This window comes from Castor canadensis, chromosome 18 (assembly GCF_047511655.1).
Source record: "Castor canadensis chromosome 18, mCasCan1.hap1v2, whole genome shotgun sequence".
Lineage (NCBI taxonomy): Eukaryota > Metazoa > Chordata > Mammalia > Rodentia > Castoridae > Castor > Castor canadensis.
Window position 1 is genome coordinate 31,112,321 of NC_133403.1, and position 72,089 is coordinate 31,184,409.

Genomic DNA, 72,089 nt, shown 5'->3' on the forward strand with positions numbered 1-72,089 from the left:
ATCACCCTAAATTACAGAATCAGTTTTTTTTACACTATGTGGCCCTTTCCTTTGACTTCTCTGTTATATAGTCTCATAATCATCCATACCTAAATATTCCATTTTATTTTTATGCTAAGAGATTCCTAGCATAAATTTTGTTTTAGATTTTTATAAATGTACACCATTAATTACATTCTTTACTTTGTGTGGCAATGACCATATGCTCCTTTCCAGAAAATCATCCCAAACAAAACTATACACTGAACAACAGTTCTCCACCTCTCCTTTTCCAGTCCCTGATGACATGTTCTAATTTCTGCCTCTGTAATGATCCCTACACCAAGTGAAGTGGTTTGTAAAAAGTTTACCAATTTGTTCTAAACTTCTTTTTTAAAATTATTTCTATTTTTATTTTTTTATTATTCATATGTGCATACAATGCTTGGGTCATTTCTCCCCCCGCCCCAACCCCCTCCCTTACTACCCACTCCACCCTCTTCCCTCCCCACACCCTCAATCCCCCACAGAAACTATTTTGCCCTTATCTCCAATTTTGTTGAAGAGAGAGTATAAGCAATAATAGGAAGGAACAAGGGTTTTTGCTAGTTGAGATAAGGATAGCTATACAGCGAGTTGACTCACATTAATTTCCTGTGCATGTGTGTTACCTTCTAGGTTAATTCTTTTTGATCTAACCTTTCCTCTAGTTCCTGGTCCCCTTCTCCTATTGGCCTCAGTTGCTTTTAAAGTATCTGCTTTAGTTTCTCTGCGTTGAGGGCAACAAATGCTAGCTAATTTTTTAGGTGTCTTACATATCCTCACACCTCCCTGTGTGCTCTCGCTTTTATCACATGATCAAAGTCCAATCCCCCTGTTGTGTTTGCCATTGATCTAATGTCTGCATATGAGGGAGAACATATGATTTTTGGGCTTTTGGGCCAGGCTAACCTCACTCAGAATGATGTTCTCCAATTCCATCCATTTACCAGCGAATGATAACATTTCGTTCTTCTTCATGGCTGCATAAAATCCCATTGTGTATAGATACCACATTTTCTTCATCCATTCGTCAGTAGTGGGACATCTTGGATGTTTCCATAACTTGGCTATTGTGAATTGTGCTGCAATAAACATGGGTGTGCAGCTGACTCTGGAGTAACCTGTGTCACAGTCTTTTGGTTATATCCCCAACAGTGGTATTGCTGGATCAAATGGTAGATCAATGTTTGCTTTTTAAGTAGCCTACAAATTTTTTTCCAGAGTGGTTGTACTAGTTTACATTCCCACCAACAGTGTAAGAGCGTTTCTTTTTCCCCACAACCTCGCCAACACCTGTTGTTAGTGGTGTTGCTGATGATGGCTATTCTAACAGGTGTGAGGTGGAATCTTAGTGTGGTTTTAATTTGCATTTCCTTTATTGCTAGAGATGGTGAGCATTTTTTCATGTTGTTTTTGGCCATTTGAATTTCTTCTTTTGAGAAAGTTCTGTTTAGTTCACTTGTCCATTTCTTTATTGATTCATTAGTTTTCAGAGAATTTAGATTTTTAAGTTCCCTATATATTCTCTGCATTGAGGGCAACAAATGCTATCTACCAATACAGGGTATTTGAGCCCAAGTATTTCTTGGTGGGATGCGCCATCTGGTATAGGTGAGTTCTCTGACGTGGTCCCATGAGGAGCTGGTACATGAGCAGTTGCAAGCCCCTACTGCCTGCAGGGAAGGCCTGGGAGCTAGAGTTGAGATTTTCTGTACACTGCTTTTCTCTCGAAAGTCTGTCAGTTACAGCTCACTACCAGTTTCTACAAGGTGGTGGGATGTTTTGTTTTCACCAGACTGTGGCTGAGCCACCCCACCCCTTCATAGGCTGGATCACCTCAGCATTCCACCTCACCCCCACCAGCTGGAGCCAAAATATTCCCTCAGTTTGTTTTTCCACTAGATTTGTCCAGGGGAAGTGCAGTCTTCCCACCAGCTGCACTGGATTATGTGCTTCCCTCCAGAGGACATGAAGTGTCCCACCCACCTGGCAGGGTTGCAGTTTCACTTAGCTCTGGAACAGACATGGGCAGGCAGCACAGGTTCCATATCCATGAGTTATGGAGGATACAGGACGTCCCATATGCTTGCAGGACACTTTCTGCTGTTCTCTGCATTACACTTCTTTCTTTTCTAGGACCAGATAAAAGAAGCCAAAAAAAGAGAAAAAGTTAGGGGGAAAGTAACAGGCTTTCCAGCAGGCTAGCCATAAGCCACTGCAGGTCCCAGGGCCAGGGCTTCCCTGATTGTTATGGAGTATAAAAAGCTCATTTAGTGGCTGGATGTTAAACATTATGTACACCCAATGTATCGGCCGTGTCTTAGTTGCCAAAAAAGCAGGGTTACCTGATCCTTGCTGCCAGGAATCTGAAGTGTTTTTTTCTGAAATCGTGGAGCTCAGGGTCTCAGGGCCCTTCAGCTATCTGCCATCTTGGTCTCCACAATGAGAAGCATTTTGTCTATGCCAAAAGATATGTATTTGAGAGACCTTGAATAAAGACTCATCCCTTTTCTACAAATGCACGTTATGATGACTCATGAACCACTGCCTAAACCAATCTACCCAATGTACTTCTCTATTTTCTGTTCTATTTTTTATGTTGACTACACTGGTGTTTGAATTTAAGACCTCATTTTTAAGAAAAAATTCTCAACATCTCTGGCCATAAAAGAAATGCAAATCAAAACCACACTAATATTCCACCTCACCCCTGTTAGAGTAGCTGTCATCAAAAACAGCAACAACAGGTGTTAGCGAGGATGTGGGGAAAAAGGAACCCTGGTACACTGCTGGTGGGAATGCAAGCTACTACAACCACTCTGGAAAACAATATGGAGGGTTCTTAAAAAACTAAACACAGATCTGCCATATGATCCAGCAATCCCACTTTTAGGGATATACCCAAAGGAATGTGACTCAAGTTACTCCAGAGGCACCTGCACACCCATGTTTATTGCAGCGCTATTCACAATAACCAAGTTATGGAAACAGCCATGATGCCCCACTATGGACGAATAGATTAAGAAAATGTGGTATTTATACACAATGGAATTTTACTCAGCCCTGAAGAAGAATGAAATTTTATCATTCGCAAGTGAATGGATGGAACTGGAGAGCATCATTCGGAGCAAGGTCAGCCAGGCTCAGAAGACCAAAAATCATATGTTCTCCCTCATATGTGGTCTTTAGATCAAGGGCGAACACAAGACGGGGATTGGACTTTGAGCACATGATAAGGGAATTTGTTATTGCTAAGTTATACTTCCAGATCAGAGAACAGAAACATTACAGCAACCTAGCTAATAATTAAGCAAGTCAGGGCATAGAAATTAAAACAAGGAAAGGTAACAGGTGATTAACCCCTCCTCCAATTACCAACTAAGAATGCATGAACAACGTACAAAAAAGAATCATGTGGAGAAAAAGAAGGCAAGGAGTACACAACTCTTCAATGGACTACCAATAACATAATAGAGGATTTAATGGAAAGTGAAGGGGCTGAATTCCCAGGGGATGGCTTCAAGAATGATAAGGTTGCTCAGCGAGCTTAAAGAGGAACATAAAGAGAAGATGCCAACACTCAACGAATAGGAAGAAAACACAGATAAAAGACTTTGAGAACAAAGAAACAACTAAATGAACTCAGAGAGGATTTCAACAAACTCCAAAATGAAGCTAAGGAGATTATAAAAAAAAGAGATATATGAAATACAGAAGATTGAACAGGATATGAAAGAGGAGTTTAGCAAACATATGAAAAGTCCAGAAAAAAATCAAACAGAATTCCTGGAATTAAAAAATGTCTTAAATCAAATAAAAATATATTTGAAGTCACTCCGGTAGACTGGAACAAGTGGAAGACAGAATTTCAGGGCTCAAAGACAAAGTAGATATTAAAGAAAACAGAAGAATTCTTAGCTAAAAGACTCAAAGGTTGTAAAAGGAATACACAAGAACTCGATCTCCATCAAAAGACCAAACCTGTGAATCATGGGCATCAAAGAGGGAGAAGAGGTACAAGTCAAAATATATGTAATACATTCAGCAAAATAATAGCAGAAATTTTTCCCAAATCTCGAGAAAGGGAAGCCCATTCAGGTACAGGCAGCCTCCAGGACACAAAATGAACATGACTAAAATTGAACCTCTCCACAGCATATTAACAGTAAAACAATTAGCATAGAGTACAAGGAAAGAATATTAAAGGCTGTAAGAGAGAAAAGCCAAATAACATATAAATATAAACCCATCAAAATAATAGCAGAGTTCTGAACAGAAAGCTTCAAAGCAAGAAAGCCATGATGTGAGGTATTTGGAGTGCTGAAATAAAATAATTTCAGTCCTAGAATAATCTACACAGCAAAGCTCTCATTCAAAACCAAAGGAGGAATAAAAATCTTCCATAATAAACAGAAACTAAAATACTACTTGACCACTAAATCACCACGACAGAAGATGCTGAAACCATACTGCAAAAAATAAAAACAAACATAGTTATGAAAGGATGGGAATTATTAAACCTCAAGAGGAGATCAGACAAGTAATCTGTGAGAAGCATAGAATTGGTTGCACACAAATGAACCTTTACATAAAAAATAAATGATAGGAATCACCACATACCTTGCAATATTAACACTGAATGTGAATGGCCTCAACTCCCCCATCAAAAGACACTGATTGGCACACTGGATTAAAAAGGAAGACCGGACAATCTGTTGTTTACAAGGAACCACCTTACAAACAGAAACAAGCATTGATTTAGGGTGAATGGGTGGAAGAAGATTTTATCAAGCTAATGGGACTACATGAAATTAAACAGTTTCTGCACAGAAAAAGAAGTGGTTTCCAAATTGGAGAGGCAGCCCACAGAATGAGAGAAAATATTTGCCAGCTATACATCTGACAAAGGATCAATAACCAGAATACACTGGGAGCCCCAAAAACTGAACTCCCCCAAAAATCAATGACCCAATGAAGAAATGGGCAAAAGAACTGAACAGAGCTCTTTCAAAGAAAGCAGTCCAAATGGCTAAAAACACATGAAGAAATGTACAACATTCCTGACCATAAAGGAAATTAAAATCAAAATCATGTTGAGATTCTACCCCATTCCTGTAAGAATGACTACCATCAAGAGTGGAAAACTCAACAAATGTTGGCGATCCATCATACACTGTTGGTGGGAATCTAAATTAGTTCAACCGTTGTGGAAAACAGTATGGAAGCACTTCCAAAACTATAAATAGAACTTCCATATGATCCACGAAATACCACCCCTGGGTACACATCCAAAGGAATGCAAGTCACGTTACAAGAAAGGCACCTGCATACCCATGTTTATTGCAGCATTGGTCACAATACCTAACCCATGGAAACACCCAAGATGCCCCACTAATGATGAATGGATTAAGAAAATTATTTATACACAATGGAATTTTATTCAGCCACAAAGAAGAATGAAATTTTGTTGTTTGCAGGTAAATGGATGGAACTGGAGAACAGCATCTTAAGTGAACTTATTCAGGTTCAGAAGCCCAGAAGCTTTGTACTTTCACCCATATGTATAATATATACCTAATACAAACTCAGTTATATCATGAAAATCAGGTCACACTAAGGTGAGGTCACATATGTGAGGAGGTAGGTAACAGAAGGAAATTGTGAGGTGAATACAATTGTTGTACTATCTATAAAAAAATGAGTTTTGAAATTTTAAACTGGTTGAAATCACAAGAAATGGACTAAGGTTGAAAGAAAAATAGAGGAGATAAAAAATCGGGCTATAATACATATACACATGGAAGTGTCACAGGGAAACTCCCTCTGTAGCTATCTTAAACAAGCAAACATGTCATTATTTTCTTCTCTTTTTCATTATACAAAATCAGAGAACAAGAGTGAGGAACAGGCACTGCCTGGAGGGTTTGGTACCAGTGGGAGGGGCAGAGGAGATGAGAAAGGGCGTGGGAGGGTGAATATAGTGCAAATACTGTGTGCATATGTATGCAAATTGAAAAATGATATCCGTTGAAACTATTCCAGGAATGGGGTGAGGGGGCGTAAAGGAGAATGTTGGAGGGGGTGAGTTCAAGTATGACATAGTTCATATATTGTAAGAACTTCTGTAATTGCCACAATGTGCCCATTTCCAACACAACAATAAAAAATGCTTTTCATCTAGGAAACAGGACTCTGAGGAATATACAGACAATCCTGTAACTGAAAACCTATAATATCACACGTGAGTGCCATCTTGAAGCAGATATCAGTTGTCATTAATTTGGAGTTGACACTCCTCCAGAAGAGACAATCTATACCTATCTGTAATGTATGCATATTAGGAGTTGAGTGTCTGAAGTTGATTAAAAAAGAAACAAATGAAATAACATCTCTACCTCAGACAAAGATGGACAAACTTACCTTGGCAACACCTTGGTCCTCTTTCACTTCATACACATAGGAAAAACCTCAATCCTGTCCTTAGTGGAAATAGTAAGAAATAGAGTGAGTGTCAGCACATTGGTTCTACTGCAGAAAAATTCAAATCACTTCACTGTGTGAACACAGGACTCAGGTGGAAGGAGATGACAGATTGACACACAGAGACTCAGTTGCTGCTGCAAAACATTCCTCTTGAATGAAGGAAAGGAAATGCATTAGAGTCAGAAAAAAAAAAGAAAACTGGAGAAAAAAATCAATGGCATGGCATTGAGCAGTAGCAAAGTTCACAATTACAGTGCAATTTTGAATAGCACTTAATCATTTCTTGACATATCCATCTGGAAGAAAAGTAGAAAAAAGAGAACTGGATTGTTATGTGATGGGTAAATCCTGAAATTACATTGCAGTGAGGTCTTCACACCAGTACCTCAACAGTTGACCTTATTTGGAAATAGAATCATTGCAAATGCAATCAGGTAAGGTGAGGCCAAACTATTCTAGTTGTACCCCCATCCCAGTATGACTGTTGTCCTTTTTAGAGAATCACAGTGCACCTACACCTTGATTTTGATTGATCTGTCTCCTGAACTTTGAAAAAATATATTTTTCTTTCCTAAAGCCAACAAATGTGGTTGATGGTCATGGGAGTCCTAAAAACTAATGAACTCAGCATGTATCTACTATAATTAATTGTTCTATATATAAGGATTCTTTAAACAATAGGACCTATCTTTTCTTCTAAAGGTCACATGACACATTCTCCAGATAGACCCAACTGTGGTCCATAAAACCCATCTTGGCATATATAAAAGAACATAAATTACCAGGTATCTGTGGCTCGTGCTTGTAATCCTAGCTACTCAGGAGGCTGGGTCAGGAGGATCGCCATTTGAAGGCAGCCCAGGCAAAAAGTTTTCAAGAGGCTATCTCAAAAATACCCAAAACAAAAAAATGGCTGGCAGAGTGGCTCAAGTGGTAGAGTGCCTTCTTAGTAAGCATGAAGACCTGAGTTCAAACCCTTGGTAGACCAATAGAAAAAAATGAAAATATATCATACAAACATGGTCACATAATACTGTGCAATTAAACTAAACTCAGCCAGAGAGGGAGAACTGGAAACTCAGTAATATTTGGAGATTGAACTTCAAGGTGAACGCTGTGTGATGAAAAGGGGGAGAGTAGTAGAAAAAAGTCAACATACACAAGACAGAATTCTCTGAAGTGAAGAAAAAAAATTGACCAGCCTTTAGGCTGGGAACCATAAAGAAAATATAAAAGTCACAATGGACCAATACTATTAGTTAAACAAGAATTTTCATTACTGATTTCATGGACATGAAATGGATGTTAAAGTAATACTTTAAAAATTTTTGGCCACAAAATTGATAGCATAAGACAATTAACTAATTCCTTCAAAGGCTGTTGCTATCCAAACTTACCCAGGTAGAAATATGGTCAAAATAATACTATATGCATGAAAGCTTAAGTCAATAACTATTCACTTCAATGAACAAACTACCAGGGCCAGATATTTTTACTGCTGAATCCTTCAAAATTCTTACAAAGTAATACATAATGCTCCCTACACAAGGTGGTACACACGATCCTAGATGTCTAATCAGTTAAATTAAAAAAAATTAATATAGACAAAATCTGCATAAGAATTTTATGGCAGCTTTATCCATATTTGATCTAATGGGAAGCTGCCAAGGTCTTCATCAACAGGTTAATGGATTGACACAATTCAGCACCTCTATCCTGGGAACTAGTATGCAGTGACAGGAATCACCTAGGTATCAAGCTATGGAAACTAGGAAAGACATCTTAAATGTGTATTTCTAAGTGAAGAAAGTCAAATTGAATAAGCAGTTATGCTGTAATTCTAAATATTGAATTCTGGGATAGAAAAACCTATATAGAGAGTAAAATTTCAGTGGTTGCCCCAGGTTATGGGAATAGTGGAGAGGGATTAGTTGATGAAACAGAGGAAATGTGTATGCATCTTTGCAATGGTGATTAATGATGTTAGGCAAACTCCATAGAACTTCCAGAACAAAGTGAACCTTAATGCAAACTCTCAACTGTAGTTAGGAATAATTCATCAATATTTGTTCAGAATCAATAACTAATGGAAAACTCTAACTTGAGATGTTGTCTTAAAAAGGACTTGAGTAAGACATTAAATTTAGTAACTTTCTATGCTGTTCTTTCAATTTTGATGTTTATCAACAATGTTAAAAATAGTGCCTATATAGCTTATAAATGTTCAGCAATGCCTTAAATGTGTAAACATTTGTTTCAGATATTTACTTTTTAAAGTGCACAAAGATTTTGGCTGAAAATGGATCTTCTCTTAATTAATTGCAGCACTTGCAGTGGACTGAATGATTTTAAATTGGCACACATTGACTATATAAGAGTATGGCTTAGCACCTTATAGTTTTACCTGCAATACAAGATACTGAATAAATGAGTATCATTACTAAAGAATGGACTCAAGATCTACATTTCCACAGTAACTTCATTTGATTCTTCTGCAGCGTTTCCATTTTGGGTGGCCACAGGTAGATTCTTCTGCCACACTGGTGGCCAGGCAGAAGTTGTTCTTGACCTTAGAGGAGGTATTTCTTCTGGGAGGCGACTGCTTGGGAAATGTATTGCGGTAGATAAAGGCATCGACTTCTAGTTTGCAGATATGATAGGCTAACAGGTAATAATTTATTCATAGTTCAAAAACTTTCTATTTACACATAATATTTGTACTTATATGTAGGACAACATGATGCTGTGGTACAGTGTGAATTGTGCAGGATACCATATCCAACAGGGAAGCATATCTTTTTCTTTGTGCAAGAACAATTGTTTCCACTGCAACAACATGGATGAACCTGAGGACATTTTGTTGAGTGAAGTAAGCCAAGGTATAACAAATGCAGCAGGATCTCACTCTTAGGTGAACCTAAATGTGGTTCTTATAGAAGGTGTGAGAAGAGCAGTAGGTACCAGAGGCTTGTGAGAATGTCACAAGAGGATATTAGGAACAAATTCTGGAGTTGTATTGCACAAATGAAACAAAACTGCATGTACATCTCATGACTCTTAAAAGAGATTGCCAAGGTGGTCACAGGTCAAATTTGGATGTGATTTTTCAACATCAGGACAACAACACATCTCAGTCAGAAAATCTTTACAAGAATCTTCCAATGTGACCCACACTGACATCCAACACTGTTGTGGGTTAGCATACATGTTTCTTTGGTTCTTTTTATTCTCTCTCTCTCTCTATTTATATATACATATATATACACACACATACATAGATGTATGTATGTGTGTGTATATATATTTATCATATTATTGTTCTACTGTGGGTACATTGTGACATTTACCAAAGTTTTTATAATATATCATGATCAAATTCTTTTTTTTTTTTGTGGCACTGGGGTTTGAACTCAGGGCCTCATGCTTCCTAGGTAGGCACTCTATCACTTGAGCCACTCTACCAGTCCTCGTAGTTAAATTCAAATGCTCCTTCATTCTCCTTTATCTCTTCCTTCTCCCCATTCCTGGAATAATTTTAGATCTCATTTTTAGACTTTCATACTTTTTTTCAGCTTATGCAAACTCCTTTTTAAAGCATATATATCACTTATCGGTCTATATAGATTTGCTCTCCTATTGCACAAAGCTGGTTTTGTCTTTCTTTATTCTCTCTTCATATACACATGCAATCTATTTCAATATTACTCACTCTCTATCATTCCTTTTCTCTTCTCCCACCTACTCATCCATACTCTCCTTAAGCAGAGTAAGTATTACAATCACATTATGTCTCTTTCCCCCCGTGTTTGTGTGTCAATAAGGTAATATATGTATTTTTCTATACATTTACCTTTTAGGTCTAGCTTCCACATATGAGGGAAAACAGTTAACATTTGTCCTTCTGAGACATTGAAACCATGGACATGAAAACAGCATGATTTTATTCTACTTTATTGCTGAGTGTTATTGCATTGTGTATAAGTACCGCAACCTATTTTCTCATCCATAGTAGGGCATCTGGTCTGTTTCCATAGCTTGGCTATTGTGAATAGTGCTGCAATGAACATTCCTGTACAAGTCACTTTATCTTATCCTGACTTACATTCCTTTGGGTATATGCCCAGAAGTGGTATCAATGTGTTTTATATTTTAATTTTTCGAGGAAATTCCATGCAGATTTCCATAAAGGTTGCACTAATATTCATTCCCACCAATCATGGAAAAGGGTTTCCTTTAACTCACACTCTCACCAGCATTTGTTGTTGTTTGTGTTACTGATATTAGTCATTCGGATTGTGATGTGTTAATATATTTAAAACGTGGTGCAACAGCTCACTTATGTATGAAACCTAAAATAGTCAACCTCAGGAAAATACAATAGAAGGGTAGTCACAAGGGATTAAGGTTGTGATGGGAGGATATAGGGTATTGTTCATAGAATTTTAGGTTTATAAGATGAATACAGCCAGGAGATTTACAGTGCATTATGATCACTGTAGGAACAATGATATATATATGAAATTGGTGAGTGAATAGATGTTATGTTTCTTAAACACACTTGCAGAAGAGAAAAAAAACAGTAATATCTGTAAGGTGATGGGCTTGTTCCCTAGATTGATTGTGATTATTTAAAAATGTATCTATATTCCAAATACTGGAGTTGTACACATTAAATACACACAGGCTTTGTAAGTCAATTATACATAAAAAATTCTGTGTGGGAGGAAGGAGGCACTTTCCAGGAATTGTGTGCAGGATACTGTAGCTATGTGGGAAATGACACGAAAATGGGAATAAGAACCCAAACATCAGAGAAGCAGAGCATAAGAAAATCAGTCAGTAGAACGGGGGTAAGATGATAGTAGTCCACTTTTAGTTTTGTTTTTATCTCTATCACTCCAATCATATCTTAACTCTGATGTCACTTATTTTACATTTATTTATTTATTTATGGTTCTGGGGATTAACCCAAGGGTAGTTCCCTGTTATGAACATATTTACTAATGAGCTACATCCCCTGACCAACATCAATAGTTAATATTTTTATGCTTATTATTACTACTCATCTGCTTGACATATTGGGGCTTTTGTAAGAGCTTAGACCAGAATTGGATAAATCTTCTCCTATTCTTACGAAAGTGGAGATTGGGGTTTTTGGTACTTATAGGAAAGTGTAAACAGGGTATAGAGATAGCCAGGATGTTGATTGAAATTTTGGTTGTGAGAGATGATTGGTGATCAAAGGAGCTGATGTTTGGGTTTTGAGGGTTTCTGGGGTTAACTGTGCAGCATAGGGACCCACCATAGCCTAGAGTTTTATGGCCAGAAGTCTAGAAACACCAGGCTGAGTGAGAGGAGAGGGTGCATGGATACTGTCTGGTTGGGAGGTGGCATTTCCATCACAAGTGGTCCCTGGCATAGGAACCACATACCTTTCTGAACCTGCGTTAGTCATCACAGCGACACTGGAAAGCCATGGGAATAAGCATAAAGTGGGACGCTGGTTCACGGTTCCGGAAGTGGGCTCACTGTGCCAGAAGTGGGCGTGACCTCCACCTACCCTCTGCTCCTGATTGGGTAGAACAAGCCTGAGGGTGGACCTGAGGGCGGGGCAGGAATGACAACTTCCGGTGCTCTTCTCCACAGTGCCTTCCCTTCAGGGTGCCATCAGCTTCTCAACCAGGACTTCTGCGAGGTGGGGTCACATCAGACACCTCAGCCTGGTGAGTGGTGGTCTGGGGACATCTGCAGAGGGGCTGTCCTGTCAGTCGAGGAACTAAAAGACTCTTCCTCAGGATTCTGTCCGTAGATCACTGACTGACTAGATGCAGAGCGTCCCTGCTCAGGTGCTCCCTGAGGAGGAGGCGGCGTTTTTCCGCGGTGGACTCGGGGTCCAGGCCCAGCCTCACAGGAGTCCAGGGCAGGTCTCGGTCACGTGAGTGACTCCTGGAGCCCAGGGGATCCACAGCCTTGTCACCATTTGATTTGAGAAGGTGACAAGAGTGACATCATGTTCACGTCGGGACAAAAATTTCTTGCTTTACTAGAATGTTCAGTTCCCCTTTTAGACAAAAATATTTTGATTTCTTTAAGAGCCACAAGGGTTAAATTCTATGACAGTCTTGAAAGTCCTAATAAGCAACCAATGTAAAAAATACAATGATGTACCCAAAAGACCTTATCTAAGGAATTCTCAGGTTTAAAAACAGAAACACTTAACAGAACATTAAAACTCTGCCTTTTTTCATTCACATAAAAAGGTCCTCCAATTTTGCTCATGAATAAAACTTACAAAGTCCAAATCTCATTCAGAAACCGAACCTTTAAAAGTATATTTATGCATTTGGATTATAGGTCCCTTTCCAGATCACTTATAATTCACCTATTCTCTTTATATTAAAATCAAATAACAAAAAGAACTTATACAAAACATAAAAAAATGCTATGTGTTCTATTTGCATCCTTCCTGAACATTTTTCAAAGGGCCTTCAGTGTCAGAGCACAAGACATTTCTCTCCTAAATTCAAAATAAAAACTGCAAAATAAAATGTAGTAGTCCTTAATCCTGATAATATTTTGGCTCAAGTACCAGCAGACAGTTCTTGCTTTAATATTATGAATTCTTAAAATATATTCTAAATTTCTTTAAATTCAATGTCTCAATTTTTGTTTACTTTTAAATAAACATATCCAGAACTTTGAAAACAACCTGGTACACATAAACTATATTGCCTCAGGCATATGAAAACAGTTCATATCTATTTAAATATACTATGAATAAAACTGACAAACTCTAACTTAGTCACAATCTCCACTACAGTACGTAGATAGTCTATAACCCCATGAAACAAAAATTAAAATAATATGCTAAAAGGCACAACTAATCAATATAACTAAATATAACTTTACAAAAGGGTCTGTTCACAACACCATACACCTCCTTAATATAAAAAAATTCACACAACAAAGGGTAACCAAGGCTCAAAACATATACAATTTGAACTTTAAAAGACCTTAAAATCTCGGTAATGACCTAAGATAAATACTAAATCCATGAGTACTTAAAAACATTATAAACTTTAATAATGTTTTAAAGTTTATAAAAACATTTATAAACTTTAATAATAAATTATTTTTATTAAAATTATTTTTAAGATAAATACTAAATCCATGAGTACTTAAAAACATTATAAACTTTAATAATGTTTTAAAGTTTATAAAAACATTTATAAACTTTAATAATGGACCAACTGAGAGTACCACTTTATGTTGAAAATGACAAAAATCACACCTATAATAAATATGTCACTAAAAGATGGTAACTCTTTTCCCCTAATTATAAAATATATTAATATTCAAAAGTACTAATTTGTACAACTTTAATAAATACAATATATATTTTTTTCATTTAACAGATATTTTCACTTATTTCTTTAATTTTACTGTTATGCTGCCTAGAGGACCACTGTGGCATTTATGGAGGTTCTTAAAATGTATCACATATATCATGCTAAATTTTTATGCCAAAGTCCTCAGGGAAAAGCTCGTAATAAAACTTCATAGCTGTGGAACAACCCATGTCTCTACCTAGTGCTAGGTTGGATAAGGAGATGTACTGTGACACTCTGTTAGATACAAAAACAATAGATAAAAACTTACAGAAACCTACTCAGTTAACAGTATTTTGTCATTAACCACAGCTACGAGTATGATCAATTAACTTACATTTTCATCTCTTAAAACTATAACACATAAAATCCCTCATAAAAATTATTCAAAAGGCATTCACTGTCAAAGCATAAGATATTTCTCACCTACGTTCAAAATAAAAACAGCAAAATCCTCATCCCTTCTTATTGTTACCTAAGGGTACATCCGTGCTTTCATAAAGGATGATGCTGTGCTTATATTCTAAATATTTCAATGTCTGCTCAGTCCTGAAGGGTCTCCACAACCAGATGAATGCTGTGTCTAATTGTATACTCATATTAATGATCTTCTAACCTCATGGTTTTTGGGGACTCATGGTTAAAAATGTACTAATAATTCACCTTCATATATATAGTTAAATATGATGGTTTCTCTAATCCTTCTTGGCCCTAAACTTTGACTACGTGTACTCAGGTAAGATACTTAAGAACCATAAATAATTGTAGTGACCATGATTTTACACTTTGTGTTTGGTAGAGATACTGACATTGATGTTATGTGTGTTGTGTCACTGGCTGTGTCCTGGTTCATTTTCATTATGATTGACCTTGAACCTTCTTGCAAGCATAGGAAAATTTGCACGCATTTACAAGAATGGATGGATCTAAACCTAATTTACTTCAATCTAATCTGTATATTTGGTCCAGGTGAAGGGTAAGTCTAGTAACAATGGTAGTAATCAAGGTAGTACATAGGTGTCCTGGTAGAGCAAATTGTATCCTGAAACACATCTGTGCAAGTTTCTCAAAGGTTTACTGAAACAGAATAGAGTGTTCCCTAAAAGACTGTTGACCAGGTATTGTTAACAACCAGGTAGGCAATAATGTCATGGAGTGTAGTACAAAGCATCTCATAGCCTTATCCACGAGGTTGGTGAGGGTGTGCCAGTATGGGTATTGCCATGTTTCTTTCAAGAGATTCTGTGTAGGTCTTGCCTGATGTACAAGAATCAACAGGTGACATATTGACTCTTGTGAATACATACCTTTCCTAAAGTTCATTTGATGTCTTCATCCTATTTTGCCCTACATCTGGTGAATACATGTATTCATGACTCACATTCCTAAACTAGAGTTAGACTTTATTGCATCTTTCCAGAGAGATACTGCTTATTTATGCCTATTGTGATGGAGAGATAAGCAGAGATCCAGGTAACTTTGATAATGATAATCCCCGTCATCTTGAATGAGGAAAATGTATAAGTACTCTCTCTGGTCTAACAGTATCTTAAAATCCTTTGTTGTGGACATCTGCAATTATTGAGGTGGCATTAATGGATCCTAAAATGATATGAAGACCTTGAATATTACCACAAACACATTTAGCATCAGGTATGTTCCAAATCAGTTTGCAATGATGTCTCCTTCAGAGACAGGCCAAGACTTGACAACAAGCCAAAAAAGATCTTACATGGAAAATGTTTTGTATTCAGGTACCTGTTGATGTGGGCCTAAGTTACAGCATAAAATTTCTGCTCTTCAAAAATACAGGTAAGCAGTGATTGTGGACCTTCTTGTCACTATATTTTGATTGCAGTGGCTGAGGTCAAAACTCATGTTATTGTCCAATAGTTTAAACATTTCATGAGGCTGGAATTTTATCGTTGAACCTGTGAATGTTGAGGAAAGATTATATCATGCTTCCTTATCATTGCTATGGTCCTATCAGCCCAAAAATAAGCACACGGGTTTTTGCAGATGTCCAGACAGGAAGAATAGATGCCCTCTTTTGCTGAATGTATCAATCTCAAATTAATCCCAGTATCCAACTAGAACTCAAGTATCACTTAAAATGGTTTGTGGGATTCAATAAGCAGGTGTATTAGAAGAGAAAGTGAATCCTGACATATGTTTGTGTGTGTGTTTTTTTCTGGTTCCCTACAAGAGAAGTCTAAAACATAGAAAAGATTCTTTATGGAAGCTTGCTAATAACCAGGTATGTGATAAACTTATCATAGTGTAGTGGGCTAAAATAGGTACAGGTTTCATGAGAACCAAAGAAAAACAGATTCTGGAGCTGGGATTTTAAAATTAAACATTGTGAGAAAGAAACATGAACTTACTCAGCACAGCCCTTTCCATTAACTTAAATATATAGTAAAATTCATGTAGTGATTCTGAGACATCCTATATTATTCATGTACCCTTGAAAGTATGAATACCTGGTTACAGCAATTCTTTTGATTTAAACAATGCCCATAATATACAGACACAGAAATTCCAAAGCCCTTTTGTTGATCAGATCAAACAGAACCTGATGTCTCCGTGCTTGAATAATATTGATACAGCATTACAACTTCAACATGACAGAAGTTAGAAGGTGGCTAACACCAATAATTCACTTATGGTTACAGCCAAATTCCCGTAGGTAATTTAGCTAATGAAAAGGATCCTGATGGATAACTGCTCCTTTTGTCTCTAACCCCTTCACTCCAGTTTGTTTGGCATGCCTTAGACTCTTTTCCTACTATTTCCACCTTTGGATTAACCTGCTATAAAATCTTTGCCAATATTTTATCTTACAGATCATATGAAAATTCTTTTCTGTGACACATTCAAGAACCATGAAAACCACGAGTAATGATTTGAAGATTTTTTTCTTTTTTAAAAATTTTCATTTTCTTTATATGTATATACAATGTTTGGGTCATTTCTCCCCCCTTCCCTCACCCTCTCCCTTATCCCCCTCCCCCCTCCCTCACCCCCACCACCTTGATCCCCAGCAGAAACTATTTGCCCTTATCTCTAATTTTGTTGAAGAGAGAGTATTAGCAATAATAGGAAGGAACAAGGGTTTTTACTAGTTGAGATAAGGAGAGCTATACAGGGAGTTGACTCACATTAATTTCCTGTGCTCATGTGTTACCTTCTAGATTAATTCTTTTTTTTTTTTTCATTTTTCTTTTATTATTCATATGTGCATACAAGACTTGGTTCATTTCTCCCCCCTGCCCCCACCCCCTCCCTTACCACCCACTCCTCCCCCTCCCTCTCCCCCCCTCAATACCCAGCAGAAACTATTTTGCCCTTATTTCTAATTTTGTTGTAGAGAGAGTATAAGCAATAATAGAAAGGAACAAGGGTTTTGCTGGTTGAGATAAGGATAGCTATACAGGGCATTGACTCACATTGATTTCCTGTGGGTGGGTGTTACCTTCTAGGTTAATTCTTTTTGATCTAACCTTTTCTCTAGTACCTGTTCCCCTTTTCCTATTGGCCTCAGTTGCTTTAAGGTATCTGCTTTAGTTTCTCTGCGTTAAGGGCAACAAATGCTAGCTAGTTTTTTAGGTGTCTTACCTATCCTCACCCCTTCCTTGTGTGCTCTCGCTTTTATCATGTGCTCAAAGTCCAATCCCCTTGTTGTGTTTGCCCTTGATCTAATGTCCACATATGAAGGAGAACATACGATTTTTGGTCTTTTGGGCCAGGCTAACCTCACTCAGAATGATGTTCTCCAATTCCATCCATTTACCAGAGAATGATAACATTTCGTTCTTCTTCATGGCTGCATAAAATTCCATTGTGTATAGATACCACATTTTCTTAATCCATTCGTCAGTGGTGGGGCATCTTGGCTGTTTCCATAACTTGGCTATTGTGAATAGTGCTGCAATAAACATGGGTGTGCAGGTGCCTCTGGAGTAACCTGTGTCATAGTTTTTTGGGTATATCCCCAAGAGTGGTATTGCTGGATCATATGGTAGATCAACGTTTAGCTTTTCAAGTAGCCTCCAAATTTTTTTCCAGAGTAGATGTACTAATTTACATTCCCACCAGCAGTGTAAGAGGGTTCCTTTTTCCCTGCATCCTTGCCAACACCTGTTGTTAGTAATGTTGCTAATGATGGGTATTCTAACAGGGGTGAGGTGGAATCTTAGTGTGGTTTTAATTTGCATTTCCTTTATTGCTAGAGATGGTGAGCATTTTTTCATGTGTTTTTGGCCATTGAAATTTCTTCTTTTGAGAAAGTTCTGTTTAGTTCACTTGCCCATTTCTTTATTGGTTCATTAGTTTTGGGAGAATTCAGTTTTTTAAGTTCCCTATATTTTCTGATTATCAGTCCTTTGTCTGATGTGTAGCTGGCAAATATTTTCTCCCAGTCTGTGGGTGTTCTCTTCAGTTTAGAGACCATTTCTTTTGTTGATCAGAAGCTTTTTAGTTTTATGAAGTCCCATTTATCTATGCTCTTAGTTGCTGTGCTGCTGGGGTTCCATTGAGAAAGTTCTTACCTATACCTAATAATTCCAGAGTATTTCCTACTCTTTTCTATATCAACTTTAGAGTTTGGTGTCTGATATGAAGATCTTTGATCCATTTTGAGTTAATATTGGTATAGGGTGATGATATACATGGATCTAGTTTCAGGTTTTTGCAGACTGCTAACCAGTTTTCCCAGCAGTTTTTGTTGAAGAGTCTGTCTTCACCGTCGTATATTTTTAGCACCTTTTTCAAAGACAAGTTGGTTATAGTTGCATGGCTTCATATCTGGGTCCTCTATTCTGTTCCACTGTATTCTTTTTATTCCATCTTCTTGCCTAATTGCTCTGCCTAAGAATTCCAGTACTATGTTGAATAGAGTGTTACTCTCTACTTTCTTGCTTTTTCTTTTCCTTTAGTTTGATGCTGCCTGCCCTTTCATGGTTATGTTGGGTTTCACTTTCTGTGTGCAGAATCCCTTGAAGAATCTTTTGTAGTTGTGGCTTTGTGGTCACATATTGTTTTAGTTCTGCTTATTATGGAAGACTTTTATTTCTCCATCTATTTTGAATGATAGTTTTGCTGGTAGAGTATCCTAGGGTTGAAGTTATTTTCATTCAGTGCCCGGAAGATCTCACCCCAAGTTCTTCTTGCTTTTAATGTTTCTGTTGAGAAGTCTGCTGTGATTTTGATGGGTTTACTTTTGTATGTTATTTGTTTTTTCTCTCTTACAGCCTTCAATATTCTTTCTTGAGTCTCTGTACTTGTTGTTTCAATGATAATATGCCGTGGGGTAGTTCTATTTTGGTCAGCTCTGTTTGGTGTTCTGGAGGCCTGTTGCATATGTATGGGCACAGATTTCTCTAGATTTGGGAAATTTTCTGTTATTATTTTGTTGAATATATTATGCATTCCCTTTGCTTGCACCTCTTCTCCTTCTTCAGTGCCCATGATTCTCAGGTTTGGTCTTTTGATGGAGTCAGTGAGTTCTTGCATTTTCCTTTCACAGGTCTTGAGTTGTTTAACTAATAGTTCTTTAGTTTTTCCTTTACTTACCACATCATCTTCGAGTTCTGAGATTCTGTCTTCTGCTTGTTCTATTCAGCTGGATTGGCATTCCATTTTGTTTTGCAATTTCATTTCGTTCTTTTTTGTCAGGTTTTCCATATCCTGAGTCACTTCCTCTTTAATGCTGTCTGTTTTTATCCTGAGTTCATTTATCTTTTTTATTAATCGTGTTCTTTGTTTCACTTTGGTGTTTATACAGTGCTTCTATGGTTTCTTTTATTTCTTCTTGTTCTTTCTCAAATTCTCTATTTTTGTTGTCTTGGAATATCTTGAGTGTCTATTGTACACTTTGGTTCACCATATCTAGTATCATCTCTATAAAATTCTCATTGATTATTTGCAGGATTTCTTCTTTCAGATTGTTCTTGTGGTCTTCATTGGGTTCTTGGCATAGTTTATCTTGGTTTTGTTGGAGTCTGGATCTGAATATCTGTTTTCTTCATTTCCCTCTGGTTCCTGTACTCATTTTTTGCTGGGGGGAGGTACTGGTTTCCCTGTTTTTTCCATCTTCCCATCATTGCCCTTGATATTGTTACTGTCCCTGTACTGTGTGCAATTAAGTGTTTTCTATCTTGTAATAATAACAATGGTGATATTTAGAATGGAACATGAGAGGAGAGGGAAAGCAAAGAAGGTAAAGAAAAAAGGATAAATAAACAAGTAAAAACAAAACAAAACAAACAACAACAATAAAAAAAGTGTCAAAGGAATAAACAGGGAGAGTTAGTGTTCTAATCAACAGTAAGCTAAAGAGGCATTAGAGAGACAGAGAGAGGATAAAAAAAATCCCAAAGTTCAAGTGCAATAAAGTTTCAGTCTTAATAATTTTGGTGTTAGTCCCTCAGCCTCCAATCCTGGAGATGGTGTCTCAGAAGTAGTTCTGTCATTGTCTCATCAAAGGGGAAAAAAACAAAAAACACACAAAAAAACCACAACAAAGTATCCCAAGTTCAAATGCAATACAGTTTCAGTAAGTCTATCAACATGCAGGTGTAAAAAGAAAAAAGAAAAACAAAAGGTCTGGAGACAGTTCTGTGAATGTCTATCTGTGGCTGTGGTTCACCTGCTCACTACTGTCAGCCAGCTGTTGCTGGAGGCTTTATTGAGTTCAGATCTCAGGGATGAGCTTAACACTCACCTAGCCCCACAGGCTTTGTTTATTTAGAGATCTCCTGGGTGTGACCACCACTGGTACAAGCTTTCCCCTTTCCAAACACACTGAGGGAGGTGGCACTACACCCCCCTTCTCTGGTCAGTGTGTTTATTTACAGTTCATGTGGGAGGTGCCCCATCCCCCCTCTGCAGTGGAGTTTTCCTCGCACTGCCACTTTCATAAGCTTTCCTGCTCCAAGGTTGCTGGGTGGGGGCTGCCACTCCTGCCTTCTCTGGCCAACTTGTTTATTTACTGTTCCATGAGGGATTGCCCTTTCCTCCCTCTTTGGCACTCAAGGCACCCTGCTCTCTTTGCTACGTGTCTTTTTTGTTGTTGTTTATTCGGTTTCTTTTCTTTCTCTTGTTTCCCTGGGTGGGAGTCAGCCTGTCCAGGGGTCTATGCTGATCTAGCCCAGGATTGTCTGTGGGAGTACCACGTGCCACTTACCTCACCTGGTGGCCTGCGTCTCTCGAGCTGGTATGAAATGGCATGTGGTGGTGTGGGAGCCCTCCTGGATTGTCCGTTTACCATGGAATATGGATGCTATGGGCTGGCTGGGGCTATGGAGGAGTCAGAGTTTTGCCTCTTCTTGGTGGTTTTTCCTATAAGGTGTATCTCCAGCATCTCTTAAGATTTTATTTTAGGAAGCACGCTTTCTACTTCTTCCCTCTACTTGCCATCTTGGAATCCTCAGGAAACACTTTTTTTAAACATACATCTTTTGTGTCAAACTATAGTTACAGCATTAACATAGGAAGATTGTTATTCCTTGGTATATTCAATCTCCCTTCTGCTTTCCTGCTTATGCTAAGAAAGTTTTGATATTCAAGGTCAGTTTGAAATTTTATTATCTTAGCTAGCTATAGCTAAAATGTAACATTTTGTAGTTCTTAAACTAATATAACCCATAAAGTTCTATAAAATCCTTTTCCCCAATGACTGTTGTTCATTTATTAACAATAAAAAGACTTTAAATCAATAATACGAGAAATAAAATGTTTGACAAAGAAAAATAGATTCTGTCTTATAAGAAATGCTCTACAATGTACTTACAAAATTCCTCAAATCATAAGCTCAGAATTTACTAGATGAGAGAATATAACAAATGTGTAATTTTATTCATGGTTTTTCCATATAAATTAAGCCTTAAGTCTTGTACTCTTTTGACCTGTGCAAAAAGCCTGGAAAATAATTGTTTGAGCTCTCAGTCAGTCAGTGTGGGTTGATGTATAGATTCATATATGTTATATTATTTATTTAAACCTCTAGTGCATTTGGCATAATAATTGGCAAATTACATGATTATTGAAAAATTTAAAACACAGTGTAAGATGTGACTTGATTTGTAGAATGATAATCTTCCAAAGGTGACTATGTTTTCATTTCTTCTAGAATGATCCCAGTCTAATGGTTTGATGAAGGGAGGTGAGGCCTCTGAGAATATTAACCACAGTGTACTCCCATCCTCCTTCCCACTACAACCTAGAACACCTCTACTGTACTGCCAAACACTTACTCCAACAATTTCTGTTCAATAACTGAATAAGTGAATAAATGAATCTTTAAAGAACTGACGATGAGACAGCCTTGTGGTACATCTGGAATCCCAGCACTAGGAAGAATGGGGTAGGGCATGGTGAGTACAAGGAAAACACTAAGAAGGCTGAGGCAGGAGGACTGCATTTGCAAGCAGACTGGGTTATATAGCAAAAGCCTGACTCAAAAACCAAAGGCAAAACAAACAAAAAGTAACTGCAAGTTGTGGTACTTCATAATGAAGGGGAAAGAGTAGAAAAAATTTACACTAGACAAAAATATATTTAATCAAATTGGAGGAGAATGCTTGAAATTATACTTATGTCTTTAAAATGCATTGCATGGCAACGAGCAGCACATCACCAAAGCACTATGGGTAGTGGAAAGCATGTGGCAGACTCTGATTGGTTAGAGGCAGCGGCATTCTGGTAGCCAATTGGCTATATGGATAGCGTCAAGTTGTTTGTGACATCACATTTGCAGTGTCAGGGTGTAAAGGCTGTGGAGCTGTCCACCAAGACTCAAACCTCGCTTCCTCTTGACTCCTTCTCTACAAAAGCGATTCTTAAGGTGAGAAAGAATGGGCTGGGTAGCAGTAGTAATATCTCTGCTTCTGATGGGGCTAGTGTAAGCTCTACTCCAAAGTCTGTAATTACTCATTCCTGGGACATCTGAGGCTTCCACTACTTTTCCTATATGGTCCAACATCTCACATCTAGCTTTTTAGCATGAATTCCTTTACCATTCCTTAACAAATATAAGTCCTACTAAAACCTAAAAAACTTTCATACCAGCAAAAAGTAAATAACATATATCCCCTAAGAAATAACCAAAATAAATACAAAATGATACACACATATATTCCTTTGATGTATCCCAATATAAACACAGGCTGATATGATTCCCTAAAAAAAGGGCTGGGAACTAACACCTGTAATCGCAGCTACTCATGAGAAGGCAATCAGGAGGATCACAGGTTGAGGCCCAATCTCTCCAAATGTTAGTGAGATCTCATTTCAACTGGAAAAGAGCTGAGTGGCCCCACATGATGGGCAATCCCAGTTACCAGGTAAGCATTTTCTTTGTTGTCATCCTTGGGACTAGTTGTAAGGACAGGATGTTTTGCAGGTGCCTAGTCTAGAAAGGAAAAGAAAATATGGTACATATGTACAATGGAGTATTCTACAGGCATAAAGTAGAAAGAAATTATATTGTGTGCAGGAAAACAAATGGAACTAGAGACCATGATGTGAAGTGAGGCAAGGCAAGCTCAGAAGGACAAGTATCATTGCTGCATATGGTGATTGTCTGTAATACCAGGTACTTTGGAGGCAGAGATCCTGAAGATTGGGTTCAAGGCCAGCCCAGACAAAACAGTAGTGACTCCCTATTGCAACAAATAAGCATAACATAGTGAACACCTGTAATCCCAGCTCAGCAGGACGATATAGGTAGGTGAAGTGTAGTCCAAGGCCAACATTGGGTAAAACATTGAGACCTATTCAAAAGATAACTAAAAAAAAAAAAAGATCCAGAGGCAGGGTTCAAGACAGAGTGCAAGCCTTCAAATGTCAGACCCTGGGTTTTACCAATAGTGCCACAAATAATAAAGATATGTATGGCATATTTTCACTCATTTAGGGAATCTAGACCTAAAAAAATTAATTTGTCATGATTGCAAAAGGGGGACTGTTGGAGGACGAATTGGTATAAGTGGAAGGCGTAAAGGAGAGAGCATTGGGGGGGATCATATGACAAAAATAGTATATATTATAAATATATAAATATATATTATATAATAGTCGTGTAAATATGTATATATATTCATATATATATAGCATAGTGATGCCACCAAATACTGTTAAAAAGTTGAGGGGAGCCAAGTTATGGGAAAGAAATATAGACAGGGTCACTAAGTCCAACTTCATTATATGCATCTACATAAATATGTTGAAAGCTCTTTGTACAACTAATCTATGCTAATAAAAATAAATATTCAAACAAAGAAGGGCTCTTGAGATGGTGCAGGTCACCTCCCGTTCATCCATGTATTCCGGTACAGTTGAAGGGTACATCAACAATGTTGGTAGTCAAGGTAACAGAGAGGCATCCTGGTAGAAGAAATTGTATCATGAAACACATTTGTGCTTGTTTTCTCACAGGTTCGCAGAGAGATAACAGAGCAGTTCCTAAACGATTATTGATTGAATATTGTTAAGAATGAGGTAGGCGATAAAGTGGTCATAGAGCAGTGCAGAGCAAGTGGTATTCAATATTTGGGTAGAGGTTCTCCTGTCATCATAGTAATATGTCCTGGATTTTTTTGCAGGTCTCCAATGAAAAGAGAACAACCTGTCTTGAAGATGCCATTAGCCTGAAATTAATCCATGTATCCAGGTAGAGCTCAGTATTCCAGGACATCTACTCTGAGGAACGCAACTAGTAAGCATCCTGAAGAACAAGTGTTTTCTGAGGTCATGTTTTATGTGTTTTTTCAGGTTCCCCAGTAGAGAACTCAAAAAACCTGGAAAGATTCTTTATAGAGGCTTGATAATAACCAGGTTGGTGATTAAGTAATCATACTACAGCAGAGTAAAATATGTGTAGGTGGCATGGACAGAAAAGGCAGAATCAGAGACTAGGGCTATAAATTTGAATATTGTACTAAATGATCTTTATGAAATCATACCTGTTTCCTTCCAACACACTCCTCCTCACCAACTTAAAATATGTAGGAAATGTAAAACAATTCTATAATTCCTCCTGTCCTAGATGATTCCAACTGATATGCCTGGCATATCAGTTCTGTTGATGAAAAATGTCCAAAACAATAAGAAAATAGGCATTTATGTCGTAACACACTCGTTTTGTATGTCAGACAAAATTTCTCCATGCTTAGATAATATGAAAAAAATTACATAACAAAATGATTAAAAGTGACGTGTCTAGAAAGAAATATTTATTTAAAAAATTTTTAAGCTGAATTCCCTAACTTCATTTAGCTAATGTAAATAGACTTGGTGGAAGAAGTTCTCCATGTGTCTGACACCTGCACTCCACTTTGCTTTGTGTGCATTTACCTGATTTGTCTTAATAAATCCTTTGCCAGTCTTTTACCTCAAAATTTGGCCTAAAATTATTTTCTTTGATTAATTTAAAAACCACAAAAACCATGAGTAATGAATTGAGTATTTCTACTCCACTGACAATCTCTTCAACCCATCTCCAGTGACAGAAGTTTTGTCCAGCCAGTCAGAATGTCACACTGATCCTGCATCATCATGGGAGACCACCAGGTAGGAGATGGGGCATTGCCCTGCCTTGAAGTTTGTTTTGCTTTTCCTTTTTTTGTGTGATGCCTTACTTGTCTCTGTTCCTTTTGTGCTGCCTTGTGAAGAATTTAGGATGTACTTTGTAATTTGCCCACTCTTAATATCTGTTTCGGGTATCTGCCTTTTAGAAAATGAGAGTTTTGTATGAGAGTTTCAAATGAGCCCCAGTTGGATTCTAAATACCACATCCCTTAGTGTGATGGTACAAACCAAGAAACCTGGATGGGTGGAACCCATACATTTGATCACTCAGTTGCCACAACTGCCATTCTTTTTCTGGCAAAATGGTAAAATGTCCTTCTGTGACCCAGTGAAAACTGTGGGCATGTGGGGTAATGTCCAGAAGAATTTTCCTTCATAAGCAGCACACTTTGATCCAAAATTCTTTTTAGACACATACCTCATTCCTAGGATTGTAGGAACACTGAAAGCTTATATAGAAGTTGTGCATCAAGTGGTGGTTTTCTTGCACCTGAGCCACTCACATCCCCACCATGCTGTGATGATCTATGACACATGATTTTTACCTGGCCCATTTCTGGGAGAAAAGTCCCAAGAAGCACACTTCACATACTCCAAACTTGTAACTGAATTCACCCTTAGCACCCTTTACTCTTGCCATTATTAACAATAAAAGTACAAAATACAATAGCTTCTTCATCACAGCCTCCCACCTCTTATATTCTTGTGATCACTTCCCCAAACACCATGCCACCAGCCAGTTACACCTTTGTTCTTTCACTACTCATGAGAATGCTTGAGTTTGCTTGCATGTTCTGTCAACAGTTCAATTTAAAAACACTTTATAATTGTAAACTGCCTTACTTTGTTTTTTATTAATGACATTTTGTCATATTTTTGCCTTTAGTTTCTTCACTTAAGAAAATCTTTTAAACACAGGACTTTTGTATCATAAATTACAATTGCAAGTTAGCATGTAAAGATTGCTGGGTCTTGGTATATTCTCTCTCATTTCTCCTTTCATGGTTTTGGTAAGATGGATTTGCCATTCAGAGTGATTTTAAAGCATTGTTAATTTCACAGGACTTAGCTAACATACAACATTCTGCAGTTCTAAAACTTATATGACATAAAAAGGTATAGAAAAGTTCTCTGCATAATCCAAACAATGTTGAACAAATCAGTGGAGGTAAGGGGATGGGAGCCCTTCCCCAGCTCCTGTCCAACGACGTGACCAAAATCGCCTATAAGTAAGGGGCATAAATGGCAAACGTTGTTATCAGACAGCTCTCTCTTTTTTTTATAAATATGATGAAAAAAGCTATTTCCTTTGGAATTTTATTTAACAAAAATTAAATATTCCTGGGCTGGAAGACTGGCTAATGTACAGCATCTGCCTAGTAAGCAATGAGGCCTTGACTTGCATCCATACTACTGCTAAAAAATGTGAAAAAATTTATCACCCCTTAATAGTAACCTTTCAAAGGTTACACATTCATTCTATCTTTTCCTCCATAGACAGTTCTTTACTACTGATTTGAACAAAAATAAATACTGTCATATAAAGCAGACTTTTCATATACTTGTTTTACCTGGAGAGAAGATGAGATACCAAATCTGCACCTAAACAGTAGGCTCCCTCAATTATCTCTAAGAATGTTTATCTAAATAAAAATATTGGTGAAGCCCTAGGAAGACTATGATTGGAGATTTAAAAGAAAAACCTCTAAAATTAAGTCATAAAAATTTCTGTTTTAATATTGCAAGGGGCATTTGTCATAAATTTATAATCTTTCTCCCAGTTTGTCATAAAATGCCCTTTTGCTAGATTCCTGATCAAAATGGACTTTCAGTGATCTCAATATAGGCCTGCAGTATCATATTTCTGTAAGGAAGGGATATCTCCTCACCAGACTCTAACAAATTTACTCAGTATGCTCTAAAATGAGGAAAACATGCTCCTTTCTAATCACATTGGCCTTGGGGGCCTATTTAAAAGGAGTTCCAATGAAAGTCTTCTATTTCCTTCCTTTCCTTCCTTTTGTATTTTCCTCCAAACACAAGCAGCAAAACTAAAGAAGACGAATAAGTTCATTAGTATTTTTTACAATTCTTTCTTAAAAGATATATTAAGAAATTAATATTTTAAAAATTTTAAAAAGTGAATCTTTTAATGCAATACAAATGCCCCCCATATAATTTAAAAACTATATATATGTGGCTTATTAATGGCCAAAATTTACTACTGTTTTCATTTCTGTAATTAAAAACAATACAATGGCCTAAAATTGCATATGTAGATCTTTTGATGACATCAGAGTCAACGTGGCTGTAGCTATTCCTTCGATTGCGGGGAGAACACCGTCCTCCGGGAAGACTTGGCGCCAAGCGGAGTTCGCGATCGCCTCGGCAAACGCAACCGAGAGACAGATCCAGGAGGAGAGTGAGGATGGCGAACGGTGAGTGACCCACCATGGGACAAGCAGTGTCGTCACATGATTTGTTTCTGTCAGGCCTCAAGGAGGCCCTCAAGACGCGAGGGGCACGTGTTAAGAAAAAGGACTTAAAGTTATTCTTTTCTTACATAGGAGACCTATGTCCTTGGTTTCCTCTTGAAGGAACCATGGATGGTAAAAGATGGCTCCGGGTCGGAGACTGTTTAAAAGACTATTATAAATCTTTTGGCCCCGAAAAGGTCCCTGTGACCGCCTTTTCTTATTGGAACTTGATTAATGACATCCTCAAAAGTGCACCCTTTGATAATGGTACATAAAACTTGTTAAAATCGGGCAAAATGCTATGCAGACGGCTTCCCGCCCTCCTACAGGGGTCTCTGATGGTGGAGGACCCACGGATGCTGTCAAACATCTTCAAATAATCGAGCTTTTAGAACCCCAAATCCCCGAACTCACATATCACCCCTTAATGTTGCCCGAATCTCAGATTCCAGATTTAGATCCCAATACATTAGATATTTTGGGAAGTACCTTCTCCTTGCTTAACACTTCCAACCCCACCCTTGCTAAGGATTGCTGGCTTTGCATGACCACAGGAGCAATAATGCCCATGGCAATACCTGTTAACTCCACCATAAATAATCAGGATACCTGCCAATCTGGACTTCCCTTTAAAGTACAGCCTATGGATGCACCTACAGTATGCCTTCAAGGCAGGATGCAAAATAATTCTTATGATATTGACGTTGGGGTTAGTTCTTTTGGAAATTGCTCATCAGTTCTAAATTATTCCTCACCCACCCCAGCTCTTTGTCCCCCCAACGGTACAGTTTTTTTTGTGTGGAGGAAACTCAGCCTTCCCCAGGCTTCCAGCAAATTGGACTGGTGGCTGTGTTGTTGCCTTATTACTCCCAGATATTACTGTTGTCTCAGGAGATGAACCTCTGCCCATTCCTAGCTTAGACACCTTAATTAAAAGACATAAACGGGCAATACAAGCCTTACCGCTCCTTGCCAGCCTTGGAATAACAGCAGCTATAGGCACAGGTACAGCTGGCTTAGGCACGGCTATACACTCTTACCGTCGCCTATCTCAACAACTTATAGATGATGAACAAACTCTATCTGGAACCATTAAGGATTTACAGGACCAAATAGACTCCCTGGCAGAAGTGGTCCTTCAGAACAGGCGAGGCTTAGATCTGCTAACAGCCAACCAGGGAGGTATCTGCTTGGCCTTAGGGGAAAGATGCTGCTTTTATGCCAATAAATCAGGCATAGTATGCACCAAAACTAAACAGCTTCAAGAAGATTTAGAAAAGAGACGAAGGGAGCTATTTGAAAACCCCCTCTGGACTGGGCTTAATGGAATTCTACCCTACCTTCTTCCACTATTAGGCCCCTTGCTAGGTCTACTTTTAATTGTGATCATAGGGCCCTGCATTATAAACAGGCTGATACAATTCATTAAAGAACAAATTAACACCTTAGCCTCTAAGCCTATACAGGTCCATTATCATCGCCTGGATATGGAAGACCGTGCTCCTGAGACCTTCTTTTCAGTAGAAACTCGCTAAATGCTCCACCTGGGTTTCCAAATTTTCTCTCTGCCACCCCCTCTTCTTATATAACATTCTTGACCACTCATCGCCCATTGGGCCCTCCTCCACTGGGCCCCTCTGCTTGGGGGAGGCAGCACCCAGGGAGAGTGATCATAAAGGCTTTTCTAAACGAGGGTGCAGGTAAGACTGCAGGAGGGTGGATCCTAGGATCCCCAGACCCAAGACCTCTGTATGACATGCCCTGGTGCATGGCGGTTGGCATGCTCCTAAAAAATCCGCCTCCTCAAAAAACATGCCGAGGAGATTCTCTTGAGAACTTAGCAAGGACGCTTGCTTACAAAGCAAAAATGATCTCCACCCTGAGGAACTGGGCCTCTGTCATCCCCTCTCAATAAGCCGACATATTCTGGTCATGTTTGTATAAGAATAAGGGGGAAATGTCGGAGACAAGGCTCCCTTTGTGAGCCATTCTGTCTTGACCTTGCCCTGGAACATTTTGCGGTGTTTGTCTTCCTGGGACATCTTGCATTTCTCCGAACATCCTGTGTCCATGCAAATACCCTGCGGTATCGCACCACCCGCCCGACTTCTCCATTGTCCAGCACAAGATGGCGCCGTCCCTGCTTCTCTTCCGGGAGTTTACCTTGCCGCTGGCGCGAACGTGCACCCTATCAGAAGTCCTATAGCAGAACCAGCCAACCAGCCTGCACCTCGTCATACCCCTCACTCCCTCAGCACATAAATACCCCTGTGTGAACAATAAAATTTTGCAGCTTGATCAGATTTCCTGTCTTGCTGTCTCCTTCGTGTCTCTTGTCCCTTCATTCTTCCCCTTCTAGGTTCGCTACCCACGCTGATGTGTCCTGCTGGACGGGACATTAAGGCACCAGTTTGAATACTCCATGCCACAGAAGAAAAAGGAAGAGCCTTGAAGAGACCTCCGTGACCACAGGTTCCCCTTACAACTAAAAAACAAAAAAAGAAAAAAAAAACCCCTCACTGACCAACCAGTGCCTCCATTTAAAGCACATCTACTACTCCAATGTCTCAGACCACTTCATCCAGTGCTGGCCATGTGAACCCTCCCTTCTCATCTCTAGTATCATCCACCTCACATACAACTTATTATCCTCAGTTCCATTATGTTTCCTTAAGCAATTATTCCTTACTAGAACCGCCCATAACAAAGCCTTATGCCATTCAAAACCAAATAAAGCATGTCCCATAAAAATACCAAACATAAATAAATTACAGTACAAATACATGTTTCTTCTGCTATCTCAATATAAGACCAGGCTGAGATGATTTTCTAATGAAAACAAAAATTTATAAAAGTATTCAAAGCTATATTTTCTATTTATAATACAATCTAGTCTAATCTAATTTAGACATATGCCATACTTTTACTTGAGTATATTCCTAAAAAGAACATACAATATGGACCATGATTCAAGTGTGCTCTGATGATATTTGGGTCAAAGATAAAGAAACCGATAAAAAACAGTTACTGATCCCAGGACTGATCCAACTTAAAACTATTTATTTAAGAGTAAAAATATAAGCTTAAAGTTATATTATCACCTGTATAATTTAAAACCTAAAGCAATGAATTCCTAAGATTCTTTACTATAAAATATATTAAATTGTTGTACACGTAAAACATGAAGATCTTACCCTGATCCTAGACCAACTGATAAATACCCTAAAATATAGTAACATTAGTCATAACTTAACAACGAACACCCTTCAAATGTCCTTCATTAGTCAACACCAAATAGAGATCAGATATTACGAAAATTAGGCCTTCAAGATATAATTTAAAAAATAACAAGTTTCAAAGAAAATTGCAACAAAAGAAACCCCAATACTTATAAATAATCCCAAATTTAGGTGTAGATATAAAAAATAACGTCACAAAATTTATTATTTATCTGTAGAGACTTGAGAGTAGACGCCTGTCTCCCATGCTATACAATAACTAATACAAAATGGATCAAAGACCTTACACATCAGATCTGAACCTTTGTAACTCCTACAGGAAAATATAGGAGAAAATGTAAGACACAAACATAGGTGATTATTTTCTGAACACAACTGCAATTGCCCCGGAAATAAGAACAAGAATTTATACATAGGATCTCACCAAATTAAAAAGTGTCTGCATATCAAAGGAAATAATTGCCAGAATCAAGAAATGGCACAGTGAGTAGGACAAAATATTTGGCAACTATTCAATGAATAAAGGATTAATAGCCACAATATGGAAGGTGCTCTAAAATTAAACAAAAGAACAGACAACCTAAACAAATAATTGGGTAAATGTATTGAACAGTTGTCAGAAGAAGCACAAATGTCTAAAAACTACATTAAGAAATGTTTAACATCTTTAGCCCTAAAGGAAAAGCAAGTCAACACTATCCTGAGTTTCCATTTTATCTCAGTCACAGTGGTAATCAAGAAAACAAACATCAAAAATATAGATTAAGATGTGGGAAAAAAGAAACCCTAATACACTATATGATGGAATGTAATTGGTGCAAGTGCTATGGACATCAGTATGGAGATTTATCAAAAAAGTAGATGTGACCAGCTAATACTACTCTTGGGTATATACGTCCAAAGGAGTGTAAATCAACATACAAGAGAGACATGCATACACATGTTTATTGCAGCAATATTCACATTAATGAAGCTAGCTACATAATAACCAATGAATGAATAATGAAAATGTGGTATATATAAACAGTGTAGTATTCACCTTAAAGAAGAATTAAATTGTTTTTGCATGCAAATGAGTGGAAGTGGAGATCATCATGTTGAGAGAGAGAAGCCAAGATCAAAAAGGTAAATATCACATGTGAAATCTGTATCTTAAATGGTGATGATGATGATGATAATCATAGCAATTGATATGTATATAAAATGGAGACTGGTGGATATCAGCAGGAGCGGTGGAAGCAGAAAGTAGGGGGTACTTCAGAGTGATAATGTATACTAATAAAACAATACATGATTTCAATTCAACTGGTTATCAAAATAAAAACCTAAATAAAATGTGTAACTTCCCATAAAAGTTAAGCGCCCTCTAAAACAACCCCCAAAACACTCAAAATACAAAATCAACAGACACCTCTAAAAGTATTATAAATATTAAAAGGCAGGGGCATTATAAAGAAAAGGAGTCACATAAACCAACACCGTCTGCCATGAGAAATGCACCCTGAAAATTTCACTCTCTGTGAAGTGAGGGAGGGTTATCTCCATGAGAGATGGCCGATCTTAAAGACTAAAGATGTCCAAGACTTCCCTGCATTGGTTCCTAAACAGTCAAATTTCAATATCTTATTTTAAATGCTCAGATATTTCTCAGTGTAGCAAAATCATGGTAAAATTCACTTAACTATTTGGACTTAATATTCTGCCTTAACTAAATTCTCTAAACACCTTTCTAAAAAGACTGAAAAAAAGGGTATCAATAAAAACTCAAAGGTCAAACATTTCACTTCTCTCCTAGCGTACAGGTAACAAAATTAATTTGTGACAAAAATTAGTCGTTTAAAAAATGTTCCGTTCCATTATTAAAATTATTTTAACTACTTCAAGGGCAGCATTACATCTAAATATCACCCATTTTACGTCATTCCTGAGAACCCTTACAAGCATCCAAGATTTTAAAAATTATAATGTTCCCCAAAATATCTTTTCAAAAATAAATCCTCAGGTCTAATACACAAACATATCTAATATAACAATATCAAGTCAGCCTAATGTCATTCAATTAAAAAGTTTGCGGCGGGAGCTGCTCTGGGCTCGGCGGTCGCCGCGCCTGCAGTCTGGAGGCCTCCGGAGCGGCCGGGGCGCCCCCCGCAGCGTCCGGAGCGCCCCTCCGCGGGAGCCCGCAGCCGCCCGGGGCGCGCATCCAGCCGCGGCGCCTCGGGCCGGGCACGCTGCGCCCAGGGCGCACTGGCGACCCCGCCGCAGCTCCGGAGCTGGTGCGGCGCGGGCTGGCCGGAGGGGCGGCCCGCCTCCCCAGCGCCCGCCCCGACTGGCTTCTCCCCCTGGCGGCGGGAGCCTCGGCGGCGGCCGCCGGCTACTGCAGGCGCACGGGAGCCCCAGCGGAGCCAGCCCAAGCCGCGCCGCCGCCACCGCCGCTCGCCGCTCCCGGGCTCCCTCCCAGCGCGCCGGCCGGGGGTCGGAGAGGGGGGGGCGGCGGGCCGGAGAGCGAGGGCGGGCGAGGGGGCGCGCTCAGGGGTTGGCGCCGGAGATCGGATCCTCTTCGGGAGGGTCATCATCTGTACTTCTTTGCTATCCACTGGAACAAGATGCCTACGCCGAGCTCCAATGTAACACCCCCCCCCCTCCCGCCACACACACACCCAGCCAAAGCTGGGGCAAAGAGGGCGAGAAATGTGGATTTCATTAACTGGGGACTCAGAACCAAGGACACCTTCCCAAATGGGAAAGTCCAAAGACCTCTGAAAGATCGGGATGACTGGAGGCTCCAGGACCCCCAGGCTAAGGAGAAACTGGAACTGGATCAACTTTAACCCATTCCCCTTGTTACTTTCCCTCTACACCCTACCCCTACCCCCACCCCCAACAAACACGCCCACCAGCTCTCAGGAAGTTAACAGGTCTTTTGTTTCCTGTGGTGTTGCCTTTGGGAAATTTGCATTGAGTATAACAGAAAATTACTACTGTTTACTCAAAGTTAAAGGATTGCAAAAAGAGAAAACATAGTTTTTACTTTTTCTCTTTGTCCGTGTGTTAGACAAAAGTGGAGTTGTTATGTTCATGGTATGAATTGCAAAACGTCAGTTTGTAACAATAAAGACTGTAGGTTTATTTAAAGAAAACAAGTTTGTCCCATTACCCTCATGAAAAACAATATCCTGTTATCCTAAAGTTAAATGAGAACCAAACCTTTTAATTACTATTTTCATTATATTTGGAATGTTGGTGACATGCCACATTCCAGTAAGTCACTTATTCTCAATGTAGTTAACCAAATAAAGATTCAACTGTACACAAATTTAAAAAGAAACTAATGCCAATTCACCCATAGTCATTAATACCTCTAATATTTTTTCAAATACATTTATATAGTTCTTGATTTGATGCTCTTAAATTAAAAACATATTCTTCTTCATAATTGTAGATCCAAAGTATCGGCTTTTGTTTATTTTAAATAAGCATATCCAGACACATTAAAAGCCATCCCGTGCACATAAATTATATTGCCTCAATGGTTTATCAACTGTCCACATCCAATTAAATGTACAATGAATAAAAATTACAAATAACTTTTACCCAAAAATCCATAATACAATATAAAAATCTATTGCCACACAAAACAAAAATTAAAATTAAAATAAGAAATAATACTGTAGAAGACACCACTAACCAAAATGCCACTAAATATAATTTTACAAAATTACCTATTAACAGCTCTATCCAGCATCCTATACATGCAAAATCATTCAGGATTGTAACAAGTATTAACCAGGCTTGAAAACATATGCACTCTCAAATAAGAAAGGCCATAAAATGTCCACAATCACCTAGAATAAAAATAACAACCATAAATACTTTAAAAATATTATAAACTTTAAAATGGCTGTCTCTATTTAATTCTCACTATGGGCCAACTTAAGTCAGAAGACTCCTTTATGTTGAAAGCAATGCAATCACACACAATAAATTAAAATTTTCACTAAAAGACTTTTAAATGTCTCCCACTAATTATGCTAGTACTCAGAACTACTAATTGGGATGCCAGGAAACAAATACAGAAGAATGTATACATCAAACATCTCACTGAAAAGCTCTTAACAAATGTCATAGTTGTGTGACACCACTTATGGACCTGCTCACAGCTAGGTTGCACAGGAGTAAGTCCTGTCACACTCATGTAGATGTTAAACAATAGATAAAGAACTTACAGAAACTACTAACTTAGCAGCAACTCATAATAAATAAACAAGCTAGATCTTTCACTGGTAAGATCAGTTATCCTCTGTTCATTCTTAAAGTTAAAAAATATGGTATAATGTATAAAATCCCTTACCAACATTATTGAAGAGGATTTTAATGCCATAATCCAAGACGTTCTCTCATAAATTAAAAAAATCATAATTACTAAAAAACCTTCACAATTAACGCCCCCCCCCTTTTTCAATTGCTAGGAAGTCATTTGTGCCTTCATAAAAGTTGAATGATTTATGTTCTGAACAATCAGTGCCTCCTCAGTCCAGAAGGATCTCCACAGCCACATCAATGCTATGTCTCGTTGTACATTCAGCGTTAATGATCTTACAACCCCATGATTTTCTGTGGACATCTGGTTAAAAACAGTGTAATATGGATACGAATACTTCTCTGCAACCTTTTATATTATTTTTATCATATCCTGTGCTTTTGCAGTTTGCGTTCCTCTCTAATCTCTCACATAATTACCTCTCCATTACAAAATCACAGCATACTTCTGGTATCATCCTTTCCTGACATTTCGCAGATGATCTAACCATGTCACCTCTCAGACAAATAGTGAGAGATTGTCAGCCCATCGTTAGGCAATATTGATGCCCTTTGTGAACTGAATGAGTGTGCACTGTGTCCTCAGAAATAGCAAATGCCTAATGCAGTAATCCCTTTGAGCAAAAATATGCACATAAAGTTTACAAAATACAGACACCCATGTCCCAAGACCCTTTGATTAGTAAGATCTCCCTAGACACAATGCCTTCATGTATGGATAATAATCATCAACACATCAGAACAAAATGATCAAAAGTTACGAGGTACCTAACACAAAATGGCTACTCCAACATAGATTTAAATTAAACCCCCTAACCTACAGTAGATTAGATAAAGAGCCTTGGTGGTAGAACTATTACTTTTGTCCATAACGTCCCAATTCTACTCCACTGGAATATGTTTACTTATTTCCTTACAGCTCACCACTTTGCTTCCTTAGTGAAAAGAGTATTTGCCTCACTTTTACCTCATAAGTACTCTTAAAATTCTTCTGTGAAACACATGCAAGAATAGAAAACTCGTGGGAAATAAGGTAAGGTTTTACATCTATTGAAATCCTTCTTTCAGCCCACTCCACTGACAATATGAAAGCCCATCCATATGCAATTCCAGGTAGGTGAGAGGGTGCCTTAACTGGTATTGCCATATTTTCATGAAGGTATTCTTTACTGACTTGGCAAGGGTAGGTATATTAGATGATGCCACAGTCAGGAATTAGAGGTCTTCATAATTTCAGATATATTGAAAAAAATCATCAGGAGACATTTATATTTTGCATGCATACTTTTAAATCCATAATAGCTATCTGAGTTTACTAGTAAAGGCAAAATTTTATTGTATGCTTTCTGAAAAATGGTAAGAATTAAATCTCTACCACCATAGTTTTAATGTCAAATAGTTAGAGACAAAAGGACAGATCTCCTACATTTTGTACTTCTTAAACTAATATAACCCATAAGGTTCTATAAAATCCTTTTCCCCAATGACTGTTGTTCATTTATTTACAATAAAAAGACTTTAAATCAACAATACGAGAAATAAAATGTTTAACAAAGAAAAATAGATTCTGTCTTATAAGAAATGCTCTACAATGTACTTACAAAATTCCTCAAATCATAAGCTCAGAATTTACTAGATGAGAGAATATAACACATGTGTAATTTTATTCATGGTTTTTCCATATAAATTAAGCCTAAGTCTTGTACTCTTTTGACTTGTGCAAAAAGCCTGGAAAATAATTTTTTGAGCTCTCAGTCAGTCAGTGTGGGTTGATGTATAGATTCATATATGTTATATTATTTATTTACACCTCTAGTGCATTTGGCATAATAATTGGCAAATTACATGATTATTGAAAACTTTAAAAGACAGTGTAAGAAGTGACTTGATTTGTGGAATGATAATCTTCCAAAGGTGACTATGTTTTCATTTCTTCTAGAATGATCCCAGTCTAATGGTTTGATGAAGGGAGGTGAGGCCTCTGAGAATATTAACCACAGTGTACTCCCATCCTCCTTCCCACTACAACCTAGAACACCTCTACTGTACTGCCAAACACTTACTTACTGCAACAATTTCTGTTCAATAACTGAATAAGTGAATAAATGAATCTTTAAAGAACTGACGATGAGACAGCCTTGCGGTACATCTGGAATCCCAGCACTAGGAAGAATGGGGTAGGGCATGGGGAGTACAAGGAAAACACTAAGAAGGCTGAGGCAGGAGGACTGCATTTGCAAGCAGACTGGGTTATATAGCAAAAGCCTGACTCAAAAACCAAAGGCAAAACAAACAAAAAGTAACTGCAAGTTGTGGTACTTCATAATGAAGGGGAAAGAGTAGAAAAAATTTACACTAGAAAAAAATATATTTAATCAAATTGGAGGAGAATGCTTGAAATTGTACTTATGTCTTTAAAATACATTGCATGGCAACGAGCAGCACATCACCAAAGCACTATGGGTAGTGGAAAGCATGTGGCAGACTCTGATTGGTTAGAGGCAGCGGCATTCTGGTAGCCAATTGGCTATATGGATAGCGTCAAGTTGTTTGTGACATCACATTTGCAGTGTCAGGGTGTAAAGGCTGTGGAGCTGTCCACCAAGACTCAAACCTCGCTTCCTCTTGACTCCTTCTCTACAAAAGCGATTCTTAAGGTGAGAAAGAATGGGCTGGGTAGCAGTAGTAATATCTCTGCTTCTGATGGGGCTAGTGTAAGCTCTACTCCAAAGTCTGTAATTACTCATTCCTGGGACATCTGAGGCTTCCACTACTTTTCCTATATGGTCCAACATCTCACATCTAGCTTTTTAGCATGAATTCCTTTACCATTCCTTAACAAATATAAGTCCTACTAAAACCTAAAAAACTTTCATACCAGCAAAAAGTAAATAACATATATCCCCTAAGAAATAACCAAAATAAATACAAAATGATACACACATATATTCCTTTGATGTATCCCAATATAAACACAGGCTGACATGATTCCCTAAAAAGGGCTGGGAACTCACACCTGTAATCGCAGCTACTCATGAGAAGGCAATCAGGAGGATCACAGGTTGAGGCCCAATCTCTCCAAATGTTAGTGAGATCTCATTTCAACTGGAAAAGAGCTGAGTGGCCCCACATGATGGGCAATCCCAGTTACCAGGTAAGCATTTTCTTTGTTGTCATCCTTGGGACTAGTTGTAAGGACAGGATGTTTTGCAGGTGCCTAGTCTAGAAAGGAAAAGAAAATATGGTACATATGTACAATGGAGTATTCTACAGGCATAAAGTAGAAAGAAATTATATTGTGTGCAGGAAAACAAATGGAACTAGAGACCATGATGTGAAGTGAGGCAAGGCAAGCTCAGAAGGACAAGTATCATTGCTGCATATGGTGATTGTCTGTAATACCAGGTACTCTGGAGGCAGAGATCCTGAAGATTGGGTTCAAGGCCAGCCCAGACAAAACAGTAGTGACTCCCTATTGCAACAAATAAGCACAACATAGTGAACACCTGTAATCCCAGCTCAGCAGGACGATATAGGTAGGTGAAGTGTAGTCCAAGGCCAGCATTGGGTAAAACATTGAGACCTATTCAAAAGATAACTAAAAAAAAAAAAGATCCAGAGGCAGGGTTCAAGACAGAGTGCAAGCCTTCAAACGTCAGACCCTGGGTTTTACCAATAGTGCCACAAATAATAAAGATATGTATGGCATATTTTCACTCATTTAGGGAATCTAGACCTAAAAAAATTTATTTGTCATGATTGCAAAAGGGGGACTGTTGGAGGACGAATTGGTATAAGTGGAAGGCGTAAAGGAGAGAGCATTGGGGGGATAATATGACAAAAGTAGTATATATTATAAATATATAAATATATATTATATAATAGTCGTGTAAATATGTATATATATTCATATATATATAGCATAGTGATGCCCCCAAATACTGTTAAAAAGTTGAGGGGAGCCAAGTTATGGGAAAGAAATATAGACAGGGTCACTAAGTCCAACTTCATTATATGCATCTACATAAATATGTTGAAAGCTCTTTGTACAACTAATCTATGTTAATAAAAATAAATACTCAAACAAAGAAGGGCTCTTGAGATGGTGCAGGTCACCTCCCGTTCATCCATGTATTCCGGTACAGTTGAAGGGTACATCAACAATGTTGGTAGTCAAGGTAACAGAGAGGCATCCTGGTAGAAGAAATTGTATCATGAAACACATTTGTGCTTGTTTTCTCACAGGTTCGCAGAGAGATAACAGAGCAGTTCCTAAACGATTATTGATTGAATATTGTTAAGAATGAGGTAGGCGATAAAGTGGTCATAGAGCAGTGCAGAGCAAGTGGTATTCAATATTTGGGTAGAGGTTCTCCTGTCATCATAGTAATATGTCCTGGATTTTTTTGCAGGTCTCCAATGAAAAGAGAACAACCTGTCTTGAAGATGCCATTAGCCTGAAATTAATCCATGCATCCAGGTAGAGCTCAGTATTCCAGGACATCTACTCTGAGGAACGCAACTAGTAAGCATCCTGAAGAACAAGTGTTTTCTGAGGTCATGTTTTATGTGTTTTTTCAGGTTCCCCAGTAGAGAACTCAAAAAACCTGGAAAGATTCTTTATAGAGGCTTGTTAATAACCGGGTTGGTGATTAAGTAATCATACTACAGCAGAGTAAAATATGTGTAGGCGGCATGGACAGAAAAGGCAGAATCAGAGACTAGGGCTATAAATTTGAATATTGTACTAAATGATCTTTATGAAATCATACCTGTTTCCTTCCAACACACTCCTCCTCACCAACTTAAAATATGTAGGAAATGTAAAACAATTCTATAATTCCTCCTGTCCTAGATGATTCCACAATCAGTGAATGCCTGGCATATCAGTTCTGTTGATGAAAAATGTCCAAAACAATAAGAAAATAGGCATTTATGTCGTAACACACTCGTTTTGTATGTCAGACAAAATTTCTCCATGCTTAGATAATATGAAAAAATTACATAACAAAATGATTAAAAGTGACGTGTCTAGAAAGAAATACTTATTTAAAAAATTTTTAAGCTGAATTCCCTAACTTCATTTAGCTAATGTAAATAGACTTGGTGGAAGAAGTTCTCCATGTGTCTGACACCTGCACTCCACTTTGCTTTGTGCGCATTTACCTGATTTGTCTTAATAAATCCTTTGCCAGTCTTTTACCTCAAAATTTGGCCTAAAATTATTTTCTTTGATTAATTTAAAAACCACAAAAACCATGAGTAATGAATTGAGTATTTCTACTCCACTGACAATCTCTTCAACCCATCTCCAGTGACAGAAGTTTTGTCCAGCCAGTCAGAATGTCACACTGGTCCTGCATCATCATGGGAGACCACCAGGTAGGAGATGGGGCATTGCCCTGCCTTGAAGTTTGTTTTGCTTTTCCTTTTTTTGTGTGATGCCTTACTTGTCTCTGTTCCTTTTGTGCTGCCTTGTGAAGAATTTAGGATGTACTTTGTAATTTGCCCACTCTTAATATCTGTTTCGGGTATCTGCCTTTTAGAAAATGAGAGTTTTGTATGAGAGTTTCAAATGAGCCCCAGTTGGATTCTAAATACCACATCCCTTAGTGTGATGGTACAAACCAAGAAACCTGGATGGATGGAACCCATACATTTGATCACTCAGTTGCCACAACTGCCATTCTTTTTCTGGCAAAATGGTAAAATGTCCTTCTGTGACCCAGTGAAAACTGTGGGCATGTGGGGTAATGTCCAGAAGAATTTTCCTTCATAAGCAGCACACTTTGATCCAAAATTCTTTTTAGACACATACCTCATTCCTAGGATTGTAGGAACATTGAAAGCTTATATAGAAGTTGTGCATCAAGTGGTGGTTTTCTTGCACCTGAGCCACTCACATCCCCACCATGCTGTGATGATCTATGACACATGATTTTTACCTGGCCCATTTCTGGGAGAAAAGTCCCAAGAAACACACTTCACATACTCCAAACTTGTAACTGAATTCACCCTTAGCACCCTTTACTCTTGCCATTATTAACAATAAAAGTAGAAAATACAATAGCTTCTTCATCACAGCCTCCCACCTCTTATATTCTTGTGATCACTTCCCCAAACACCATGCCACCAGCCAGTTACACCTTTGTTCTTTTCACTACTCATGAGAATGCTTGAGTTTACTTGCATGTTCTGTCAACAGTTCAATTTAAAAACACTTTATAATTGTAAACTGCCTTACTTTGTTTTTTATTAATGACATTTTGTCATATTTTTGCCTTTAGTTTCTTCACTTAAGAAAATCTTTTGAACACAGGACTTTTGTATCATAAATTACAATTGCAAGTTAGCATGTAAAGATTGCTGGGTCTTGGTATATTCTCTCTCATTTCTCCTTTCATGGTTTTGGTAAGATGGATTTGCCATTCAGAGTGATTTTAAAGCATTGTTAATTTCACAGGACTTAGCTAACATACAACATTCTGCAGTTCTAAAACTTATATGACATAAAAAGGTATAGAAAAGTTCTCTGCATAATCCAAACAATGTTGAACAAATCAGTGGAGGTAAGGGGATGGGAGCCCTTCCCCAGCTCCTGTCCAACGACGTGACCAAAATCGCCTATAAGTAAGGGGCATAAATGGCAAACGTTGTTATCAGACAGCTCTCTCTTTTTTTTATAAATATGATGAAAAAAGCTATTTCCTTTGGAATTTTATTTAACAAAAATTAAATATTCCTGGGCTGGAAGACTGGCTAATGTACAGCATCTGCCTAGTAAGCAATGAGGCCTTGACTTGCATCCATACTACTGCAAAAAAATGTGAAAAAATTTATCACCCCTTAATAGTAACCTTTCAAAGGTTACACATTCATTCTATCTTTTCCTCCATAGACAGTTCTTTACTACTGATTTGAACAAAAATAAATACTGTCATATAAAGCAGACTTTTCATATACTTGTTTTACCTGGAGAGAAGATGAGATACCAAATCTGCACCTAAACAGTAGGCTCCCTCAATTATCTCTAAGAATGTTTATCTAAATAAAAATATTGGTGAAGCCCTAGGAAGACTATGATTGGAGATTTAAAAGAAAAACCTCTAAAATTAAGTCATAAAAATTTCTGTTTTAATATTGCAAGGGGCATTTGTCATAAATTTATAATCTTTCTCCCAGTTTGTCATAAAATGCCCTTTTGCTAGATTCCTGATCAAAATGGACTTTCAGTGATCTCAATATAGGCCTGCAGTATCATATTTCTGTAAGGAAGGGATATCTCCTCACCAGACTCTAACAAATTTACTCAGTATGCTCTAAAATGAGGAAAACATGCTCCTTTCTAATCACATTGGCCTTGGGGGCCTATTTAAAAGGAGTTCCAATGAAAGTCTTCTATTTCCTTCCTTTCCTTCCTTTTGTATTTTCCTCCAAACACAAGCAGCAAAACTAAAGAAGACGAATAAGTTCATTAGTATTTTTTACAATTCTTTCTTAAAAGATATATTAAGAAATTAATATTTTAAAAATTTTAAAAAGTGAATCTTTTAATGCAATACAAATGCCCCCCATATAATTTAAAAACTATATATATGTGGCTTATTAATGGCCAAAATTTACTACTGTTTTCATTTCTGTAATTAAAAACAATACAATGGCCTAAAATTGCATATGTAGATCTTTTGATGACATCAGAGTCAACGTGGCTGTAGCTATTCCTTCGATTGCGGGGAGAACACCGTCCTCCGGGAAGACTTGGCGCCAAGCGGAGTTCGCGATCGCCTCGGCAAACGCAACCGAGAGACAGATCCAGGAGGAGAGTGAGGATGGCGAACGGTGAGTGACCCACCATGGGACAAGCAGTGTCGTCACATGATTTGTTTCTGTCAGGCCTCAAGGAGGCCCTCAAGACGCGAGGGGCACGTGTTAAGAAAAAGGACTTAAAGTTATTCTTTTCTTACATAGGAGACCTATGTCCTTGGTTTCCTCTTGAAGGAACCATGGATGGTAAAAGATGGCTCCGGGTCGGAGACTGTTTAAAAGACTATTATAAATCTTTTGGCCCCGAAAAGGTCCCTGTGACCGCCTTTTCTTATTGGAACTTGATTAATGACATCCTCAAAAGTGCACCCTTTGATAATGGTACTTTAAAACTTGTTAAAATCGGGCAAAATGCTATGCAGACGGCTTCCCGCCCTCCTACAGGGGTCTCTGATGGTGGAGGACCCACGGATGCTGTCAAACATCTTCAAATAATCGAGCTTTTAGAACCCCAAATCCCCGAACTCACGTATCACCCCTTAATGTTGCCCGAATCTCAGATTCCAGATTTAGATCCCAATACATTAGATATTTTGGGAAGTACCTTCTCCTTGCTTAACACTTCCAACCCCACCCTTGCTAAGGATTGCTGGCTTTGCATGACCACAGGAGCAATAATGCCCATGGCAATACCTGTTAACTCCACCATAAATAATCAGGATACCTGCCAATCTGGACTTCCCTTTAAAGTACAGCCTATGGATGCACCTACAGTATGCCTTCAAGGCAGGATGCAAAATAATTCTTATGATATTGACGTTGGGGTTAGTTCTTTTGGAAATTGCTCATCAGTTCTAAATTATTCCTCACCCACCCCAGCTCTTTGTCCCCCCAACGGTACAGTTTTTTTTGTGTGGAGGAAACTCAGCCTTCCCCAGGCTTCCAGCAAATTGGACTGGTGGCTGTGTTGTTGCCTTATTACTCCCAGATATTACTGTTGTCTCAGGAGATGAACCTCTGCCCATTCCTAGCTTAGACACCTTAATTAAAAGACATAAACGGGCAATACAAGCCTTACCGCTCCTTGCCAGCCTTGGAATAACAGCAGCTATAGGCACAGGTACAGCTGGCTTAGGCACGGCTATACACTCTTACCGTCGCCTATCTCAACAACTTATAGATGATGAACAAACTCTATCTGGAACCATTAAGGATTTACAGGACCAAATAGACTCCCTGGCAGAAGTGGTCCTTCAGAACAGGCGAGGCTTAGATCTGCTAACAGCCAACCAGGGAGGTATCTGCTTGGCCTTAGGGGAAAGATGCTGCTTTTATGCCAATAAATCAGGCATAGTACGCACCAAAACTAAACAGCTTCAAGAAGATTTAGAAAAGAGACGAAGGGAGCTATTTGAAAACCCCCTCTGGACTGGGCTTAATGGAATTCTACCCTACCTTCTTCCACTATTAGGCCCCTTGCTAGGTCTACTTTTAATTGTGATCATAGGGCCCTGCATTATAAACAGGCTGATACAATTCATTAAAGAACAAATTAACACCTTAGCCTCTAAGCCTATACAGGTCCATTATCATCGCCTGGATATGGAAGACCGTGCTCCTGAGACCTTCTTTTCAGTAGAAACTCGCTAAATGCTCCACCTGGGTTTCCAAATTTTCTCTCTGCCACCCCCTCTTCTTATATAACATTCTTGACCACTCATCGCCCATTGGGCCCTCCTCCACTGGGCCCCTCTGCTTGGGGGAGGCAGCACCCAGGGAGAGTGATCATAAAGGCTTTTCTAAACGAGGGTGCAGGTAAGACTGCAGGAGGGTGGATCCTAGGATCCCCAGACCCAAGACCTCTGTATGACATGCCCTGGTGCATGGCGGTTGGCATGCTCCTAAAAAATCCGCCTCCTCAAAAAACATGCCGAGGAGATTCTCTTGAGAACTTAGCAAGGACGCTTGCTTACAAAGCAAAAATGATCTCCACCCTGAGGAACTGGGCCTCTGTCATCCCCTCTCAATAAGCCGACATATTCTGGTCATGTTTGTATAAGAATAAGGGGGAAATGTCGGAGACAAGGCTCCCTTTGTGAGCCATTCTGTCTTGACCTTGCCCTGGAACATTTTGCGGTGTTTGTCTTCCTGGGACATCTTGCATTTCTCCGAACATCCTGTGTCCATGCAAATACCCTGCGGTATCGCACCACCCGCCCGACTTCTCCATTGTCCAGCACAAGATGGCGCCGTCCCTGCTTCTCTTCCGGGAGTTTACCTTGCCGCTGGCGCGAACGTGCACCCTATCAGAAGTCCTATAGCAGAACCAGCCAACCAGCCTGCACCTCGTCATACCCCTCACTCCCTCAGCACATAAATACCCCTGTGTGAACAATAAAATTTTGCAGCTTGATCAGATTTCCTGTCTTGCTGTCTCCTTCGTGTCTCTTGTCCCTTCATTCTTCCCCTTCTAGGTTCGCTACCCACGCTGATGTGTCCTGCTGGACGGGACATTAAGGCACCAGTTTGAATACTCCATGCCACAGAAGAAAAAGGAAGAGCCTTGAAGAGACCTCCGTGACCACAGGTTCCCCTTACAACTAAAAAACAAAAAAAGAAAAAAAAAAACCCTCACTGACCAACCAGTGCCTCCATTTAAAGCACATCTACTACTCCAATGTCTCAGACCACTTCATCCAGTGCTGGCCATGTGACCCCTCCCTTCTCATCTCTAGTATCATCCACCTCACATACAACTTATTATCCTCAGTTCCATTATGTTTCCTTAAGCAATTATTCCTTACTAGAACCGCCCATAACAAAGCCTTATGCCATTCAAAACCAAATAAAGCATGTCCCATAAAAATACCAAATAGAAATAAATTACAGTACAAATACATGTTTCTTCTGCTATCTCAATATAAGACCAGGCTGAGATGATTTTCTAATGAAAACAAAAATTTATAAAAGTATTCAAAGCTATATTTTCTATTTATAATACAATCTAGTCTAATCTAATTTAGACATATGCCATACTTTTACTTGAGTATATTCCTAAAAAGAACATACAATATGGACCGTGATTCAAGTGTGCTCTGATGATATTTGGGTCAAAGATAAAGAAACCGATAAAAAACAGTTACTGATCCCAGGACTGATCCAACTTAAAACTATTTATTTAAGAGTAAAAATATAAGCTTAAAGTTATATTATCACCTGTATAATTTAAAACCTAAAGCAATGAATTCCTAAGATTCTTTACTATAAAATATATTAAATTGTTGTACACGTAAAACATGAAGATCTTACCCTGATCCTAGACCAACTGATAAATACCCTAAGATATAGTAACATTAGTCATAACTTAACAACGAACACCCTTCAAATGTCCTTCATTAGTGAACACCAAATAGAGATCAGATATTACGAAAATTAGGCCTTCAAGATATAATTTAAAAAATAACAAGTTTCAAAGAAAATTGCAACAAAAGAAACCCCAATACTTATAAATAATCCCAAATTTAGGTGTAGATATAAAAAATAACGTCACAAAATTTATTATTTATCTGTAGAGACTTGAGAGTAGACGCCTGTCTCCCATGCTATACAATAACCAATACAAAATGGATCAAAGACCTTACACATCAGATCTGAACCTTTGTAACTCCTACAGGGAAATATAGGAGAAAATGTAAGACACAAACATAGGTGATTATTTTCTGAACACAACTGCAATTGCCCCGGAAATAAGAACAAGAATTTATACATAGGATCTCACCAAATTAAAAAGTGTCTGCATATCAAAGGAAATAATTGCCAGAATCAAGAAATGGCACAGTGAATAGGACAAAATATTTGGCAACTATTCAATGAATAAAGGATTAATAGCCACAATATGGAAGGTGCTCTAAAATTAAACAAAAGAACAGACAACCTAAACAAATAATTGGGTAAATGTATTGAACAGTTGTCAGAAGAAGCACAAATGTCTAAAAACTACATTAAGAAATGTTTAACATCTTTAGCCCTAAAGGAAAAGCAAGTCAACACTATCCTGAGTTTCCATTTTATCTCAGTCACAGTGGTAATCAAGAAAACAAACATCAAAAATATAGATTAAGATGTGGGAAAAAAGAAACCCTAATACACTATATGATGGAATGTAATTGGTGCAAGTGCTATGGACATCAGTATGGAGATTTATCAAAAAAGTAGATGTGACCAGCTAATACTACTCTTGGGTATATATGTCCAAAGGAGTGTAAATCAACATACAAGAGAGACATGCATACACATGTTTATTGCAGCAATATTCACATTAATGAAGCTAGCTACATAATAACCAATGAATGAATAATGAAAATGTGGTATATATAAACAGTGTAGTATTCACCTTAAAGAAGAATTAAATTGTTTTTGCATGCAAATGAGTGGAAGTGGAGATCATCATGTTGAGAGAGAGAAGCCAAGATCAAAAAGGTAAATATCACATGTGAAATCTGTATCTTAAATGGTGATGATGATGATGATAATCATAGCAATTGATATGTATATAAAATGGAGACTGGTGGATATCAGCAGGAGCGGTGGAAGCAGAAAGTAGGGGGTACTTCAGAGTGATAATGTATACTAATAAAACAATACATGATTTCAATTCAACTGGTTATCAAAATAAAAACCTAAATAAAATGTGTAACTTCCCATAAAAGTTAAGCGCCCTCTAAAACAACCCCCAAAACACTCAAAATACAAAATCAACAGACACCTCTAAAAGTATTATAAATATTAAAAGGCAGGGGCATTATAAAGAAAAGGAGTCACATAAACCAACACCGTCTGCCATGAGAAATGCACCCTGAAAATTTCACTCTCTGTGAAGTGAGGGAGGGTTATCTCCATGAGAGATGGCCGATCTTAAAGACTAAAGATGTCCAAGACTTCCCTGCATTGGTTCCTAAACAGTCAAATTTCAATATCTTATTTTAAATGCTCAGATATTTCTCAGTGTAGCAAAATCATGGTAAAATTCACTTAACTATTTGGACTTAATATTCTGCCTTAACTAAATTCTCTAAACACCTTTCTAAAAAGACTGAAAAAAAGGGTATCAATAAAAACTCAAAGGTCAAACATTTCACTTCTCTCCTAGCGTACAGGTAACAAAATTAATTTGTGACAAAAATTAGTCGTTTAAAAAATGTTCCGTTCCATTATTAAAATTATTTTAACTACTTCAAGGGCAGCATTACATCTAAATATCACCCATTTTACGTCATTCCTGAGAACCCTTACAAGCATCCAAGATTTTAAAAATTATAATGTTCCCCAAAATATCTTTTCAAAAATAAATCCTCAGGTCTAATACACAAACATATCTAATATAACAATATCAAGTCAGCCTAATGTCATTCAATTAAAAAGTTTGCGGGGGGAGCTGCTCTGGGCTCGGCGGTCGCCGCGCCTGCAGTCTGGAGGCCTCCGGAGCGGCCGGGGCGCCCCCCGCAGCGTCCGGAGCGCCCCTCCGCGGGAGCCCGCAGCCGCCCGGGGCGCGCATCCAGCCGCGGCGCCTCGGGCCGGGCACGCTGCGCCCAGGGCGCACTGGCGACCCCGCCGCAGCTCCGGAGCTGGTGCGGCGCGGGCTGGCCGGAGGGGCGGCCCGCCTCCCCAGCGCCCGCCCCGACTGGCTTCTCCCCCTGGCGGCGGGAGCCTCGGCGGCGGCCGCCGGCTACTGCAGGCGCACGGGAGCCCCAGCGGAGCCAGCCCAAGCCGCGCCGCCGCCACCGCCGCTCGCCGCTCCCGGGCTCCCTCCCAGCGCGCCGGCCGGGGGTCGGAGAGGGGGGGGCGGCGGGCCGGAGAGCGAGGGCGGGCGAGGGGGCGCGCTCAGGGGTTGGCGCCGGAGATCGGATCCTCTTCGGGAGGGTCATCATCTGTACTTCTTTGCTATCCACTGGAACAAGATGCCTACGCCCAGCTCCAATGTAACACCCCCCCCCCTCCCGCCACACACACACCCAGCCAAAGCTGGGGCAAAGAGGGCGAGAAATGTGGATTTCATTAACTGGGGACTCAGAACCAAGGACACCTTCCCAAATGGGAAAGTCCAAAGACCTCTGAAAGATCGGGATGACTGGAGGCTCCAGGACCCCTAGGCTAAGGAGAAACTGGAACTGGATCAACTTTAACCCATTCCCCTTGTTACTTTCCCTCTACACCCTACCCCTACCCCCACCCCCAACAAACACGCACACCAGCTCTCAGGAAGTTAACAGATCTTTTGTTTCCTGTGGTGTTGCCTTTGGGAAATTTGCATTGAGTATAACAGAAAATTACTACTGTTTACTCAAAGTTAAAGGATTGTAAAAATAGAAAACATAGTTTTTACTTTTTCTCTTTGTCCGTGTGTTAGACAAAAGTGGAGTTGTTATGTTCATGGTATGAATTGCAAAACGTCAGTTTGTAACAATAAAGACTGTAGGTTTATTTAAAAAAAACAAGTTTGTCCCATTACCCTCATGAAAAACAATATCCTGTTATCCTAAAGTTAAATGAGAACCAAACCTTTTAATTACTATTTTCATTATATTTGGAATGTTGGTGACATGCCACATTCCAGTAAGTCACTTATTCTCAATGTAGTTAACCAAATAAAGATTCAACTGTACACAAATTTAAAAAGAAACTAATGCCAATTCACCCATAGTCATTAATACCTCTAATATTTTTTCAAATACATTTATATAGTTCTTGATTTGATGCTCTTAAATTAAAAACATATTCTTCTTCATAATTGTAGATCCAAAGTATCGGCTTTTGTTTATTTTAAATAAGCATATCCAGACACATTAAAAGCCATCCCGTGCACATAAATTATATTGCCTCAATGGTTTATCAACTGTCCACATCCAATTAAATGTACAATGAATAAAAATTACAAATAACTTTTACCCAAAAATCCATAATACAATATAAAAATCTATTGCCACACAAAACAAAAATTAAAATTAAAATAAGAAATAATACTGTAGAAGACACCACTAACCAAAATGCCACTAAATATAATTTTACAAAATTACCTATTAACAGCTCTATCCAGCATCCTATACATGCAAAATCATTCAGGATTGTAACAAGTATTAACCAGGCTTGAAAACATATGCACTCTCAAATAAGAAAGGCCATAAAATGTCCACAATCACCTAGAATAAAAATAACAACCATAAATACTTTAAAAACATTATAAACTTTAAAATGGCTGTCTCTATTTAATTCTCACTATGGGCCAACTTAAGTCAGAAGACTCCTTTATGTTGAAAGCAATGCAATCACACACAATAAATTAAAATTTTCACTAAAAGACTTTTAAATGTCTCCCACTAATTATGCTAGTACTCAGAACTACTAATTGGGATGCCAGGAAACAAATACAGAAGAATGTATACATCAAACATCTCACTGAAAAGCTCTTAACAAATGTCATAGTTGTGTGACACCACTTATGGACCTGCTCACAGCTAGGTTGCACAGGAGTAAGTCCTGTCACACTCATGTAGATGTTAAACAATAGATAAAGAACTTACAGAAACTACTAACTTAGCAGCAACTCATAATAAATAAACAAGCTAGATCTTTCACTGGTAAGATCAGTTATCCTCTGTTCATTCTTAAAGTTAAAAAATATGGTATAATGTATAAAATCCCTTACCAACATTATTGAAGAGGATTTTAATGCCATAATCCAAGACGTTCTCTCATAAATTAAAAAAATCATAATTACTAAAAAACCTTCACAATTAACACCCCCCCCCCCTCTTTTTTCCATTGCTAGGAAGGCATTTGTGCCTTCATAGAAGTTGAATGATTTATGTTCTGAACAATCAGTGTCTCCTCAGTCCAGAAGGATCTCCACAGCCACATCAATGCTATGTCTCGTTGTACATTCAGCATGAATGATCTTACAACCCCATGATTTTCTGTGGACACCTGGTTAAAAACAGTGTAATATGGATACGAATACTTCTCTGCAACCTTTTATATTATTTTTATCATATCCTGTGCTTTTGCAGTTTGCGTTCCTCTCTAATCTCTCACATAATTACCTCTCCATTACAAAATCACAGCATACTTCTGGTATCATCCTTTCCTGACATTTCGCAGATGATCTAACCATGTCACCTCTCAGACAAATAGTGAGAGATTGTCAGCCCATCGTTAGGCAATATTGATGCCCTTTGTGAACTGAATGAGTGTGCACTGTGTCCTCAGAAATAGCAAATGCCTAATGCAGTAATCCCTTTGAGCAAAAATATGCACATAAAGTTTACAAAATACAGACACCCATGTCCCAAGACCCTTTGATTAGTAAGATCTCCCTAGACACAATGCCTTCATGTATGGATAATAATCATCAACACATCAGAACAAAATGATCAAAAGTTACGAGGTACCTAACACAAAATGGCTACTCCAACATAGATTTAAATTAAACCCCCTAACCTACAGTAGATTAGATAAAGAGCCTTGGTGGTAGAACTATTACTTTTGTCCATAACGTCCCAATTCTACTCCACTGGAATATGTTTACTTATTTCCTTACAGCTCACCACTTTGCTTCCTTAGCGAAAAGAGTATTTGCCTCACTTTTACCTCATAAGTACTCTTAAAATTCTTCTGTGAAACACATGCAAGAATAGAAAACTCGTGGGAAATAAGGTAAGGTTTTACATCTATTGAAATCCTTCTTTCAGCCCACTCCACTGACAATATGAAAGCCCATCCATATGCAATTCCAGGTAGGTGAGAGGGTGCCTTAACTGGTATTGCCATATTTTCATGAAGGTATTCTTTACTGACTTGGCAAGGGTAGGTATATTAGATGATGCCACAGTCAGGAATTAGAGGTCTTCATAATTTCAGATATATTTAAAAAAATCATCAGGAGACATTTATATTTTGCATGCATACTTTTAAATCCATAATAGCTATCTGAGTTTACTAGTAAAGGCAAAATTTTATTGTATGCTTTCTGAAAAATGGTATGAATTAAATCTCTACCACCATAGTTTTAATGTCAAATAGTTAGAGACAAAAGGACAGATCTCCTACATTTTGTACTTCTTAAACTAATATAACCCATAAGGTTCTATAAAATCCTTTTCCCCAATGACTGTTGTTCATTTATTTACAATAAAAAGACTTTAAATCAACGATACGAGAAATAAAATGTTTGACAAAGAAAAATAGATTCTGTCTTATAAGAAATGCTCTACAATGTACTTACAAAATTCCTCAAATCATAAGCTCAGAATTTACTAGATGAGAGAATATAACACATGTGTAATTTTATTCATGGTTTTTCCATATAAATTAAGCCTAAGTCTTGTACTCTTTTGACTTGTGCAAAAAGCCTGGAAAATAATTTTTTGAGCTCTCAGTCAGTCAGTGTGGGTTGATGTATAGATTCATATATGTTATATTATTTATTTACACCTCTAGTGCATTTGGCATAATAATTGGCAAATTACATGATTATTGAAAACTTTAAAAGACAGTGTAAGAAGTGACTTGATTTGTGGAATGATAATCTTCCAAAGGTGACTATGTTTTCATTTCTTCTAGAATGATCCCAGTCTAATGGTTTGATGAAGGGAGGTGAGGCCTCTGAGAATATTAACCACAGTGTACTCCCATCCTCCTTCCCACTACAACCTAGAACACCTCTACTGTACTGCCAAACACTTACTTACTGCAACAATTTCTGTTCAATAACTGAATAAGTGAATAAATGAATCTTTAAAGAACTGACGATGAGACAGCCTTGCGGTACATCTGGAATTCCAGCACTAGGAAGAATGGGGTAGGGCATGGTGAGTACAAGGAAAACACTAAGAAGGCTGAGGCAGGAGGACTGCATTTGCAAGCAGACTGGGTTATATAGCAAAAGCCTGACTCAAAAACCAAAGGCAAAACAAACAAAAAGTAACTGCAAGTTGTGGTACTTCATAATGAAGGGGAAAGAGTAGAAAAAATTTACACTAGAAAAAAAATATATTTAATCAAATTGGAGGAGAATGCTTGAAATTGTACTTATGTCTTTAAAATACATTGCATGGCAACGAGCAGCACATCACCAAAGCACTATGGGTAGTGGAAAGCATGTGGCAGACACTGATTGGTTAGAGGCAGCGGCATTCTGGTAGCCAATTGGCTATATGGATAGCGTCAAGTTGTTTGTGACATCACATTTGCAGTGTCAGGGTGTAAAGGCTGTGGAGCTGTCCACCAAGACTCAAACCTCGCTTCCTCTTGACTCCTTCTCTACAAAAGCGATTCTTAAGGTGAGAAAGAATGGGCTGGGTAGCAGTAGTAATATCTCTGCTTCTGATGGGGCTAGTGTAAGCTCTACTCCAAAGTCTGTAATTACTCATTCCTGGGACATCTGAGGCTTCCACTACTTTTCCTATATGGTCCAACATCTCACATCTAGCTTTTTAGCATGAATTCCTTTACCATTCCTTAACAAATATAAGTCCTACTAAAACCTAAAAAACTTTCATACCAGCAAAAAGTAAATAACATATATCCCCTAAGAAATAACCAAAATAAATACAAAATGATACACACATATATTCCTTTGATGTATCCCAATATAAACACAGGCTGACATGATTCCCTAAAAAGGGCTGGGAACTCACACCTGTAATCGCAGCTACTCATGAGAAGGCAATCAGGAGGATCACAGGTTGAGGCCCAATCTCTCCAAATGTTAGTGAGATCTCATTTCAACTGGAAAAGAGCTGAGTGGCCCCACATGATGGGCAATCCCAGTTACCAGGTAAGCATTTTCTTTGTTGTCATCCTTGGGACTAGTTGTAAGGACAGGATGTTTTGCAGGTGCCTAGTCTAGAAAGGAAAAGAAAATATGGTACATATGTACAATGGAGTATTCTACAGGCATAAAGTAGAAAGAAATTATATTGTGTGCAGGAAAACAAATGGAACTAGAGACCATGATGTGAAGTGAGGCAAGGCAAGCTCAGAAGGACAAGTATCATTGCTGCATATGGTGATTGTCTGTAATACCAGGTACTCTGGAGGCAGAGATCCTGAAGATTGGGTTCAAGGCCAGCCCAGACAAAACAGTAGTGACTCCCTATTGCAACAAATAAGCACAACATAGTGAACACCTGTAATCCCAGCTCAGCAGGACGATATAGGTAGGTGAAGTGTAGTCCAAGGCCAGCATTGGGTAAAACATTGAGACCTATTCAAAAGATAACTAAAAAAAAAAAAGATCCAGAGGCAGGGTTCAAGACAGAGTGCAAGCCTTCAAATGTCAGACCCTGGGTTTTACCAATAGTGCCACAAATAATAAAGATATGTATGGCATATTTTCACTCATTTAGGGAATCTAGACCTAAAAAAATTTATTTGTCATGATTGCAAAAGGGGGACTGTTGGAGGACGAATTGGTATAAGTGGAAGGCGTAAAGGAGAGAGCATTGGGGGGGATAATATGACAAAAGTAGTATATATTATAAATATATAAATATATATTATATAATAGTCGTGTAAATATGTATATATATTCATATATATATAGCATAGTGATGCCCCCAAATACTGTTAAAAAGTTGAGGGGAGCCAAGTTATGGGAAAGAAATATAGACAGGGTCACTAAGTCCAACTTCATTATATGCATCTACATAAATATGTTGAAAGCTCTTTGTACAACTAATCTATGTTAATAAAAATAAATACTCAAACAAAGAAGGGCTCTTGAGATGGTGCAGGTCACCTCCCGTTCATCCATGTATTCCGGTACAGTTGAAGGGTACATCAGCAATGTTGGTAGTCAAGGTAACAGAGAGGCATCCTGGTAGAAGAAATTGTATCATGAAACACATTTGTGCTTGTTTTCTCACAGGTTCGCAGAGAGATAACAGAGCAGTTCCTAAACGATTATTGATTGAATATTGTTAAGAATGAGGTAGGCGATAAAGTGGTCATAGAGCAGTGCAGAGCAAGTGGTATTCAATATTTGGGTAGAGGTTCTCCTGTCATCATAGTAATATGTCCTGGATTTTTTTGCAGGTCTCCAATGAAAAGAGAACAACCTGTCTTGAAGATGCCATTAGCCTGAAATTAATCCATGCATCCAGGTAGAGCTCAGTATTCCAGGACATCTACTCTGAGGAACGCAACTAGTAAGCATCCTGAAGAACAAGTGTTTTCTGAGGTCATGTTTTATGTGTTTTTTCAGGTTCCCCAGTAGAGAACTCAAAAAACCTGGAAAGATTCTTTATAGAGGCTTGTTAATAACCGGGTTGGTGATTAAGTAATCATACTACAGCAGAGTAAAATATGTGTAGGCGGCATGGACAGAAAAGGCAGAATCAGAGACTAGGGCTATAAATTTGAATATTGTACTAAATGATCTTTATGAAATCATACCTGTTTCCTTCCAACACACTCCTCCTCACCAACTTAAAATATGTAGGAAATGTAAAACAATTCTATAATTCCTCCTGTCCTAGATGATTCCACAATCAGTGAATGCCTGGCATATCAGTTCTGTTGATGAAAAATGTCCAAAACAATAAGAAAATAGGCATTTATGTCGTAACACACTCGTTTTGTATGTCAGACAAAATTTCTCCATGCTTAGATAATATGAAAAAATTACATAACAAAATGATTAAAAGTGACGTGTCTAGAAAGAAATACTTATTTAAAAAATTTTTAAGCTGAATTCCCTAACTTCATTTAGCTAATGTAAATAGACTTGGTGGAAGAAGTTCTCCATGTGTCTGACACCTGCACTCCACTTTGCTTTGTGCGCATTTACCTGATTTGTCTTAATAAATCCTTTGCCAGTCTTTTACCTCAAAATTTGGCCTAAAATTATTTTCTTTGATTAATTTAAAAACCACAAAAACCATGAGTAATGAATTGAGTATTTCTACTCCACTGACAATCTCTTCAACCCATCTCCAGTGACAGAAGTTTTGTCCAGCCAGTCAGAATGTCACACTGGTCCTGCATCATCATGGGAGACCACCAGGTAGGAGATGGGGCATTGCCCTGCCTTGAAGTTTGTTTTGCTTTTCCTTTTTTTGTGTGATGCCTTACTTTTCTCTGTTCCTTTTGTGCTGCCTTGTGAAGAATTTAGGATGTACTTTGTAATTTGCCCACTCTTAATATCTGTTTCGGGTATCTGCCTTTTAGAAAATGAGAGTTTTGTATGAGAGTTTCAAATGAGCCCCAGTTGGATTCTAAATACCACATCCCTTAGTGTGATGGTACAAACCAAGAAACCTGGATGGGTGGAACCCATACATTTGATCACTCAGTTGCCACAACTGCCATTCTTTTTCTGGCAAAATGGTAAAATGTCCTTCTGTGACCCAGTGAAAACTGTGGGCATGTGGGGTAATGTCCAGAAGAATTTTCCTTCATAAGCAGCACACTTTGATCCAAAATTCTTTTTAGACACATACCTCATTCCTAGGATTGTAGGAACATTGAAAGCTTATATAGAAGTTGTGCATCAAGTGGTGGTTTTCTTGCACCTGAGCCACTCACATCCCCACCATGCTGTGATGATCTATGACACATGATTTTTACCTGGCCCATTTCTGGGAGAAAAGTCCCAAGAAGCACACTTCACATACTCCAAACTTGTAACTGAATTCACCCTTAGCACCCTTTACTCTTGCCATTATTAACAATAAAAGTAGAAAATACAATAGCTTCTTCATCACAGCCTCCCACCTCTTATATTCTTGTGATCACTTTCCCAAACACCATGCCACCAGCCAGTTACACCTTTGTTCTTTTCACTACTCATGAGAATGCTTGAGTTTACTTGCATGTTCTGTCAACAGTTCAATTTAAAAACACTTTATAATTGTAAACTGCCTTACTTTGTTTTTTATTAATGACATTTTGTCATATTTTTGCCTTTAGTTTCTTCACTTAAGAAAATCTTTTAAACACAGGACTTTTGTATCATAAATTACAATTGCAAGTTAGCATGTAAAGATTGCTGGGTCTTGGTATATTCTCTCTCATTTCTCCTTTCATGGTTTTGGTAAGATGGATTTGCCATTCAGAGTGATTTTAAAGCATTGTTAATGTCACAGGACTTAGCTAACATACAACATTCTGCAGTTCTAAAACTTATATGACATAAAAAGGTATAGAAAAGTTCTCTGCATAATCCAAACAATGTTGAACAAATCAGTGGAGGTAAGGGGATGGGAGCCCTTCCCCAGCTCCTGTCCAACGACGTGACCAAAATCGCCTATAAGTAAGGGGCATAAATGGCAAACGTTGTTATCAGACAGCTCTCTCTTTTTTTTATAAATATGATGAAAAAAGCTATTTCCTTTGGAATTTTATTTAACAAAAATTAAATATTCCTGGGCTGGAAGACTGGCTAATGTACAGCATCTGCCTAGTAAGCAATGAGGCCTTGACTTGCATCCATACTACTGCAAAAAAATGTGAAAAAATTTATCACCCCTTAATAGTAACCTTTCAAAGGTTACACATTCATTCTATCTTTTCCTCCATAGACAGTTCTTTACTACTGATTTGAACAAAAATAAATACTGTCATATAAAGCAGACTTTTCATATACTTGTTTTACCTGGAGAGAAGATGAGATACCAAATCTGCACCTAAACAGTAGGCTCCCTCAATTATCTCTAAGAATGTTTATCTAAATAAAAATATTGGTGAAGCCCTAGGAAGACTATGATTGGAGATTTAAAAGAAAAACCTCTAAAATTAAGTCATAAAAATTTCTGTTTTAATATTGCAAGGGGCATTTGTCATAAATTTATAATCTTTCTCCCAGTTTGTCATAAAATGCCCTTTTGCTAGATTCCTGATCAAAATGGACTTTCAGTGATCTCAATATAGGCCTGCAGTATCATATTTCTGTAAGGAAGGGATATCTCCTCACCAGACTCTAACAAATTTACTCAGTATGCTCTAAAATGAGGAAAACATGCTCCTTTCTAATCACATTGGCCTTGGGGGCCTATTTAAAAGGAGTTCCAATGAAAGTCTTCTATTTCCTTCCTTTCCTTCCTTTTGTATTTTCCTCCAAACACAAGCAGCAAAACTAAAGAAGACGAATAAGTTCATTAGTATTTTTTACAATTCTTTCTTAAAAGATATATTAAGAAATTAATATTTAAAAAATTTTAAAAAGTGAATCTTTTAATGCAATACAAATGCCCCCCATATAATTTAAAAACTATATATATGTGGCTTATTAATGGCCAAAATTTACTACTGTTTTCATTTCTGTAATTAAAAACAATACAATGGCCTAAAATTGCATATGTAGATCTTTTGATGACATCAGAGTCAACGTGGCTGTAGCTATTCCTTCGATTGCGGGGAGAACACCGTCCTCCGGGAAGACTTGGCGCCAAGCGGAGTTCGCGATCGCCTCGGCAAACGCAACCGAGAGACAGATCCAGGAGAAGAGTGAGGATGGCGAACGGTGAGTGACCCACCATGGGACAAGCAGTGTCGTCACATGATTTGTTTCTGTCAGGCCTCAAGGAGGCCCCCAAGACGCGAGGGGCACGTGTTAAGAAAAAGGACTTAAAGTTATTCTTTTCTTACATAGGAGACCTATGTCCTTGGTTTCCTCTTGAAGGAACCATGGATGGTAAAAGATGGCTCCGGGTCGGAGACTGTTTAAAAGACTATTATAAATCTTTTGGCCCCGAAAAGGTCCCTGTGACCGCCTTTTCTTATTGGAACTTGATTAATGACATCCTCAAAAGTGCACCCTTTGATAATGGTACTTTAAAACTTGTTAAAATCGGGCAAAATGCTATGCAGACGGCTTCCCGCCCTCCTACAGGGGTCTCTGATGGTGGAGGACCCACGGATGCTGTCAAACATCTTCAAATAATCGAGCTTTTAGAACCCCAAATCCCCGAACTCACGTATCACCCCTTAATGTTGCCCGAATCTCAGATTCCAGATTTAGATCCCAATACATTAGATATTTTGGGAAGTACCTTCTCCTTGCTTAACACTTCCAACCCCACCCTTGCTAAGGATTGCTGGCTTTGCATGACCACAGGAGCAATAATGCCCATGGCAATACCTGTTAACTCCACCATAAATAATCAGGATACCTGCCAATCTGGACTTCCCTTTAAAGTACAGCCTATGGATGCACCTACAGTATGCCTTCAAGGCAGGATGCAAAATAATTCTTATGATATTGACGTTGGGGTTAGTTCTTTTGGAAATTGCTCATCAGTTCTAAATTATTCCTCACCCACCCCAGCTCTTTGTCCCCCCAACGGTACAGTTTTTTTTGTGTGGAGGAAACTCAGCCTTCCCCAGGCTTCCAGCAAATTGGACTGGTGGCTGTGTTGTTGCCTTATTACTCCCAGATATTACTGTTGTCTCAGGAGATGAACCTCTGCCCATTCCTAGCTTAGACACCTTAATTAAAAGACATAAACGGGCAATACAAGCCTTACTGCTCCTTGCCAGCCTTGGAATAACAGCAGCTATAGGCACAGGTACAGCTGGCTTAGGCACGGCTATACACTCTTACCGTCGCCTATCTCAACAACTTATAGATGATGAACAAACTCTATCTGGAACCATTAAGAATTTACAGGACCAAATAGACTCCCTGGCAGAAGTGGTCCTTCAGAACAGGCGAGGCTTAGATCTGCTAACAGCCAACCAGGGAGGTATCTGCTTGGCCTTAGGGGAAAGATGCTGCTTTTATGCCAATAAATCAGGCATAGTACGCACCAAAACTAAACAGCTTCAAGAAGATTTAGAAAAGAGACGAAGGGAGCTATTTGAAAACCCCCTCTGGACTGGGCTTAATGGAATTCTACCCTACCTTCTTCCACTATTAGGCCCCTTGCTAGGTCTACTTTTAATTGTGATCATAGGGGCCTGCATTATAAACAGGCTGATACAATTCATTAAAGAACAAATTAACACCTTAGCCTCTAAGCCTATACAGGTCCATTATCATCGCCTGGATATGGAAGACCGTGCTCCTGAGACCTTCTTTTCAGTAGAAACTCGCTAAATGCTCCACCTGGGTTTCCAAATTTTCTCTCTGCCACCCCCTCTTCTTATATAACATTCTTGACCACTCATCGCCCATTGGGCCCTCCTCCACTGGGCCCCTCTGCTTGGGGGAGGCAGCACCCAGGGAGAGTGATCATAAAGGCTTTTCTAAACGAGGGTGCAGGTAAGACTGCAGGAGGGTGGATCCTAGGATCCCCAGACCCAAGACCTCTGTATGACATGCCCTGGTGCATGGCGGTTGGCATGCTCCTAAAAAATCCGCCTCCTCAAAAAACATGCCGAGGAGATTCTCTTGAGAACTTAGCAAGGACGCTTGCTTACAAAGCAAAAATGATCTCCACCCTGAGGAACTGGGCCTCTGTCATCCCCTCTCAATAAGCCGACATATTCTGGTCATGTTTGTATAAGAATAAGGGGGAAATGTCGGAGACAAGGCTCCCTTTGTGAGCCATTCTGTCTTGACCTTGCCCTGGAACATTTTGCGGTGTTTGTCTTCCTGGGACATCTTGCATTTCTCCGAACATCCTGTGTCCATGCAAATACCCTGCGGTATCGCACCACCCGCCCGACTTCTCCATTGTCCAGCACAAGATGGCGCCGTCCCTGCTTCTCTTCCGGGAGTTTACCTTGCCGCTGGCGCGAACGTGCACCCTATCAGAAGTCCTATAGCAGAACCAGCCAACCAGCCTGCACCTCGTCATACCCCTCACTCCCTCAGCACATAAATACCCCTGTGTGAACAATAAAATTTTGCAGCTTGATCAGATTTCCTGTCTTGCTGTCTCCTTCATGTCTCTTGTCCCTTCATTCTTCCCCTTCTAGGTTCGCTACCCACGCTGATGTGTCCTGCTGGACGGGACATTAAGGCACCAGTTTGAATACTCCATGCCACAGAAGAAAAAGGAAGAGCCTTGAAGAGACCTCCGTGACCACAGGTTCCCCTTACAACTAAAAAACAAAAAAAGAAAAAAAAAAACCCTCACTGACCAACCAGTGCCTCCATTTAAAGCACATCTACTACTCCAATGTCTCAGACCACTTCATCCAGTGCTGGCCATGTGAACCCTCCCTTCTCATCTCTAGTATCATCCACCTCACATACAACTTATTATCCTCAGTTCCATTATGTTTCCTTAAGCAATTATTCCTTACTAGAACCGCCCATAACAAAGCCTTATGCCATTCAAAACCAAATAAAGCATGTCCCATAAAAATACCAAATAGAAATAAATTACAGTACAAATACATGTTTCTTCTGCTATCTCAATATAAGACCAGGCTGAGATGATTTTCTAATGAAAACAAAAATTTATAAAAGTATTCAAAGCTATATTTTCTATTTATAATACAATCTAGTCTAATCTAATTTAGACATATGCCATACTTTTACTTGAGTATATTCCTAAAAAGAACATACAATATGGACCGTGATTCAAGTGTGCTCTGATGATATTTGGGTCAAAGATAAAGAAACCGATAAAAAACAGTTACTGATCCCAGGACTGATCCAACTTAAAACTATTTATTTAAGAGTAAAAATATAAGCTTAAAGTTATATTATCACCTGTATAATTTAAAACCTAAAGCAATGAATTCCTAAGATTCTTTACTATAAAATATATTAAATTGTTGTACACGTAAAACATGAAGATCTTACCCTGATCCTAGACCAACTGATAAATACCCTAAAATATAGTAACATTAGTCATAACTTAACAACGAACACCCTTCAAATGTCCTTCATTAGTGAGCACCAAATAGAGATCAGATATTACGAAAATTAGGCCTTCAAGATATAATTTAAAAAATAACAAGTTTCAAAGAAAATTGCAACAAAAGAAACCCCAATACTTATAAATAATCCCAAATTTAGGTGTAGATATAAAAAATAACGTCACAAAATTTATTATTTATCTGTAGAGACTTGAGAGTAGACGCCTGTCTCCCATGCTATACAATAACCAATACAAAATGGATCAAAGACCTTACACATCAGATCTGAACCTTTGTAACTCCTACAGGGAAATATAGGAGAAAATGTAAGACACAAACATAGGTGATTATTTTCTGAACACAACTGCAATTGCCCCGGAAATAAGAACAAGAATTTATACATAGGATCTCACCAAATTAAAAAGTGTCTGCATATCAAAGGAAATAATTGCCAGAATCAAGAAATGGCACAGTGAATAGGACAAAATATTTGGCAACTATTCAATGGATAAAGGATTAATAGCCACAATATGGAAGGTGCTCTAAAATTAAACAAAAGAACAGACAACCTAAACAAATAATTGGGTAAATGTATTGAACAGTTGTCAGAAGAAACACAAATGTCTAAAAACTACATTAAGAAATGTTTAACATCTTTAGCCCTAAAGGAAAAGCAAGTCAACACTATCCTGAGTTTCCATTTTATCTCAGTCACAGTGGTAATCAAGAAAACAAACATCAAAAATATAGATTAAGATGTGGGAAAAAAGAAACCCTAATACACTATATGATGGAATGTAATTGGTGCAAGTGCTATGGACATCAGTATGGAGATTTATCAAAAAAGTAGATGTGACCAGCTAATACTACTCTTGGGTATATACGTCCAAAGGAGTGTAAATCAACATACAAGAGAGACATGCATACACATGTTTATTGCAGCAATATTCACATTAATGAAGCTAGCTACATAATAACCAATGAATGAATAATGAAAATGTGGTATATATAAACAGTGTAGTATTCACCTTAAAGAAGAATTAAATTGTTTTTGCATGCAAATGAGTGGAAGTGGAGATCATCATGTTGAGAGAGAGAAGCCAAGATCAAAAAGGTAAATATCACATGTGAAATCTGTATCTTAAATGGTGATGATGATGATGATAATCATAGCAATTGATATGTATATAAAATGGAGACTGGTGGATATCAGCAGGAGCGGTGGAAGCAGAAAGTAGGGGGTACTTCAGAGTGATAATGTATACTAATAAAACAATACATGATTTCAATTCAACTGGTTATCAAAATAAAAACCTAAATAAAATGTGTAACTTCCCATAAAAGTTAAGCGCCCTCTAAAACAACCCCCAAAACACTCAAAAAACAAAATCAACAGACACCTCTAAAAGTATTATAAATATTAAAAGGCAGGGGGATTATAAAGAAAAGGGGTCACATAAACCAACACCGTCTGCCATGAGAAATGCACCCTGAAAATTTCACTCTCTGTGAAGTGAGGGAGGGTTATCTCCATGAGAGATGGCCGATCTTAAAGACTAAAGATGTCCAAGACTTCCCTGCATTGGTTCCTAAACAGTCAGATTTCAATATCTTATTTAAAATGCTCAGATATTTCTCAGTGTAGCAAAATCATAGTAAAATTCACTTAACTATTTGGACTTAATATTCTGCCTTAACTAAATTCTCTAAACACCTTTCTAAAAAGACTATGAAAAAAAGGGTATCAACAAAAACTCAAAGGTCAAACATTTCACTTCTCTCCTAGGGTACAGGTAACAAAATTAATTTGTGACAAAAATTAGTCGTTTAAAAAATGTTCCGTTCCATTATTAAAATTATTTTAACTACTTCAAGGGCAGCATTACATCTAAATATCACCCATTTTAAGTCATTCCTGAGAACCCTTACAAGCATCCAAGATTTTAAAAATTATAATGTTCCCCAAAATATCTTTTCAAAACTAATCCTCAGGTCTAATACACAAACATATCTAATATAACAATATCAAGTCAGCCTAATGTCATTCAATTAAAAATTTTGCGGGGGGAGCTGCTCTGGGCTCGGCGGTCGCCGCTCCCGCAGTCTGGAGGCCTCCGGAGCGGCCGGGGCGCCCCCCGCAGCGTCCGGGGCGCCCCTCCGCGGGAGCCCGCAGCCGCCCGCGGCGCGCATCCAGCCGCGGCGCCTCGTGCCGGGCACGCTGCGCCCAGGGCGCACTGGCGACCCCGCCGCAGCTCCGGAGCTGGTGCGGCGCGGGCTGGCCGGAGGGGCGGACCGCCTCCCCAGCGCCGGCCCCGACTGGCTTCTCCCCCTGGCGGTGGGAGCCTCGGCGGCGGCCGCCGGCTACTGCAGGCGCACGGGAGCCTGAGCCGAGCCGAGCACAAGCCGCGCCGCCGCCACCGCTGCTCGGCGCTCCCGGGCTCCCTTCCAGCGCTCCGGCCGGGGGCGGGAGGTGGGGGGCAGCGGGCCGGAGAGCGAGGGCAGGCGAGGGGGCGCGCTCAGGGGTTGGCGCCGAAGATCGGACCCTCTTCGGCGAGGGTCATCATCTGTACTTCTTTGCTATCCACTGGAACAAGATGCCTACGCCCAGCTCCAATGTAACCCCCTCCCCCACACACACACCCAGCCAAAGCTGGGGGCAAAGAGGGCGAGAAATGTGGATTTCATTAACTGGGGACTCAGAACCAAGGACACCTTCCCAAATGGGAAAGTCCAAAGACCTCTGAAAGATCGGGATGACTGGAGGCTCCAGGACCCCCAGGCTAAGGAGAAACTGGAACTGGATCAACTTTAACCCATTCCCCTTGTTACTTTCCCTCTACACCCTACCCCTACCCCTACCCCAGCCCCCAACAAACACGCACACCAGCTCTCAGGAAGTTAACAGGTCTTTTGTTTCCTGTGGTGTTGCCTTTGGGAAATTTGCATTGAGTATAACAGAAAATTACTACTGTTTACTCAAAGTTAAAGGATTGCCAAAAGAGAAAACACAGTTTTTACTTTTTCTCTTTGTCAGTGTGTTAGACAAAAAGTGGAGTTGTTACGTTCATGGTATGAATTGCAAAACGTCAGTTTGTAACAATAAAGACTGTAGGTTTATTTAAAAAAAACAAGTTTGTCCCATTACCCTCATGAAAAACAATATCCTGTTATCCTAAAGTTAAATGAGAACCAAACCTTTTAATTACTATTTTCATTATATTTGGAATGTTGGTGACATGCCACGTTCCAGTAAGTCACTTATTCTCAATGTAGTTAACCAAATAAAGATTCAACTGTACACAAATTTAAAAAGAAACTGTAATGCCAATTCACCCATAGTCATTAATACCTCTAATATTTTTTCAAATACATTTATATAGTTCTTGATTTAATGCTCTTAAATTAAAAACATATTCTTCTTCATAATTGTAGATCCAAAGTATCGGCTTTTGTTTATTTTAAATAAGCATACCCAGACACATTAAAAGCCACCCAGTGCACATAAATTATATTGCCTCAATGGTTTATCAACTGTCCACATCCAATTAAATGTACAATGAATAAAAATTACAAATAACTTTTACCCAAAAATCCATAATACAATATAAAAATCTATTGCCACACAAAACAAAAATTAAAATTAAAATAAGAAATAATAGTGTACAAGACACCACTAACCAAAATACCACTAAATATAATTTTACAAAATTACCTATTAACAGCTCTATCCAGCATCCTATACATGCAAAATCATTCAGGATTGTAACAAGTATTAACCAGGCTTGAAAACATATGCACTCTCAAATAAGAAAGGCCATAAAGTGTCCACAATCACCTAGAATAAAAATAACTACCATAAATACTTTAAAAATATTATAAACTTTAAAATGGCTGTCTCTATTTAATTCTCACTATGGGCCAACTTAAGTCAGAAGACTCCTTTATGTTGAAAGCAATGCAATCACACACAATAAATTAAAATTTTCACTAAAAGACTTTTAAATGTCTCCCACTAATTATGCTAGTACTCAGAACTACTAATTGGGATGCCAGGAAACAAATACAGAAGAATGTATACATCAAACATCTCACTGAAAAGCTCTTAACAAATGTCATAGTTGTGTGACACCACTTATGGACCTGCTCACAGCTAGGTTGCACAGGAGTAAGTCCTGTCACACTCATGTAGATGTTAAACAATAGATAAAGAACTTACAGAAACCTACTAACTTAGCAGCAACTCATAATAAATAAACAAGCTAGATCTTTCACTGGTAAGATCAGTTATCCTCTGTTCATTCTTAAAGTTAAAAAATATGGTATAATGTATAAAATCCCTTACCAACATTATTGAAGAGGATTTTAATGCCATAATCCAAGACGTTCTCTCATAAATTAAAAAAATCATAATTACTAAAAAACCTTCACAATTAACGCCCCCCCCCTTTTTGCATTGCTAAGAAGGCATTTGTGCCTTCATAGAAGTTGAATGATTTATGTTCTGAACAATCAGTGCCTCCTCAGTCCAGAAGGATCTCCACAGCCACATCAATGCTATGTCTCGTTGTACATTCAGCATTAATGATCTTACAACCCCATGATTTTCTGTGGACATCTGGTTAAAAACAGTGTAATATGGATACGAATACTTCTCTGCAACCTTTTATATTATTTTTATCATATCCTGTGCTTTTGCAGTTTGCGTTCCTCTCTAATCTCTCACATAATTACCTCTCCATTACAAAATCACAGCATACTTCTGGTATCATCCTTTCCTGACATTTCGCAGATGATCTAACCATGTCACCTCTCAGACAAATAGTGAGAGATTGTCAGCCCATCGTTAGGCAATATTGATGCCCTTTGTGAACTGAATGAGTGTGCACTGTGTCCTCAGAAATAGCAAATGCCTAATGCAGTAATCCCTTTGAGCAAAAATATGCACATAAAGTTTACAAAATACAGACACCCATGTCCCAAGACCCTTTGATTAGTAAGATCTCCCTAGACACAATGCCTTCATGTATGGATAATAATCATCAACACATCAGAACAAAATGATCAAAAGTTACGAGGTACCTAACACAAAATGACTACTCCAACATAGGTTTAAATTAAACCCCCTAACCTACAGTAGATTAGATAAAGAGCCTTGGTGGTAGAACTATTACTTTTGTCCATAACGTCCCAATTCTACTCCACTGGAATATGTTTACTTATTTCCTTACAGCTCACCACTTTGCTTCCTTAGCGAAAAGAGTATTTGCCTCACTTTTACCTCATAAGTACTCTTAAAATTCTTCTGTGAAACACATGCAAGAATAGAAAACTCGTGGGAAATAAGGTAAGGTTTTACATCTATTGAAATCCTTCTTTCAGCCCACTCCACTGACAATATGAAAGCCCATCCATATGCAATTCCAGGTAGGTGAGAGGGTGCCTTAACTGGTATTGCCATATTTTCATGAAGGTATTCTTTACTGACTTGGCAAGGGTAGGTATATTAGATGATGCCACAGTCAGGAATTAGAGGTCTTCATAATTTCAGATATATTGAAAAAAATCATCGGGAGACATTTATATTTTGCATGCATACTTTTAAATCCATAATAGCTATCTGAGTTTACTAGTAAAGGCAAAATTTTATTGTATGCTTTCTGAAAAATGGTATGAATTAAATCTCTACCACCATAGTTTTAATGTCAAATAGTTAGAGACATAAGGACAGATCCATGCAATTTTTTCTGTCTCCATTCATTGAACATTGAAAGTGGAATTTCAATGTTTGGATGCGCATTTGATGAATGTTTCGTGAACTCCTACATGTCCCCCTATTTGGCATGTACTTGATGAAAACAGGGATATTTCCCTGATATTTCTATCAATAGTTCGATAACTTGTTTGTCCTTGAAGACAAATAATGTATATTTACTTCTCACAGGGATTGTGACAGAAGCAGGCATAAAGGTAATAATCATTGTTTCAATCACTGAGACAGTGACTATGGAATTCACTTTCTTACAAGGCTGTATACCTGGACTTCTGCAGGTATCCAGTTAGTATGTATGATTCCTGAAGTGACACAAGGATTTCCGGAATATTCATATGTACAGGTAGAATGAGACAAGTAGCAAATACGTTTTTCAGGATGTGTTTCTCAGGAACAGGTTGAGACCCACAGTGACTCACAGAGATCTTTAATAGTTAAATTTCTGCTCATATAATCATGAATCACAGTATTACACATATTACTTACACCTGCATACTTAAGTGGTGAGGGTGTCCCTCATCTCTCTTTTCAACATGCTTTTGTTGCAGGTGCTGAGGTAAGAAACCACACAATCCTTAACAATTCTTGTGCACGTCTTTGTAGTTTTTCTGTGGCAGGATCACTTATGCTGTATACACCTAGGGTTTTACAGTACACTGGTTCCTTGTCATTGCTGTTGATGTGCCAACACAGCAGGAATATTAAGAATTTTCCATGTTTGCAGTCCAGAAAGGGTGGATGATCCTGAAATTTGGTTATCTCTGAAGTAATCAATGAATGCAGGTAGAGTTGAAAGTTCTCATAATAATGGTTGCAAGAAAGGGAAGGGACAGGGGTCCTGGTGGAGCACCCTGTATTCTAAACACAGTTTTGTATGCTTTCTTTGCTGACATTCTTTTTACAAGAGCCCAGCAACCCTTAGAGGAATGTTGATGGACCACAGCAAATTATTTAAGTGACAGATTGCACATAAGACAGTGTGGTCCATCTGATGTTAAATATACAGGTAAGTGAAGTGGTTGTTATTTTGGTGGTGATATTTGGTAGTTTTTTTATTGTTGGTTTGGTTTGGGTTGGTTTTTGTTTATTGCTTATTCTAATAAGGTCTCAGGCAGTATATAGGTTTGAAAGGATGGTATATTCAAAAATTAAAACCTTCTAATTTCCAGATAGTGTCTGAGGAATGTTTTGAGAGCTACCATATTTCCATCTCATTTCACATGATGTGGTGAAAAATACACATGTGTCCATATCAACATTACTAAACTTCATGGCTATGTCCTTACTAACAGGCAATACATGTAGAGACACCTATTTTTGAAGCATAAAGAGTGTTGGGGGCTAAGACATAGCACAGAACTTCTGCCCATGAAAAACGCAGGTAAGTGATGACTGTGGCCTTAACCCTTTTTGTCACCATGCTTTGTTTGTAGTGCTTCAGGACAAAACTGACAATCTCTGTAGGAATTGTAGTGTAGTATCCAAACAATTAAAGAATTTATGTCACAAAAGTTTTATTTTGAAATTATGAATGTTCAGGTAATGTTTATATCATGCTTACTGGTCATTGCTATGGTCCTGTCAGCACAGCAATAAGCATAGGATTTCTTTCAGGTGAAGGACCATTTGACTGATACCATCATCTCAAATTAATCCCAGTACCCAGGTAGAGCTCTAGTATCCCATAAAATGGACTTTGTGGACTTCACTGAGTAGGAGTCCTTGAAGAGCAATTGTGTCTTGAGGCATATTTATGCATGCGAATTTTCAGGTTTCCTGCAAGAGGAATCAAAACCTAGAGAGGATTCTTGATAGAAGCTAGCTAAAAATGAGTCAAAGGATAAGCTTGTGATAGCACACTGCAGGACATCTCATCTTCTATATGCAGCTAGGAAAATTGGGTTTGCCTACCCCGCTGTCACCATGTTTTCTTGTAGGTTGCCTGTTACCATGTGAGTTAATAATGAACATGTATAAGGTGATGCTACATTCAGTCAATAGATAGGCTCCTATTTTCAGATATATTTAACAAATCATTACAAGACCCTCTATTTCCCAAACCTTTCTACCAAAGAAGCCTTAATACCTAATAGCTCCCTAGCATTCTTAGGAAGCATCACATATTATTATATGCTTGCTGAGAGACAATGTGAATTTAATGCTCATATGGGTTGACACAAAAGAGCGGTTCCTGAATTTTTTTATTATATTGTTTTTACCTTTCCTCACATGTGTATGCATTGTTTGGGCCACCTCCTCCCTCCATGCCTGCTTCCAGGCAGAATCTGTTCCACCCTCTTGTTCTCCAATTTTGTTGAAGAGGAAGCCTAAGACATAAAAGAAAGACATAGCATTTTTGCTAGTTTGAGATAAAGATAGCTATACACAGAGATTCCTAGCTTTGCATCCATGCACATGTGTTTTGTAATCCACATCGGTTCATCTCTCCCAGACCTCTTCACTACTTCCTGGTCTCCTTCCCACAGTGGCCTCTTCCAGTGATGAACACATCAACCACATTCACGTTTTAGGTTTCCTTCCCTTTCCCTATTCCTCCTGTACGCATTCTACCCTTAGGGTGTGACCCATGTCCAATTATATTACTGCAGTTGTTTTGAATCTGTAATCTGCATATGAAGGAGAACATGAGATTTTTGGCCTTCTGAGTCTAATTTCGCTGAATATGATGTTCTCCAGTTCCATCCATTTCTTGTGAATGACAAAATTTTATTTTTTCTTTGTAGCTGAATAAAATTCCAGTGTGTGTAAATACCACATTTTCTTAATCCATTCATCTGTAGTGGGGCATCTTGGCTATTTTCATGTCTTGGCTATTGTGAATAGTGCTTCAATAATCATGGTGTTCAGGTGCCCTTGTAATAATGTGAGCAGCATTCCCTCAGGCATATCCCTAGGAGTGGGATTGCTGGATCATATGCAGATCTATATTTAGTTTTTTAAGAAGCCTCCATATTGTTTTCCAGAGTGGTTGTACTAGCCTACATTCCCACTAGGTGTGTATGTGGGATCCTTTTTTTCCAGCATCCTCACCAAAATTTGTTGTTGTTGATGTTCTTGGTGATAGCTATTCTAACAGGAGTGAGGTGGAATGTTAGTGTGGTTTTGATTTGCATTTCCTTTATGGCCAGGGATTTTTTGGCCATTTGGACTTCTTTCTTTGAAAAATTTCGGTTTAATTCAATTGACCACTGTTTTATTGGTTCATTGACTTTTGGGGAGTTTCGTTTTTTGAGCTCCCTGTGTATTAGTCCTTTATCTGATGTATAGTTAGCAAATATTTTTTCCCACTGTGTGGGTGGTCTCTTCAATTTAGAGACCATTTCTTTTGTTGTGCAGAAGGTTTTTAATTTCATGTGGTCCCATTTGTCCATCCTTTCTCTTATTTGCTGGCTTGCTCGAGTTCTACTGAGGAAGCCCTTGCCTATACCTGTTGCTTCCAGAGTATTCCCTGCTCTTTCCTATACTAACTTCAAGGTTTCAGGTCTGATATTAAGGTCCTAATCCACTTTGAGTTGATAGGCATATATCTAGTCTCAGTTTTTTGCAGGCAGATAACCACTTTTCCCAGTAACATTTGTTGAAGAGGCTATCTTTTCTTGATCGTATGTTTTTGGCAACTTTGTCCAAAAAAAAAAAGGTTGGCATAGCTGGGTGGATTCATATCTGGGTCCAATATTCTGTTCCACTGGTCTTCATACCTATTTTTCTGCCACTACCATCGCTATGGCTCATGAGTATTTTGATACTTCCAGCATTGCTCTTTTTGCTCAGTAATGCCTTGGCTATTTGTGGTCTTTTGTGTTTCCCAGTGAACTTTAGGATATATTTTTCAATCTACGTGGTGAATATCATTGGGATTTTGATGGGAATTGTATTGAACATGTAGATTGCTTTTGGTAATCTAGCCATTATTACTATGTTGATTCTGCCAATCCATGAGGATTGGAGATCTTTCCACCTTCTGTAGTCTTCCTCAGTCTCTTTCTTCAGTGGTTTGTAGTTCTCTTTGCAGAGGTCTTTTACATCCTTCATTAAATTTATTCCTAGTATTTGATTTTTTTGAGGGTATTTCAAATAAAATAGTTTTCCCTTATTCTTTTTCAATTTTTTCATTGTTGGTGTATAGAAAGGCTACTGATTTTTTAAGTTGATTTTATATCCTGCCACCTTGCTGAAGCTGTTTATGGTGTCTGTGAGTTTTTGTCTTTTTTAC

At 38.5% G+C, this 72,089-nt stretch overlaps 1 long non-coding RNA gene across 1 annotated transcript; it reads left to right on the forward strand.

The window, feature by feature from the left end:
- The first annotated feature begins 11,020 nt into the window (after positions 1-11,020).
- On the forward strand, positions 11,021-26,271 carry LOC141418801 (uncharacterized). Its single transcript, XR_012443445.1, has 3 exons — positions 11,021-12,227; positions 15,647-15,704; positions 22,024-26,271. It is a non-coding gene; the product is annotated as an uncharacterized lncRNA (long non-coding RNA).
- The last annotated feature ends 45,818 nt before the right edge of the window (positions 26,272-72,089 follow it).